Genomic DNA, 72,089 nt, shown 5'->3' with positions numbered 1-72,089 from the left:
AGCAATGTTTAGTAGAGTCTTGTTCATGGGTATGTAGGCGCCCATATTTATGATCTTGAGGCTACTGAACATCTAGGAATGTTTTCCCTTCTTTCATTCTTTGATCGTGCGTTGAGATAACTTGAGATTGACTTTGGAATATTTCTTTCGCGGATGGCTACGACATGCACACCCTCATCTGCTATACATGGTGCTACCCGGGGTGGTGGTCAAGTTGGGGTTCATCAAACTAGAAGACAGACTGCTCCTCAACCTCAAGTTGGGAACATGGGTCAAACCCAAGCTGTTATGCTAGATCAAGTGCAAGAGCAAGGAGTTCAGAATGCTCCACCACCAGTGCCAACTGTTGTACCTACTGTTGCCTTACCTGCAGATACAGTGGCAAGGTTATTGAATGTGTTAGAGGCGTTGGTGCCTACGCAGGGCGGAAGTTCAGCTCCTCAGGCTACTTTACAGACACAAGCACTTACACAGATGCAACCTTTCGGGAATAAGGAAGTGTCCCTACACGAGTTCCTGAAATTGAAATCACCAAAATTCACAGGTTCCGATAATTCAACAGATCCTCAAAGTTTCTTGGATGGGACACTCAAGGCATTACGTGCTCTTGGATGTTCTAGTGAGAGAGTCGTGGAGCTCGCAGCATATAAACTAGAGGATATAGCCAACACATGGTATGAAACGATATTGCTAGGAAGGTCAGCAGGAGCACCACCACTGACATGGGACGAGTTCACTAAGTTGTTCAAGAATCATTTTCTTCCAGACAGTCTGATGCAACAATATGCTAGAGACTTTGAGAGATTGGTTCAGACTCCAGATATGGATGTGTCAACATATAACACTAAGTTCTGTAAGCTGGCTATATATGCTCCTCACTTAGTGCCTACCGAAGAAGCTCGAGTTCAGAGGTTTGTTGATGGATTGGTTTATATGGCGTGTCGTGTGAGGTGTTCACGGATCACAAGAGTTTGTAATACTTGTTCAAGCAGAAGGAGCTAAATCTGAGGCAGAGGAGGTGGTTGGAGCTGTTTAAAGACTATGATATCACATCTTGTATCATCCCGGGAATGCCAATGTGGTGGCCGATGCCTTGAGTAGGAAGTCGGCTAGCATGGGTAGCCTTGCATATATTCCAATTGGTGAGAGACCGCTTATTTTGGATGTTCAGGCTTTGGCTAATCAGTTCGTGAGGTTGGATGTTTCTGAGCCCAGTCTAGCTTGTACAGTCGCTCGTTCTTCATTATTTGAGCGTATCAGAGATCGACAGTATGATGATCCTCATTTGCTTGTCCTTAGAGACACAGTGCAGCTGAAGGTGCCAAACAGGTTACAGTTGGAGATGATGGAAATTTGAGGATGCAGGGTCGAGTTTGTGTGCCTAATATGGATGGAATTCGAGAGTTGATTCTAGAGGAGGCCCATAGTTCCTGGTATTCTATTCATCCGGGTGTCGCTAAGATGTATCAGGACTTGCGGCAACATTATTGGTGGAGGAGAATGAAGAAGGATATTGCTGCATATGTAGCTAGGTGTTTGAATTGTCAGTATGTAAAGTGCGAGCATCAGAGACCTGGTGGTTTGCTTCAGAATATTGAAATTCCTAAGTGGAAGTGGGAGTGTATCACTATGGACTTTGTTGTTAGACTCCTACGGACTCAGAGGAAGTTCGATGCAATGTGGGTTATTGTGGATAGGCTGACTAAGTCAGCGCATTTCATTCCCGTGGGAGTTTCTTATTCCTCGGTGCGGTTGGCTAAGATCTATATCTGGGAGATCGTTCGTCTTCATGGTGTGCCCGGGTCTATCATTTCTGACCGATGTACGCAGTTTAACTCGCACTTCTGGAGGGTAGTACATCATGAGTTGGGTACGCGGGTCTAGTTGAGCATAACATTTCATCCTCAGACAGATGGACAGTCCGAGCGTACTATTCAGATTTTGGAGGATATGCTCCGTGCATGTGTTATTAACTTTGGAGGTTTTTGGGATCAAATCCTACCGTTAGCAGAGTTTGCCTACAACAACAGTTATCAATCGAGCATCCAGATGGCTCCTTATGAGGCATTATATGATAGACGATGTCGGTCGCCGGTTGGGTGGTTTGAGACGGGAGAGGCTCGATTGTTGGGTACAAATTTAGTACAGGATGCCTTAGATAAGGTTAAGATTATTCAGGATAGACTTCGTACAGCTCAGTCCAGGCAAAAGAGTTATGCCGACCGTAAGGTTCGTGATGTGACATTCATGGTCAGGGAGCGAGTGTTGCTTCGGGTGTCGCTTATGAATGGCGTGATGAGATTTGGGAAGAAGGGAAAGCTAAGCCCTAGGTTCATTGGGACTTTTGAGATCCTTGATCGAGCGGGGAAGGTGGCTTACAGACTTGCGATGCCGCCAGGTTTATCAACTGTGCATCCAGCATTTCATGTGTCCATGCTTCGGAATTATCACGGCGATCCATCCCACGTGTTAGACTTCAGCACAGTCCAGTTGGACAAGGATTTGACCTATGAGGAGGAGCCGGTAGTGTCACGATCTGAATTTTCCACCGTCGGGATGGTGGTGGCGCCTAACATTGTACCCGCTAGGCAAGTCGATGTTACCGATTATTTTACCTTTTTCCTTTATCTTTTAACCGCTTACAAGCTAACAAAAGTAAACCAGCGGAATAAATGCGGAAGAACAGAATTTAACTGATTATCTTAATACAAATAATGAAAGTGTAATAAAAATCCACCCAGAATTGGTGTCACAACTCACGGACGGCCTATGAATACTACAAAAAATGGTCTGAACAATGAAATATACATCTGTTTCTAAAGTAGATAAATAGAGAAGAATTGGGATAGAAGGGAACGCCAGAGCCTGCAGATGCCTGCAGGACTACCTTGGGTCTCCACTGGACTGAAGGCAGCCACCCAATTCTACTCACACGGTCCGGTACCGAGATCTACACAGAAAGTGTAAAATGCAGTATCAGTACAACCGACCCCATGTACTGGTAAGTGTCGAGCTTAACCTCCGCGAACTAGTGACGAGGCTAGGACACAACAACCAACAAAAACATGCGCAGTTAAATAATATCTAACAGAATAACAATAATAGAAGCTAAAAGAAATTAACGGGAAAGGGGAGACATGCTATGGGGGTACCAGAATAAGGAAACACAGAAATAACGTAAATGAAATAATTAAGGCACCTGAACCGATAACAGCAAATAATCACAGCAAAAAAAAAAAATCACGGCATCACCCTTCGTGCTTTTACTCTCAATCCTCACCATGCAAAAAATAATAGAAATGTGCACGACATCACCCTTCATGATTTATCACTCGTCCTCACCATATGAATAATAGAAATGTGCACAGCATCACCCTTCGTGCTTTATCTATCTTCCTCACCATATGCATCAATATAATGTAAATGTGCACAACATCACCCTTCGTGATTTATCACTCTTCCTCACTATATACATAAGTATGAATGTGCACGGAATCACCCTTCGTGCTTTATCACTCTTTACCCAAACAATAGAAAATAATAATATCCCGACAAGGGATTCAATAATAGAAATAATAACATCCCAGCAAGGGAATCAACTATAATCAATCTCGCTTCAACAGTTAACTTCACGAAATAAGTCTCAATTTGAGTCAATACTCAATAGTGGTCAATTACCAAAAAATATCATAAGTCTTGTTCAACATGTATAATCATCAATTTAAGCATGAACAATACATAATAAAAGTCACAATAGTTACAGTATAAGATTCACTTGCATGGTCGACACCAACGTATAGATACTCGTCACCACCCCTATACGTCGTACTCAACTCTAACACGTAGCAAATAAGACAACAACACCTATTCCCTCAAGCTAAGGTTAGACCAAACACTTACCTCGATTCCACGGCCAAAAATCAAGCCTCAATTACTGCTTTACCTCTTGGTTCCACCTTCAATTCACCTGTATCTAGCCATAATTAACTTAATAATATCAATAAATTCTAAAGAACTCAAATTCAATGCTTAATTATAGGTTTCCCAATATATTTCCAAAAAAGTCAAAAATCGACCCCGGGCCTGCTTGGTCAAAACCCAAAGTTCGTATCAAAACTTAATTACCCATTCACCCCCGATCCCGGATATGTAATTGGTTTTGGAATCCGACCTCAATTTAAGGTCTAATTCCCCAAATTTCACCCTAAAACACCTAATTTCCCATGAAAATCCCTAGATTTTGTGATGAAATCTTGTAAAAAGATGAAGTAGATTGAAAGAAATGAGTTAGCAATTGTTTACCTATAATTAGGTAAAGAACGTTTCTTTGGAAAATCTCCTATGGGAGCTTAGGGTTTGAAAATTTGAAAGAATGAGTTGAAATCACGTCTAAAACTCTTTTTGAACAATCGCACTTATCGCATTTGCGATCAGGGGTTCGCAATTGCAAACCCCGTAAATGCGAACATTACATCGCAATTGTGAAGATTGTTCAGGCCTGCTATTATCACAAATGTGAACATTTGTTCGCAATTGCGACCTGTTCTTATCGCAAATGCGATGATGAACTTCGCAATTGAGAAGGTCCCCTGCCCAGCCTTTTATCGCAAATGCGAAGGGTCTTCACAAATGCGATGCTCGCATTTGCGAGTCAGGATTCGCAAATGCGAAGCCTGCAGACTTGAAACATACCAGCAATTTTTTCTTAAGTCCAAATCACTCCGTGGCATATCAAAAATTCACCCGAGCCCTCGGGACTCCAAACCAAATATACACCCAAGTCTAAAAATATCATACGGATTTACTCGTGCGATCAAATCCCCAAAATAATATCTTAAACAACGAATTTAGCATCAAAATCAATGAAAATCTCAAGAACTCTTTAAAGTTCTATTTTCACAACCGATGGTCCGAATCACGCCATATAAACTCCATTTTTACCAAATTTTACAGATATAACTTAAATACCATATTAAACATGTACCGGGCTCCGGAATCAAAATACGAGCCCGATACCATCAAGTTCAAACATTATTCAATTTTTAAAACTCCTTATATTTTCCACTAAACAATTTTCTTAAAAAATTCATTTCTCGGGCTAGGGACCTCAGAATTTGATTCCGGGCATACTCCCAAGTCCCATATTTTACTACGGACCCTCTGGGACCGTCAGAACACGGGTCTAGATCCGTTTACCCAAAACGTTGACCGAAGTCGACAAAAATTATCTTTTAAGCCAAAATTCATTATTTCTTAGAAAATTTTCACATAAGGGCTTTCCAGATATACGCCTGGACTGCGCATGTAAATCGAGGGGAATAAAAATGAGGTTTTTAAAGCTTCTCAAATTTGACTTCCAAAACAAGAGATGCCAAATTTTGGGTCATCACAGGTAGCCATTCTAGACCGGCAGGTTTGTCAGTTGAGATCGAAGAGTTATCCATCAGTTCGTGTATAGTAGAGAGGTCAGCTTGTTGAGGTAACTACTTGGGAGTCCTAGTCCGATATGTGAAGCCGATATCCTCATCTTTTTACCGACTCAAGTACTTTTCTATATCCGTTCGAGGACGAACGGTTATTTTAGAGGTGGAGAATGTGATGACCCAAAGGGTCATCAATCATTTTAGAATCCGATTCCATGTTCCGAGGCCTCAACAACCTCATTTTTATGTTGTAGATCTATAGACTTGGTATGTTGCATGTTGTCGCTCCCCCTTTTTTCCTCTATGCATCGGAAAATCGGGTTTATGACATTTTTGGGTGTAGGACAACTCATTCCTTTTGGGAACTGGGTTTTGCATTTGAAGAGTCGCCACCTAATGAGTTAAGGTGCATTAGGACACCTATAAAGTTCATTTCTAAGTTTGTTTGATAACCAGAGATGGGGTAAGGGCTTGAAATTATGGGAAGGTGTTAGGCACCCCTCAGGATCCACTAGTGTGGTTCCCGGCCAGATAGTTTTGTAAATTTGTACAATTAGCGAATAGACAAGTATAGGCTCAAGTAGTAGGTTATTTAGGTTTAAACACATAAGGGTTTGAAAGAACAATCATTAAAGGCGAATTTTGAAATGGAGTTACATTTTTACAAATACTTGAAAATATAAAAGGAGAGATGAGTCCTAGGTTTATTTATAATATGGATCACATCAATGCGATACCCGGTATGACACTCCTCAGAAGAGGGGATACACGTGGTATTAGCGCACCGGTCATCATATTCATATCTACCCTTCCCACCCCGTTAAGGTATTAAAGCGTGGATTGGTTTCGACCTCTATTGCATGCTATTACCCGTCCCATTCCTATCAGTCCCGGAGGAATTGAGGACTACTATTCCTATAAGAGGGAGGATTTTAGGCTGACTCTTAGGTTTTAAAGGTAAAAGACTAAGACGACATTTAAAACACATAGGACTGCATATTAGGGAAAAACATGTAAGCAACCAAAAGGCTCATATATACCTCCTCAAGTAAAGCACATAAGTATCATGACTCAAACACATTTATGGTCAGAATTTAAAAATACTAAGACGAGAGAAGTTTAGTTCTTGAAGCAGACCAGCTTATTACATAACTCAGATAAAAAGTCCGAATCAAACCTGCCTGCTGGTTGTAGCAGTTACTAATTAACAGAGACGGATTCAATTTTGTTGTAATCACCTAAAGCTTGCCTAAGTGTGTTGGTGATATCCTATGATGTCTATTACTGATTCAGAATGTAGCAAAGTAGTAACAGTTTTAAACGAGGGATTTGGGGATCCTATAGGCATGCTTTCTAAACCGTATTAATAAAAGGAGTAGGTTGTTTAAGACTGATTCAGAACAATACGAGTCAAACTGATTTTAAACTAGACTGATTTCAAATCCTATAGGCATGATCTCTATTATTGCTGATTTTTAGTCCCTATAGACATGATATCTAGTTGAACGTGAAACGAAGCAGGCAGGATTTACTTGAAATTCCTATAGGCATGATTTCTATGAGAAATACTGATTTTTTAACCTTATGAATATGATGTCTGATTATAGCCGTTTAGATCCTGTAGGTATGGTGTCTAAGTATAGTAATAAAACATGCAGAATTTAAACAGGTCCTATAGGCATATTATCTAGATGTAGAATTAAAACATGCATAATTTAAAGAAATAGATCCTATAGGCATGTTCTCTACCCTTCTAATAGCTAAACATGCATAATTACCTATCCTTTTTTCACTAACCAGCCCCCAATATTTGTTACAAATTATTACAAACCAAACACTGAATTCATCAGAACAATGTAAAATAAGAATTTACAATAATAGGAAGCCTGATTCTTGACTTCCTCTCTAAGTTATAGAATAAACCACCTCAAGCACCACTTGTTTCAAAGCCTTTCTAAGGCCTGGGTGTATCAAAGTTCCCTAAGGGTTTCAAAGGACCCGGGGCAGTGCTTACACCCAGGTTTGCATAACCAGATAGAGGTTGTCACACCTCCTTTTTCCGGCACCGCGAGGTGCGTAGGGAGTTTTTTCCAATTAAAGGACAGTCGAAACGGGATTGGTTTAATTATTTCAGAGTCGCCACTTGGGAGATTTAGGGTGTCCCAAGTCACCAATTTTAATCCCGAATCGAGGAAAAGAATGACTCTATATTACAGTCTGCGTACCAGAAATCTGGATAAGGAATTCTGTTAACCCGGGAGAAGGTGTTAGGCATTCCCGAGTTCCGTGGTTCTAGCACGGTCGCTCAACTGTTATATTCGGCTTATTTATCTGATTTTTAATACAATTATGAACCATGTGCAAATTTTATCTTTTACCGCTTTATTATTATAATTATTATTTTTTAGGAATGTGAACATCGCTTAAAACATATCTTTGGATTGTGTCACATGAAATGCACCCACAATACGAAACATATTTTATTTGATGTTTTAGGATTTAGATTTGGGTCGCATGAAATGCGCATCCGAGTTTAAGAAGGTAAAATTAATTAAATCGCGCCTAAAGAGTCTAACGCGTCATTATCTTTGGGGAAGGAAGTGAAATTCACTAAACAATCCATCCCAAATTCTAAGTAATTTTTTTTAAATAATTAAATAAATAAATGAGATTGGAGAATCCTATACATTTGTATTATTTACATCTATTTATTTTTAGCGAAATCCTTTAATAATATCCTTTAATGACTACCTTTTTATTATTACTAAGTTTTTTATAAATATAAAATCAATATCTACATTCTTGAAAATGACATATTAAATAGAAGAGAAAAACAAATATTAGCAGAAAATAATAAAATTATAATCATAGATACAACATGGAATTATCGAAAAGTAAAAAATAAAAATAAAAAAAAAACTAATTATCCCATAGTTGGATTAAAATTCAAATTGTTAGTAAGACTATCTATTGAAACTAATTATTTACAAATACTGAAAATTGAAAGAAATAAAAACTTGAGTACTAAATCATATTTCTAAAAATTTAAACAATTTAACATTAACTAACTTTGTTTTAATTCATCATGTCCTAATACTTGTTTGCAAACTAATTCATGTTATAACTGAAATTGACTACATGATTCGGATTAACTTATCGTTGACGAAAAACCTTATGAATAAGGAACTTAGTTAATTTTTGCCAAACTGATTCAATAACGCCATTTTTACGTTATTTCTTCTATTTTTTTTATTTAAACAATTTTAATTAATAATCAGGTTTAAATATATTTCCTAATAATCTGGTAAAGACGTTATTTAATATGTCGCTATAATATGCCTAGTTATGCCGATGACAGTGATTTACGGAATAATAATACATGAATAACCTAAATACAATAAAAAAAATTAAATTAAACTAAATTAAAAATTTAACACTCCATTCTTCATTACAGCTTACAAAATGCCAAAATTACAGTTGTGTACCTGATATTGTCAATATAAGAAGAAGAAAGTCAGCAACGTAATACGTAACACAGCAACAGTAACAATAACCAGCAATAACCAGTCAACGAAAATCCCAGTGACAGCTTTGAAAAATTCAAAATAAAATCCAGGAATGCCGAAAATAACGGACAGAAACCAAGGGAAATTTTCAGATTTTTGAAAGGCTAGTTAATCTTTAACCCTTAATTTCTACACCTGTATACCAGAATATTTATCAGGTGTGTACTACTTTCTCTTCTAATTTTCAATTTTTTTTTTATTTTTTCTTTGTATGAAAGTTTCAATGTTTTTTTTTTCGGAATAAATGTTCAGCTTTTTTTTCAATCTTTTTTTTTTCTGTCCGTATTTTTTTTTCCCCTCTTGTGTCCAGACTTCACATATATATATCCCATCCCTTTAATCAATTAAAATCAATACCCTTTCTCTACCAAACCCATTATCTTCCCACTCATCCCCATTACATTAAATAAACATATCACACCACCCCATTATATTTTGTCCCCCATGCTTTATTTAAAATAATGCAAGATTCCCCTTTAATTTAAATCTTGTCCCCCATTTATATTAAATAATCATATCACAACCCACCCCATTTCATTTTGTCCCCCATGCTTCAAATAAACAATTACAAAATGTACAATTCCTAAACTACCCCTTCCGACCTTACTGAAATTACCAAACTACCCCTGAACGTATTACAAATTTACCAAACTACCCATCAGCTATAACACATCAATTAATCAAACTTAACCAAAATATAGACAATATGATCAATTTCTAACAATGTTCAAACAACAATATGAACACGGATGAACATCATAACAACAATATCATATGAACATGATTTTAACAACATTTCAACAACAAATCACATGAACACAAATTGAACAACCAAGAACAACTAAAATTTGATTGAACAATATTTTAGCAACAAACAATCCTATTTTCGGATTCAAACCAACAACAAACAAAGTATGAAGATTTCTAAATTCAATCATATTGAACTTAAAATCAACTCTAACAACATTATAACAAACAATTCTTATATTAAACTTTAAACAAGATTATGAGACTAATTCAAGAAATAATCACAAATGGTAAACAAGAAATCAAACTATACACATTTCGGATTCAAAATCAAACAAACATAATATGAACATGAATTAAATCTAAAAATAAAAACGACGGATTCAAATGACTAAAATCAACATACTTCCCTTATTGCAACTAAATTCTTTTAGGCAAATGACAAAACAAAACTAAGAAGAAACAATTATGAATTTAAACTTGAACTTTAACAATACTAACAATTTCCGGAAAATACATCAAATACATGAAACAAATTGAAGAAACAATTAATTAAATTTCAATTTGAATCTAACAAACATTAAACTAACAAATTCTTACTTAAACAATACAACAAACATGAAATAAACATGAAAACAACTAATTAAACTTCCATTTTAAAGTCTGAAAATTGATTTAACAAATAACACATGAACATGAACTAAAAATTAATTCAAACGATAAACAAAACAAACATTTGTTGATTTTAGATTCGAAAATATCAAAACAAAATATGGACAAAATAAAACTCAAAAACTACTAACCGGATCGAAAGACGAACAACGACCAAACAAACAACGAACTTGACGATGAACTTACGACGTATAGTATCTTCATTTGACGAAAAACCCTCGACCTTTGCCGGACTTTAACCGGACTGTCTTGTGTCGTCAACAACAGTACGAAGCGGCGAGCAGCAACACGACGTCAAGACAGCGGTCACGGCGACAGGCAGTAGCAGTCCGGCGGCGACAGGCAGCAGCACATCGCGGACAGCCATGGACGACGACATGGTCGACGTCGAAGCTCGTCCATGGCTGTGTTTGTTTGGTTGAGACAGAAGCAGCAACAGCTGGTCGATCTTGGCAGCGACAGTCCATCGAGGAGGATGACGGGAAGACGACGGGGAGCTGCCATGGCGGACAGCAGTAACTCGGAAATGACGCAGAAAACTGTACGTGCGTGTGGACTGCCGGACTAGTTTGGGTGGTGTCGAAACAGCGGCAGCTACCATGTGAGAACATCGAAGCTCAGCCATGGTTGGGCATGGCGAAAGCTCGAACGGGGACGATGAAGCTTGGTGAGGGAGGATGTGCTCGTGTGAAGGTGTTGACGCAGCTGTGTATGCGTCGATGAGGAGCTTGGAGGTGGAGGATGATGAAGCTTGGTGAGGGAAGCAGCCATGGACGTTGGGTTTTTTGAGAGTGTTGGGGAAGATGAAGATGGAGGGGGCGGGTAGGCTAGTTTAGGTTTTTAGGGTTTTCTTACTATTTTTTTTTTGTTTTTCTTTGTTTTATTTTTTGAAATGCAAGATAATAGGGTGTTGGGTTATGGACCGGGTTGACCCAGTTCGAAATGGACTGGGTCGTAGGGAAGATTGGGCCATTTTTTGGGCCTGTAGCTTGAAGTTGAAGAAGAGGCCTAATTCCGACTTTCTTTATATTTTCGCTCTCTTTTCTTCTTTTATTTTTCTAAAACTAAATTATAAAAATACTTAAACTATTATTAAGAACTAAATTAAGCGCAAATTAACTCCCAATAACAATTAACGCACAATTAAGTATTAATTAAGCATAAAATTGTATATTTGGTCATTAAATGCTAAAAATGCAAACGATGCCTATTTTTGTAATTTTTAATTTTTGTAAAACAATTTTAATTACTAACAATTGTAGAATTAAATCCTATATGCAAAATGCGACATATTTTTTGTATTTTTTATTAATTTAGCAAATAAACATGCACAAACAAATACAAATAATTATTCAAAATGTCACAAAATATCACAAAAATGGCACACCAAGAAAAATTATTTTATTTTTGAATTTTTTGGGAGTAATTCTCATATAGGGCAAAAATCACGTGCTTACAGAGGTAAGTGCAGTGTGGGAGGGCCAACCCTTATGTGTCCAAGTTCAGAGGGAGATCATGGGTCCCAAGGTAAGGCTCACACAAGAGGGGCAGAACCTAAGTTCTAAGAGTGTAGTGAAAGTGCAGAAACATAGATTTATTTTAAGACTGGATTGAGAGTAGTAAGGGGTAAGGGTGATTTGAAAATAGTAGTAGTAAAACTTAAATTACACAGAATCAGTAATTTCACAAAGGGGATCAGGGGTTTCAGGAATACATTGCATGAAGCATATGACCCTAGGAAGGGTCAGGTTTGGACATGTACAGCAATAAATGATGCTGGCGTGCCTACAAACCACCCAAAGAACACAAATACAAAGAGGGAATGTGGGGTTTGGGATTCATACACATAGGGGAGCATTAATTAAAAGGGGCAGGGAACATATTTCACATGCTAGTAATGTAACTTGATTGCAGAAACATAAGCAAAGTAGACAAGAATAATAGAGGTTGGGACAATCAAAGAAACATGTTGTTGTAGATGCTTGAAGATTAACTGGGACATACCAGTAAAAAGCAAAGTGCAGAAAAAAAAAGTGAGCCAATTTCCACAGCCTAGCCTTGGCTTTCAGCCGGCTAGGCAAAGCAGTAGCACAAGAAGTAGTAGAGAAAAGAGAGAGTTTTTGAGTGAAGTGTGTGTTCTGAACTCAGATGGTTCGTTCGTTGAAAGAAAAGAAAGTGGGTATTTATAGTTCTGAAAACAGGTGGAGAATAAGATAATAAGTAATGCCTTAACACAAATATAGAAACAATCACAAGTCAGAATCAATTACACAAGTGATTTCCTTTAATTAAGGAATCACTATTTAATGGGTAGTAACAGGTTCAAATAAGGAAAGAAATTAGTTTGATTATTGCCATATAAGGGATAATAAAAGCATGCAGTGAGCAATCAAGTCTGAGTACAAAAATATGCTTATTTTTGGAAAGGATTAGCAAGGTAAAACCTCACAGTAAAGGGAAAGGAATTAATTAATTTTAAACAGGCGAGTAAAATCAGGGCTCATATAAGAAAAGCTTTTGAAATCAGTCACAAAATCAAGGTCAATCAAGGAAGAAACATGCTTTTGTACTTCAGTATATAAATAGAGTGAACAGAAACATCAGTCATGCGAGGCCAAGCACATTGGCAAAAGAAACAGCATACAATAGTAACAGAAATACGCATAGGATTCGGTAGTGAAAAAAGTTAGATAGTCAGGGCTCACACGTATAGCCAAAGTGAAGAAGAGAGTAAAAACAAGTACATGTCTCACAGTAACAAGTGAGGAAACCTTTTGAGAAATCAGGGTTTCAACAATGGTTGAGTTTAAAAGATAGTAAAACTCAAAATCAGATGAATCACATAAAGAAAAAGAGAGTCTGAAACAAAAAACCTTAAATCGAGTCAAGTATTCAAACAAACAATTTTAGACCCAAAGACCTAAGGGTTTCAACAATAATCGAGTTTAAAAGATGGTAAAACAAATAAGTCAAACAAGAACGAGGAACTTTAATCAAACGAGTACACAAAACAAACAGTTTCAAAGCTCGAGGGAAACCAAAAAAAATTAGGGTTTTTAACATGTTGACTCAGATAGAAGAATAACATGAGCAAAACATAGCAGAATCACAAAAAACATTAAAAATCAGAGAAGAGATCTTTTGAAAAACTTAAAGGAAAACTTTAACGTTAAGTCGTTTTGAAAGGAAAGTTGAAGAACTTTCGAGAAAAACACTTAAAACATTCATAGCAAGTACAGATCTAAAGTAGGTCTGAAAGAAAATCAAAAGATCTTAAAGATTAGGGTTTCAAAAAACCCAGAAGAGGTGAGAAAGGCCTTGAAAGTTTCCGATCTAACCAGGAAAGTCAAGGATCTGCCTTGAAAGGCCATGGATGACTGGAGAAAGGTCGTGGATGGCTGGAGAAAACCATGAACATTATTCAAGCAAGGACTGGACCAGATTCATTCAAGGACTGGCCATGAAACCACAGAAACAACCACTCAGGAGCCATAAGAGGCTATTACACATCTCCAATGGCCATGGGAGGCCATGGATTAGGCAGGGTTTAGAGCGGATTAGGGTGGGGATAGATGGTGGCGGCTAGGGTTCATGAGGTTTCAGAGAGAGTTGAGAGAGAAGAGGGATTCAGAGGCGGCAGTTGGTGAGAAACGAAGCAGGGTAAGGGGTCGTTTGGGGTTAAAAAAGGAAAGGGCATATAGTGGTCGTTGATCTAAATGATCAACGGCTAGGATTAAAGGGGTTAGGTGGGGATCTGGGTTTGGGTAGGTTTAGTTGGGTTAGGGGTCGGGTTTAAACGAAATTGGGCCATGAAACTGGGTCTGATTTGGGGTTCAAATTAGGCTACAATTGAAATAAAATTGGGCTATTATTTAAATAGCAAAATTTTCCCTTTTTAAAATTATAAAAAAAATAATAAATTAATTTTTGGAAATAAATTGAAAGCATTAAAATGATTTATAACGTATAATTGACCATTTAAAAATACTGGACTTAATTTTATGAATATAAAATATAATTGAATCTTAAAAGGGCTAATATTGCAATTATATGCAATTTAGCTTAAAAATACTAAATAATTTTGTAAAAATATATATAAAAAATTACCTTAGCTATATTTTCACATAAATATAAAGGTCCAATAAAGGAATTATCAAAATAATAATTTTAGAAATAATTATTGGGGTTTTAAGGATAAAAGAGGGAAATAAATGGATTTAAAAAACTTTTAAAAATTATGAAAAAAAATAGTAAAACATTTGGATATGCTTACATATGCACATATATGCCATTTTGAAGGGATTTTGCATATTGAAAATATATAGGGAAAGATTGGGTGTCAACACATGTTTGGCTTTCAAATGCGAGCACCGCATTTGCGAAGAATCATCGCATTTGCGATGATTGGGCTGGGTGGGGACCTTCGTATTTGCGAAGTTCATCATCGTAATTACAACTTGAGCAGTGACCGCATTTGTGAACAATTATTCGCATTTGCGAAGGAAGCAGGCCAGGCCAAGCTTCACATTTGAGAACATTTGATCGCAAATGCGATACCTACAACTGTGTAAGACATAACTTAGACGGGATTTTCAACTCATTTCTCAAATTTTCAAACCCTAAGCTCCAATAGTCTATTTTCTGAAAAAGATTTCTTCCCCAAATCATAGGTAAACGATTTATAACTCATTTTCTTTGAATCTATTCCATCTTACAAGATTTCATCATAAAATATAGGGATTTTCATGGGGAAGTTGGGTGTTTTTTAGTAGAATTTAGGAATTTCTAAATTTGGGGATTTAGACCTCAAATTGAGGTCGGATTCAAAAATCAATTGTATATCCGGGCTCGGGGTGAATGGGTAATTGGGTTTTGGTCCGAAATTCGAGTTTTGACCAAGCGGGACCGAGGTCGATTTTTGACTTTTTGGGAAAATATTGGAAAACCTAAAATTAAGCATCAGAATTGAGTTCTTTAGCATTTATTGATGTTATTAAGTTAATTATGATTAGATACAAGAGGATTGGAGGTGGAATCGAGAGGTACAACGGTAATTGAGGTTTTGATTGTGGCCGTGGAATGGAGGTAAGTGATGTGGCTAACCTTAGCTTGAGGGATTAGGTTTTGTTTGCCATATTTGCTACTTGTTAGTTGTTGAGTACGACGTATAGGTGTAGTGGCGAGTATATATACGTTGTTGTCGGGTCATAGCATGTAAGTGAGTTTGGTACTTGTGGCAGTTGTGTTTCTTTATACGTAATATCCCTACTTAAACTAGTTATTGTTCATGTTAACAAGTTTTACTATGTTGTTCCTGCTTTGGATATTGGGTCGTTATTGGCTCGAGATGAGATTTCTATTGTGAAATTAAATCATGAAACAAAGTCGTTTGATTGTGATGCCCTTGCCGGGTTGTTATTTTTTGTTGTTGTTGTTATGGTGGGGAAGAGTGTTAAAGCACGAAGGGTGATGCCATGCACATCTATATTATTCATATTATGAGGAAGAGTTTTAAAGCATGAATGGTGATACCATACACATTTATATTATTCATATGGTGAGAAAGAGTGTTAAAGCATGAAGGGTGATGTCGTGCACATTTATATTATTCATATGGTGAGGAAGAGTGTTAAAGCACGAAGGGTGATACCGTGCACATTTACATTATTCATTTGGTTAGGAAGAGTGATAAAGCACGAAGGGTGATGCCGTGCTCATTTATATTATTCATATGGTGAGGAAGAGTATTAAAGGACAAAGAGTGATGTCGTGTACATTTACATTATTGATATGGCGAGGAAGAGTAATAAAGCACGAAGGGTGATGTCGTACACATTTACATTATTGATTGCATGGTGAGGATTAAAAGTAAAAGAACGAAGGGTGATGCCGTGCATTTTCTATTTATTGTATTTATTTGCTCTCCTCGGTTTAAGTGCACTAATTGTTTAATTTCCTTTATTACAGTGATTCCTTATTCTGGTATCCCATAGCATCCCCTTTCCCGTTAATTTCTGTTTAAATTTTTGTTATTATTACCTTCTCTTATATGATTTAACTGCACAAGTTTATATTGCTTTCGTGTCCTAGCCTCGTCACTACTTCGCCGAGGTTAGGATCGGCACTTACCAGTACATGGGGTCGGTTGTACTGATACTGCACTCTTCACTTTCTGTGCAGATTTCGGTGACGGGACCATATTGATCAGAGTTCGAGGTTGCTGCCTTTAGTCCACAAGAGACCCAAGGTAGATCTGCCGATGTTCGCAGACCTTAGAGTTCCCTTCCCTCTATCTTAGTTCCTGTTTTCTTTCGTTCAGAAAAACAGTTGTATTTTCCTTTAAGCCAGTATATGTAGAAATTCTTGGACGTTTTTGAATTGTGACACCAAATCATTGGAGTAGACGTGGTTTAGATTTTGAGCTATTATGAACTTCCACATTTCATATCTATTTTGCTTAAATTACTATTTATTACTGTTGTGGTTAATGATTAATGTGTTAGACTCGTATCTGTTGGCTTGTCTAACGTTCAAGAGTTAGGTGCCATCACAATCCCGACAGTGGAAAATCCGGGTCATGACATTGACTATCTAATTTGCCCCTATATTATTCAAAATTGCTCATTCTGAGTTTTGTTACACTTTTGGTCCATTTATATGTTATCTTTAGCAAATAGTTTCGTATTTGTCCTTACTATTAATCGAGCTCTAGAGTGAAATGGGTGGACTCCATTGTTCAAATCCTTCGAGAGAAAAGAAAAAGATCCAAATTTGTCCCACAGCTTTTGAATGTCTCTAAAGTTGTCCTCACGTTGAAGCGTTGTTAGATATTAAGGACAAATACGAGATTTTTTCTAACAGAGGTAATATTATACCGAAAGTCTAACGGAGGATTGTTCCATTTTGGATTATACGGACAAATTTGTCCCTTTTCCTACTAGTGTGTATGTATTTTTTTAAAACGAAATATATCCAAATATATCCCTATACTATCAGAAAAGATTTAAATATATCTCTTGTTGAGTCCAAATATACTCTTGTCATTATACAATTAGTTCAAATATACCCCTTTTCCTTTAAGTTTGTCCAAGATGGACATTCAATGCTACGTGACACTGACATTTGATGAGGTGGATGTCACATGGCTTGCCACCACAGTGCCCATAACCCATTTTACCCCTCCCTTCTAATTTTTTTTTTCAACCACTAAAATTTTCTTCCCCTTCTTTTATATATGGATTAGGGGGGCTGAGGTGGCATGCCACCTCATCAAATGTCAGTGTCACTTAGAATTGGATATCTACCTAGGACAAATTTAACAGAAGATGGATATATTTGAATCAATAATATTACAACAGAAGTATATTTGAACCCAAAGTATAACGAATGATATATGTAAACCTTATCTTGTAGTACATGGGTATATTTGTCTCTTTGTCCTTTTTTTAATTAAGTCTAGTAGTAGAACGTAGAAACTTAAGAAATAGTACTACCTAATTAGAGTTCACACATGGAGGAGTTGTACTTTGGCGTACTAGTCGTAAATGGTTAGGGTGATGTGAGTTGTTGTTGCGTTACGCCACAAGTTATGGCTTTTTCTTTGCATATGTAATAATTCAAGTGGCCCTCTAAACTTGATTTTTATATTCTGCTCTACTCTTTTTCCCACTATCGTCAGCATGAAAAAACACATTTGTTTAGTCATAATCCTTTGCTTTTTGTTAACGATTTCAATCAAATATGTAATTAGAGTTCTTAATTATCTCTTAAAAATTACCATATAATAAAGAAAAAAATAAAATGGAAGATTAGTTATGCTAAAAAATGGCCTTTATAATCTGTCAAATTCGTACCTTAGGTTGTTCTTACATATGAGGATCTAGAATTTTAAGTTTATGGGTTCCTACACAAATCTTAAGTTAATATACAATAATAACTGGATTAACGGATTGAGTTTCAAGCTAAATATTCTTATATATTTAATGAAATTTTTCTATACAAATACCGGATCTAAACAAAAGTTACTGGGTTCACGAGAACCAGTTTCTAACACACTGGATCCGCCCCTGGTCCTTGAAACTTTTTAACTCGTAGAAATCATAAACTTGGTAAAAGAATATACTTCGTCATAAGGCGTGCTTTCTCACCATCTAATGATGATCAAATCACGATCATGGGGTTGTCCGGTTCTAATTTCATATGCAAAATAGAATGGAAATCAAGACCCCGAAGCTTCTTTAGTTCTAGATGATGCAGATCCAATTTCATCTCCTGAGCTATACCTATAACTTACGCAAATTTTTATTTAGACTCTCTTCTGCATTTAACCTGAGACTCAAAGTTGAACTCGCGGCGAAAGGAACGAAGCAAGTAAGCTCGTAACTAAAGAGGCTTAAGAGCTTCCTTCTTTCTTCCCTTTCCTCGGTTACTCTTTCCTAATTTCTAGCTCTAAGACTAATGGAAGAAGGGGCAAGAGTAGCTTCACTCCTACACCTTCTATTAATTATAAAATCAGAAAATAAAATCCATTTCTTTATGCACTATTTATGTCTTTCGGGTTTTGATTTCTTTTCTTCTTTTTTTTAATTGGCTTGTGCAAGAATACATTGTCAAGTACTTTCACGATGCGAATCCAGATTAGAATATCGAATGCCGGATGGAAACATACAAAATAAAAATAAAAATAAAAATATAGACTTTGAAATTTGAGGCTCCTTACATTTCTGTCAATTTTTTTTTCTTTTTTTAATGCAGGTTCTAAGGCAAACTTTCACAACTTTATACGTTAAGCAGTACGTTCATACAAGGTCAATAAGTTTCAGACCCTCAAGTTTTTATGCAAATTGACTTTATAATGGCAAAACATTCTCTATTTTATTCCTTTCACTCACTACAAATTTTCTGGATTATTTGAATGATTCTTTGCCATACTTCTAAGTTTTGCCCTTTCATCATTCCGCGTGTGACTCGGGCTAGTTCTTCTCATGCAAAGTTACTACTCCCTCCGTTTCAATTTAGAGGAGCTAGTTTGACTCAGCATGAAGTTTAAGAAAAAAAAGAAAGACTTTTGAAACTTGTGGTCTTAAAAGCTTAAGGGGTAAAAATTTTGTGAGTCCATGACATTGTGGGGTAATAAAAGCTTCTCATATAGTAATTCTCAAAAGAAAAAGAAAATTAAAAATAAGAAATTTGAGCTCTAACCAATATATATAGTACGTGCACTTTTGTATAAAAACTAAGAACCATAATTTACTCAAGAAATTAGAGCAATTCACATCAACTCACTTAATAATTAATTCAGTAAATTGCATAAAAGCTTATATGTTATATGAAGTTGTTCATGGAGTTGCATGTCGTCATTGATATTGGATAGGGAGCAATAGCGAAGCTAGGAATATATACGGGATTCAAAATTAATACTAGAATGTCATACCTAAAATTTGAACCAGTGATCTAAAACAATTTTTAAACCTCCTTTGCGACTAGATAGAATCCTTTATATTTAGGATATTCAATAATTTATATATCCAAGAGTTTTTTAACCCTATTTGCACAGATCTGGCGAAGGGCTAGTTCCGTCCTTAATTGCAGGTTGTACTCGAGTATTAGGATTAAATATCAGGTTTTAGCGTCAAAATAGTACGGCCTAGCCATTTTTCAGATTGGTACGGCCTATTTTGAAAAATATCAGGTTTTAGCGTCAAAATAGTACGGCCTAGCCAGCGTTTGCGAAGTCATTAAAAAATAATCACTGTTTTGCTAAAACACTGAAAGTTTCACCATAATATGTGGGATTATGGAGCTCCTGCGTATAAACTTCTCGCATATTATGTTAGAACTCTAGGACACGAAAAGTTCTAGCATAATATGGGAGATTATGAAGCTCCTGCATATAAACGTCCAGTATGATGGAACTCCAGCACATTATAAAAATCCAACATATTATTATGGAAGCTCATATGTAGAAAATTCGAACTCCAACATATTACGCTGCAATATTTCTGGATTTTTTAACTGTATTTTTGTTCAAATTTTATCTTTATATAAAAAGTGGCTAAATTTCGATTACTTTTGAAACTGTAGTTATTTTTCAATTACCAATTATAAATCTGCCTATTTTTAAATTTCACCCGATTATAGCGATCCTCAAAAAGAGTTTGACTGAGTTTATAACACGTTTAAAACTTTTAAAGGAATTCTAGAATTACAACGAGTCATCAATGTCTAAATATATAGAAAAGTCAAGTAATCATAACAATTTGTCGAAAGCTTAAACATTGATAGTTTTTTTTTTTGACGAAAGCAGGGAAATATATTAATACTACGAAATTGAGTTTGTTACATCATCCTCGTAGGTGGACGACCTACTAACACAGATATTGCCTAAGTTGGCAAGATTAATACAACTACTAGTACTTAAAGACTTAGTAAGATACATGGTCATCCTTATCTGCATTAAGCTTATTTATGACAAAAGGAGGAGACCTATCTAAGACAACATGAGACTTTGGATTCAAAAGAGCATCCCTTGCCAGCTTGTGCGCCACTTGGTTTCCATTTCTAAAGTTATGCTGCATTGGTGGGTCCTTCAACTGGTTCATTAACCATCTGCAAGAGGAAATAGTCATGTAGTGAGATTTATAATCCTCATTTAGAGCTTTTATAATCTCTGTTGAGTCTGTTTCTATCACTAGTGGAAAGAGTCTCTTGTTCAATGCTAATGTGAGTCCCTCTTTGAGAGCTTCCAATTCTGAGTGAAGGGCAGTTGATGCTGGTTTTTGGTGTTGGAACCCTAGGATCCAGTGACCGCTACTATCTCGAATGGTACCCCCTAGACCTGCCAAGTGCTCCTTCTCACTAAAAGCTCCATCAAAGTTTAGCTTGAGATAGCCATTAGGAAGTTTATGCCACCTTATGTTGATTGCATGAGTTTGAGCACATAACTTTTCATTGTGAATTAGTAGATTGTATTCAGTGGCGTATTTGATAGCTCTTCCGATGGAGGCATAATGAGTGGTGTTATCCATATTGTTTTTATTTTTGTTAATCCATATGTGCCAAATAATAAATGGGAACAGGTCGTACCATTTGAGGAAGGGGGATGGTGTTGTAATATTAAGCTCCTGTATAGTAATGAGCCAGTTATCCTTATACCTAATGGGGTCATTGTGGAGACCTGTTAAGGCCCAAATGTCGTGTACCATTTTGCATCTGATAAAGATGCGATCATTGGTTTCATTTTCAAGTTTGCAGGTCGGGCAAAAGGGGTCTATATTAATGCCAATATGATTGAGTTACGCACGAGTAAGCAGCCTGTTATGGAGGCATTTCCACAGGAAATATTTTATTTTGTTGGGACAGTTGAGTTTCCATACCCAACTGAAGTCAAGAAGATTGTTGTTCTTATTAGAGATAGCTTTGTAACAGGATCTTGAGGTGAACTTGCCATTCCCAGATAGGGTCCAAGTGGGAATGTTATTAGGGCTCTCCGTAGGGGTGATAGAGAGAATGCTATTCATCAAGGGTTTAGGTAACTCAAAAGATAGATTTGTGAGGTTCCAAGTATTATCCACCCAAATGTCCATTATGGAAAAGCTACTCTCATGGGGGGTGATGGGGTCATGGATAGCTTGCCTAATATTTTTAAAATTTGGGATCCAATTCGAGTCTCAAATATTGATGATGGAGTGATTACTGGGGATCCAGGTTATGCCCTTATTACAAGTATCCCATCCAATCAATATACTTTTCCAAATAAAGGAGGAGTTTTTAGGGTTTCTATTGGAGCCATAAATGGAGGATAGGGTTTGCACCCAGGGGTTGTGAATATCATGAATTAATCTCCATGAGAGGCTTGCCAAGTTCACTAAATTTTTATCCTTAGCAGTATGAATTCCTAGGCCTCCTCTATCTTTTTCCTTAGTGATAGTATTCCAGTTGAGTAGGTGGAGCCTTTTTTTTGGTATTTGTAGTACCCCAGATGAAATTTCTCTGAATTTTGTCTATGTGCTTGGGATTTTGGTGGGAAGGAAATTATATTGCATAATGTGATTGGGTATGCTATTGAGGACAGAGTTTGCTAGGGTAACCTTACCTTCCATACTTAGGAAAATTGTTTTCCAAGAGGATAGTCTTGTAGACATATTGTCCAAGATAATTGATAGTCCGAAGATTTAGGTTTTGTGTTAGGTGATCGGAAAACCTAAGTATTTACCAAAGGTCATACTGATTTTAATACCAAACAGTTCTGCTAGGTATTTAGAGGTAGCAGGTGTGCAATTCTTAGAAACTAAAATTTTTGATCTAGAATTATTGATCTTTTGACCGAAAGGGAGCAAAAGTAATTGAGGCACGAAAGAATAGTGTTTGGAGAGTTGTTATCTATGTTGCACATCAGGGTAAGCTCATCTGCGTAAAATAGATGAGATAGGGGGTAGCTGTGCCTCCCCATTCTCACAGGAGACCATTGTTTGATGTCCACATTATAAGAGATGAGGGTAGAAAGCATATCCATACATAGGATGACTATATAAGGAGAGAGAGGGTCCCCTTGTCTGATTCCTCTACTGGGATTAAAGAAATTACTTCTGCTTCCGTTTACTAGAATAGATATTCTACTAGTGGTGATACAATGCATTATTAGTTCAGAGATTTTAGGAGGAAAATTAAAGTAACAGAGGGTTCTGTAAATAAAAGACCATTTGAGATGATCGAATGCCTTTTCCAGGTCTAACTTAAGGACCATATTACATTTTTTACCAATTTATTAGTGCATTTTTAGAATAAGCTCCTGGATGATAATGGCATTATCCGAAGATCTTCTTCCTTCCAAGAAACTGACTTGTTGGGGACTGATAATATGTGGAAGGTGATGTTTAAGTCTATTTACAATTAATTTAGTGATCACCTTGTAAATGGTGTTGCATAGTCCTATGGGTCGATTTTTTTTTAAATTATTAGCATTAGGAATTTTTGGGATGAGACAAAGATAAGTATCATTAATATTGTTAGGGAGGGTGCCTGTATCAAAAGCTTTAATGCAAAAGTTAATAACCGAATGTTTGACAATATCCCAGTAACATTGGAAGAAAAAGGGGTGTAAGCCATCAGGCCCCGGGGATTTAAAGAGCTTGAAAGAAAAGATAGCTTGTTTTATTTCCTGGGGGGTTAAGGACCTATCAAGCATATGGATATCAGTGCCTTTGTGGTTTGGGGGATCGAATTTAATGGAGATCCAATTAGACATAGTGTGACTAGTTTCAAAGACTTGTTTGAAGTAGTTTAAGGTATGGTCCATAATTTTGGAGGGTTCATCTATCCAATTACCCTCATGGTCTTTAAAATAAGCTATCTTATTGGTCTTTCTTTTATTAGTAGCCACTAGGTGGAAAAATTTAGTGTTAGAGTCCCCAACATTCAACCATTGGACTCTAGCCCTGAGTTTCCAAAAATCTTCTTCCAACTTTAGGCAATTATTATAATCGATTTTTAGGGACTCTTCTAGATTATGGAGAAAAGAACTATGGCCATAAGTAGTAGAATTTTGAATTCCAGTTAGCCTAGCAAGTATCTTTTTCTTTTTCTTTTTTGAAAATATCACCAAAGGTAACATTTTTCCAAGTAGTCACTGTATCTTTAAAAATGGTAGAGGCAGTCATGTAGTCATTATTGTTCCAACAAGAGTGAACTATGTTACTAAAGCCGGGGTGGCTACACCAAAAGGATTCTAATCTAAAGGGCTTAGGGTTTTGATAATTAGTTTTAGGAAATAATTCTACTAGAATAGGGCTGTGGTCCGAATATGTTTTGGAGAGGTGAATGACAGATGCTCTAGGGAAAATGTTAATCCACAAATCATTTGAGAATAATTTGTCAAGCCTCTCCATAATGAGGTCGGATCTATATTTCCTATTATTAGACCAAGTGTAACGACAACCTTTAAAGCCTAAATCGATTAAGTCACTGAATGAACCCAAAATATCCTATTCGAGGGCGGATGAACCCAAAATATCCTATTTGAGGGTGGATGAACCCAAAATATCCTATTCGAGGGCGGATGAACCCAAAATATCCTATTCGAGGGCGGATGAACCCACAATATCCTATTCGAGGGCGGATGAACCCAAAATATCCTATTCGAGGGCGGATGAACCCAAAATATCCTATTCGAGGGCGGATGAACCCAAAATATCCTTAAGACTTGAAAATGTCTTACCTCGAATACTTGCTGGGGATAACACTGTTGGGGAATTATTTACTTACCTGTTGGGGGGGGGGGGTAAAATGTTATCAGCTGGGGATAACGCTGTCGAGGCTAACACTGTTGGGGGATTCTGATTCTTTCAGAACTAGTGCTTCACTGAGCTCAAGTTTCATCCCTTTGCTGGGGAACAACTTCCTCCATAGAACTTATTATGTTGGGGGCAACACTGGTTCTAAGACCACTTCCCTTGAGACTGACGTTATCTTTATTCTTTCCCGCATGGGTACCTGACTTCCAGAAAATTTTCTAAGCGGAAGGAAAATTTTCTGCCCCAGTTTGATAATATCCCTTGCGGCATGCATTTCTGGCATCAATGCCATTTCCTTTACCTGTTTCAAATCAAACAAAATTTGTTAGTTTAAAATCAAGATTCGCCAAATTGGCGTGAGGGTCATTCATGATAATGAGAGTGTCGCCCAACGATGTTTTAGAAATAACAAAGGGAAAAGCAATTGTTTAACATAATTGTCAAGCCCAGCACCGTCGGAAGAGACTATAAATCTATTGTTTGTTGTGTTGTTTGCATTTGGCATGTTTTGAAGACTGGAATGACGAAGGCATTTTGTTCTGCTACCTAAACACTTTATCCTTCGTTACCCCTTTTTGAGCCTTACTTATTTTTCTTTCATACCCCTCGTTCGGAATCAGTAAAAACGACTAGAAAACGCGAGCATGGTTCATCCGCCCTCGAATAGGATATTTTGGGTTCATCCGCCCTCGAATAAGATTTTATTTTCAAAGTTGTTGTTGAAGCCAGGCGCCCACCTGAATAACGAGAGGAATACTTTTCTTGTCTGTCCATTGCATATTTTAGGCGTCCACCTGTATAACAAGGGAATACATTCCACGCCTTTGCCAATAGGAGACGCACTTCCTAAGTCTAGTTCTGCCAATAGGAGACGCACTTCCTAAGTTAGTTTCACCCATAGGAGACGCATTTCCTCCTAATTTTAGTTTTACCCATAGGAGACGCATTTTCTCCTAAGTTTAGTTTACCCATAGGAGACGCATTTCCTCCTAAGTTTAGTTTACCCATAGGAGACGCATTTTCTCCTAAATTTACTTTTACCCATAGGAGACGCATTTCCTCCTAAGTTTAGTTTACCCATAGGAGACGCATTTCCTCCTAAGTTTACTTTTACCCATAGGAGACGCATTTCCTCCTAAGTCAGCATTGAAGTTGGGAGCCCGCCCATATAACAGAGGCATACATTTCTGTCCTTTTACTTTATGTTCTAGGTCGCCCACCAGTAAAATGCGGGAATACTTTCTGTTCTAGGTCGCCCACCAGTAAAATGCGGGAATACATTTCAGTTCTAGGTCGCCCACCAGTAAAATGCGGGAATACTTTCTGTTCTAGGTCGCCCACCAGTAAAATGCGGGAATACTTTATGTTCTAGGTCGCCCACCAGTAAAATGCGGGAATACTTTATGTTCTAGGTCGCCCACCAGTAAAATGCGGGAATACATTTCAGTTCTAGGTCGCCCACCAGTAAAATGCGGGAATACATTTCTGTTCTAGGTCGCCCACCAGTAAAATGCGGGAATACATTTCAGTTCTAGGTCGCCCACCAGTAAAATGCGGGAATACTTTCTGTTCTAGGTCGCCCACCAGTAAAATGCGGGAATACATTTCAGTTCTAGGTCGCCCACCAGTAAAATGCGGGAATACTTTCTGTTCTAGGTCGCCCACCAGTAAAATGCGGGAATACATTTCAGTTCTAGGTCGCCCACCAGTAAAATGCGGGAATACATTTCAGTTCTAGGTCGCCCACCAGTAGAATGCGGGAATACTTTTAAGTAACCCCTAATAGCCATGCTCCTTTGTAACTATTAAAGATGTTAGTGATGTTATCCCACATTTGATTTCTAATAGCTATATTGGTGCTAGCATAAATAGAAAAATAAAGCCAACTGTGACGAATAGGAGGTACCTCAATCATAACGTGGATCTCATTGTTCCTCCTCACAAAGTTATTAACATGCACAAGGCTATAAACGATGAACAATATAATTTAGTAAAATTCTAAATTTTTCTTTTATTCAACTGTCACGTGCGCAAAATTTACTGGAGCAAATAATTACGTTGGTATTGGGTAGGACCCTTGATAGGGTAAAGAGCTTTCTACCGAAATATTTTTCATCTTTAAAATTCGTCGTATATAAAATCTCTTGTTTAATTACGAACGAAGAAATCTCAACCATCATATCAGATCTCTCGGCAGTACACAAAAAAAGAATTGCTAAAGTTATACTACTAGTAACATATATGATGAACCACCAAAAGATCGGTATAACGGATGGGATTACTCTTCTCTTAATCAAAGGTCTCGGGTTCGAGCCTTGGGTATGAAAAAATTCTTGGTAGGGAGCACTTTCCTCCGAATGGGACCCTACGCGAAGCGAATCCGGATATAGTCGGGCTTCAATACAGGTGCCGGTAGTGACAGAGCCAGAGCCAGAATTTTCATCAAGGGGTATCAAAATATGAATAATTAAATACATCAAAAAATCAAGGAGAGTCAACGTATACTAAATATACATAAAATAAAAAAAATTATCTAGCAATATAATGTAATGTTCCGAAAAAGGGGTATCGCTTGACACCCCTTGATTCAATGTAGCTCCGCCACTGGGTACCGAACAGCGGTGAAAAATCAAACAAAACATATATGATGGAGATAAACTAGAGGTCCACTATTCAAACAAGCGTTTGCTACATCCGCCACTGCGTATTGTGAAATATTACGTCAAAAGCATATGATAAGTATGCTTTAAAACACAGATTCCTTTCTTTATTTAAAGATTCGGGTGCCCTTAATAAGTAGAAGTAATCGAAACATTTTGTGTTCTAAAAAATGCCAATACCCAAAAAAGTGTCAATATCCAAAGTTAGAGAACTTGTGGCATGGCATTGAAGTTTCCAAAAGTTAAAACAACATTTTTGTACGTGGTGCAAACGTTGTTTCTTTGTCTGCTATGTTTTTTATCCTTATTATGAGATCATCTATGTATATATAGAGAGAGAAAAAAAAAACACAAATTTTCGTCAGAAACTTTTCACAGGATTTTTTCGTCTAAAATTCCTTTTCGATTAGCCGATTTTTGACGAGAATATCTATTGGAAATTCACATTTTTTAATAGTCTAGCTTTGTTGTAAAATTTTTTTTAAGCTAAGGACAGAAATATTGTTGCTCAGATGAAAAGATCCATATATTTGTAAGATTCGCTAAGAAAGAAAAAACAACGATTTGTGTAATTATTAAGGGAGATAATTTCAGTGGGACGGCCTTTTTATAAGCTTAGGAATTTCCTTCTGATGCATTGTTGACTGGTTCTATATATTTTGTCATCTTTGTTGTCTCATTTATTGTTATTTCTTGGCTATGGGTATATATGAGTGTATCTTAAAATACCTACAAGAGTTGTGGTGGAGTGGTAAGTACTCCTTCATCCTTAACCAGACATTTCGGGTTCGAGTCCTGAGTATGAAGTCGTCTTTATTAGAGAGCGCTTTACCTCTCAATGTGGGACTTTCCGGTACAAATCCGGATTTAGCCGGACCCAAATATGAGTACCGGAGACTAGGTGGAACACTAAAAAAAATGAGCGTATCTTAAAATGGATTGAAGCTATATGTACATGCAGTATAATTTTTTTTTTACATTATTAGTATAATTTAACATATTATAATAGGTCAATTACTATTTTTATTGGGTTACAAATTAATGTTTGTTATAAGAGTTTTCTTTGTAACTACTTCACAAGTGATCTAATTATATAAATACTTTAAAACTATTAATACACAAAATTTAAACTCTTATGATTAGATTTCATTGTTCCTTTTACTATTACTATATCCTTTCGAAAATATGGTAGTTGGCTGGCTTTTACGATGAAATGGAGGATTTTCAATTGTATTTCAATCCAACAAGTCGTTTAGACAATTCTTTTGTCAATTTAACAGTATAATGTAAACTCAAATGCAAAGTACGGAATTATCGACGAATATTATCCCCAAAAAAATATAAACCAAGAAGAGAGAAAGAGAGGTCAAGAAAATAAGAGGAGGGAAAATGGTAACGGAGGGAGAAATACAAAAAAATTCTTATTTGCTGATCTTGGAGCTACAATAATATCTTTAATTCAAGGTAAGCCCATAATTTTGGGCCAACACATTTTGATGGGCTCGAGGTCAGCCCATTGCTTTATGCTAATATTCACATGACTTTAACTTCTGATATAAAAAGAAGAATTAACCTGAATAGCCGTTCATCCAAATACTTAAATTTAATATAGACGATGGATGTATAATATAAATATAATTTATATTATATAAATTTAATTAGTGTATAGTCTATATATTGGCTAGAAAAAAATAATAATGAATCCGACCGGCTATTTGTGTAAAAATACCTTCACTTGTCAAATCTTCGAACTTCAACACCGATTGCTAGAGTTGTTCCTTATTTTAGTTGGAAAGAATTAACCCAAATAGCAGATCACCCAATCACTTAAACAAAAAATAGCTAGTGGAGGTGTAATATATGCATAATTTGTGTATTATAAGTGTATAATCTATGTATATAGCTAGAAAAAGTAAACAATGAATATAGTCGGCTATTTATGTAAAGATCCGTTTAGTTGGGGGCAAAAACATCAATTTATAGCCTGTTTGGCCAAGCTTCTTTTTGGCCAAAAATATTTTTTTTTTTTGCCAAAAATACTTTTAGCCAAAAATTGAGGTGTTTGACCAAGCTTTTGGAAGGAAAAAAGTGTTTTTGAGGAGAAGCAGAAGCAGTTTTGGAGAAACAGAAAATGTAGCTTCTCTCCGAAAACACTTTTTTGAGAAGCACTTTTGAAAAAAATATACTTAGAAGCAGTTTTTTAAAGCTTGACCAAACATTAATTGCTGCAGAGAAGTGCTTTTCAAACTAATTAGCCAAACACAAACTGTTTCTCACCAAAAGTATTTTTGAAAAAAGCACTTTTAAAAAAAACACTTCTCAAAATAAGCTGATTTTTGCAGCTTGGCCAAACGGGCTATATAGTCTAATTTAAATAGACATGTGGCTACTTTGCTAATATATCTACAAAGATGGCTAAACTCTAATAGCCGACTCAAAAAGTGGCTAGCCCACCCATTTTATAAATAGTATCGGCTGATTTCTGCAGATGTCCTCTCTTTAGGTTATATTTAGATTTTATCCCTATTTTAAAAGTTATGCAAATATAACCCTTGAGAAATTACCTCTTCCGGATAACTCTACGGGTATAATATTTATTTATGTAATTTTAGTTTTCTCACAAAATATTAGATTGTAATCTAACGTTTAACTCGCATAAATTTTTGCCAATGATCTAATACTTTCTCATAAAATTTTCAATTTGCGTTAAGAGAATCTTTAATTATGGTCTAAAAGGTCCTGCAGCTACAAGGTAAATACAAGAAAGATTATTTACTAAACATCTGATAAAAATATTATGACCCGGTGCCCATGTGCTGGTTTACAATTTTAGCCAATTTTTTCCGGTGACAAAAATTCCTCATCTCTCTCTTCTCCAATCTGATCCAACACTATTCAACTTGGACTCTCTCTCTCTCTCGTTCTAGCCACCACCTTTTCCAACCTAACAGAATCTTGAGAAACTAATTCTCATTAAGGTAATTCTTAATTCTTTGAACAATCTTTTTCTTTAGCCATGTACAATGTAAGTTCAACTCTTACACTAAAGTGTAATAAAGGGTCAGCTTCATTTTCATCTTATGATCATTCTTATTGCTTAACTAATAGATTTAGTACACACCCTTTAGCTTATTCTTCCTCTTTATCATCATCATCATCATGTTGTTCTTGTTGTGCTACAAATGCTATATACAGAGTGCCCATTTGCCCTAGTTCTTTGTATGGGCTGAGACAATCCACTTTAATCCAATGTAAAAAACTGATCTTGGGTGGTTTTGATAGATATAATTCAAGATTTCAAGATTTTGATATTGATAGGGAGTGTTATTATGACAAAGTTTGTTCCTTTAAGGAAAATGGTGTGAGTAGAAGAGGTGGGAAATGGGGTAAGGGGAGATATAGGTGCTTGGTGTTTGAGGAAATGAGTGAAGGAGGTGGTGTTTCGGAGTTCGATGAGGCTGAGGTTATGCTCAGCTTGTTGACTGAGGATGTGGATGAGGCGTTGTTTGGTGTGAGAGACAGAAATGGATGGTCATCTAAGATGATAGAGGCGGAGAAAAGAAAAAATGAAGGTGGTTCGAATTATGTTGTTAAGAAGAAAGGGGATAAGTCGGGTAGTGTGGGGAGTAAGTTGAGGTATAAATATGAATCTGAAGTGATTCCATCAAGAAAGGAGGAGAAGAGAAGGGAGGAGAATAAGAGGGAGGATGAAAGAGCATCATTTTTAAGGAGAGAGAGTCGAGGAACAAACCGTAAGGAGGAAGAAAGAGCTTCCTTGTTGAGGGAGAGTCATAGAGATCGAGCAAGGGAAGATGAGAGGGCCTCAGTGTTAATGAGAGAGAGTCGAGGGACAAATCATAAGGAGGAAGAAAGAGCTTCCTTGTTGAGGGAAAGTCATAGAGATCGAGCAAGAGAAGGGAGGGAAACATTGTTGAGGAGAGAGAGTCGAGGGACAAGGCATAAGGAGGAAGAAAGAGCTTCCTTCTTGAAGGAGAGTCACAGCAAAAGAACAAGAGAAGAAGAGAGGGAAAGTTTGTCGAGAAGGGAGGACCACTGGCAGAGACTAAGGAAAGATGGCTCTAGCTGCTCATCGTACTATTCTGCTTCTTCAACAAGTGAGCTTGATAATGAAAGTGAAATGCAGATTGAGGACGAGCGCTTTGAGGAAGAACCCTCAGGGAAGCATGGAGGAGAGTTAAAGAGTGAAGGTGTTGCTCGATATGATGGAGTGTACGGAAGAGATCAGAAATACACTGCTAAACAGGGGGTTGTCTCACGGAAGGACGATTCCATAGTGGGATTGTATGGTGCAGCTGGTGACTGGAGAAAGAAGTCAGAGAAGAGGCTTACTGACATGTCAATTGAGGAGACTGCCTCAAGAAAGGAATCAAAGGAGATGCATTTGAGGATATCTCAGATTCATGGAAGTAGTTCTGAACAGGTTTCTGGTTCCTCCAAGAAATACGACGGTGCAAAACAAGAATCAGCTTCTCTTACAAAATTTGAGGGGCAGACAAGTGGACAACATGGGCAAGCAGGACAATCTAATACAAATATGAAGTATAAACAATTCGTGGATACATCTGAGAGTTATGGCCTTAGATCTAGAACTGCTTATGGCACAAGAACATCTGTTCATGAAACAGAAGAAACCTCCAATGAGGCTTTGAGTCAGATTCAGCAAGCAAGAGAAGAATATAGTAAGAAAGTTGAGAGCATCATAAAGGAAGATGAATATAGGAGGAGAGCACATAGGCTCAATCAAGAGTCTGATATTCAGAAAAATGACATTAAGAGGGAGTCAGCCATTGAACGAGTCTCTGATACTGAACTCAGAAAGAAGGTATCAAACGAGCACCACCAATCTAGTCAGATCACTGAGTTAGTGGAGTTGAGAGAAGGAGCTGAACAATTAACTAAAGTAGACGAAAAAAGAACTCACGTCTCGCATGGTAAATCAGAGACAAGGATGAAAAACCAGGAAGATTATACAAACCTCGTCAACAAGTCATCAGTAGAATCCAAAGAGCACTCCTCCCAAGCCAGAATAAGAGACGCAAGAAGCACAAAATCAGTAATGGAGTCTCATGAGAAAAAAACTGTACTGGGCGCTTCGAGTACGTCTATTACTCATTATAGTGACACTACAAGTCTTGAAGTAACAGAGGCAAACAAAAGAGAAGTGAAAGCGTCTTCCCAAGTCTTATCAGGACGCTCATCAATTATGGAGTCAAAGAGTGGGTTTCCAGCTCAAGAAGTTTCTGATTCAGGCATAAAGAGAGGGTTTTCACTACAACACGAACACATCCCAGATAGGCCTTCACAACCTCAGCACAAAACACATGGTGAATCCAGAAGGGATGAGGTTCTTGGCCTGCCTTTGAATTTCCCATCCCATGAAGATGCACTTGGTTCAGCTGATCGATTGCAGAAATCCTCGACTCAGTATGTTGGCGAATTTGTAGAGAAGGTCAGGCATGAGATTTCAAATTCCGAGATTCTGAAGGAGACGAAGACCTCTGAGACAAAGTTAATTTACGAGGGAGAGCAGCATAGTGAAAATTTTTTAGGCCAACATGGTTCTGGTGATTCTCAATCAAATGAGCACGAATCAAGGCAATCCTCTTTGGTTTCAGGGGCAAAGGGACCTTCAGATGAAATGTGGGATGTAACTGAGCCCTCTGTCAGGGAGCCTCCGGAGATAGAAGTGCCAGAGGATGCAGACAAAGAACAAAAAGCTATTGTCAAGAGAAGTGGTAGGTCCTTGTGGAATATTATTGGAGATGTTGTTCAATTGCGATGGATGTCACGTTCTGATCGCCATTCTTCGACATCTAAATCTGGTGGAAGGAGCTCACCTAATCAATCCATAAGTAGTGAAACATGGTTTTCTGGTCATGAAGCAGAGGATAACAATAATGAGAATGCAAAAAACAAGAGAAGGCTGAACCAAGAATCTGCATCTATAGACCGGCATCGGCAGGAAAGGTTGAACCAAGAATCTGCATCTTTCCGGCATCGGCAGGAAATGGTTCGCTCTCATAGTCATGAAGAAGCATCCAGCTCATCAAGCTCAAGGGAACATATGAAGGGCACAAGGGTGGAAACATCAGCTTCACCAATTGTTTCAGAGAGCATTTTACCATCCAAAACTATTGCATTGCCTTCTGCTGAAGACACCCCTTGGAAAAACTTCGAAGGTACCTCTGGCTCAATTGTTCCAGAAGGAGTGCTTCCGCTTCCTTCAATTCAGGTGAGAAGATCACCCATTATAGAAGAAATAACAGAAGCTGGACAGGCTGTTCCATCCAGCAGTAGCGAAGGGCAAGCAGTTTCAGAGACAGCCGCTGTCTTTAGTGAGGTGTCGGGGTCTAAGGTTAAAGATGCTGAAATGAGACAGAGAAGGTTTCTGAGGTCCGATCAATTTGTAAAAGACAAGTTTGATGAGTGGGAAGAAGCATTCAAGCTTGAAAGCGAGCAGCGGAAAATCGATGAAATATTTATGAAGGAAGCACTAGTGGAAGCCAAAAAGGCTGCTGATAACTGGGAAGTACCTGTTGGGGCTGTGCTGGTCCATGATGGAAAAATAGTTGCTCGTGGATGCAACCTGTAAGTCATGGTGGCTTATGCTTTTTCCTATTTCTTCTTTTGTCCTCCTTAGATATTGGCTTTCACATAAAGATGCATGTTTCAGTGTGGAAGAACTGCGCGACTCTACTGCCCATGCAGAAATGCTGTGCATACGTGAGGCTTCAAACACACTTCGGACATGGAGACTTTCGGTAGTTCTTTACACTTTTATACTCTCTTAAAGATTAAGTGAAGATGCCTTCTAATTTTTATGGCTACTGTATAGGTAGGAAAATTAGTGGGATTTCACTGGGTCGTTGTTGTTGTTGTCGTTGTTGTTGTTGTTGTTGTATAGGTAGGAAAATGGAAGCAGCACTATCAAAACTTTTGTACTCTTTTACTAAAACTAAATTTAGACGAATGCATTGGCAAACAAGGAAAGAATTATATTAGGCAGACATTCAGTAATACTTTGTTAAATGTGATGTACATGGGGGTTGAATATGATAAATAGATTTCAACTTTAGGTTACCATACACTCTTTTCTTCTTTGGTGCGCTTTAGTTTTTTTGTGTGTTTTGATACATTAAACGATTTAATTGACACTTAAATACTAACATGAATCTGGTAAGTAAAGTAAATAAAAAAAGGAGAAAGAGTGCAACAGTTGCATATTCTTTCCCTGAACATCGAACTTTTCTTTGACCAATAACTTTCAATTCTTTTCTTTTTACAGGATACCACACTTTATGTAACACTTGAGCCGTGTCCTATGTGTGCTGGAGCAATACTTCAAGCTAGAGTTGATACTGTTGTATGGGGAGCTCCGAATAAGCTCCTAGGGGCCGATGGCAGCTGGATTAGGTAAGCAACATCATACATTGTTCATTCAATAGCTTAAACAGTCGTCAGTTAGTGATTTATCATCTACTCTGGCAAGGCTTCGAAAGTAAGAAATGGAACACATAGTTCTTAGTTTGTAATATAAAAAACTTTTGAAATTCATTCCTGTTCGGAACTGGCAATAAACCATAGGAACAGGTTCCTATGGCAATACACTCACAGCAGTAAACGATCTTATTAGACCCACCAAAATAAGAAAGACAGGATCTTTCAGAAAATGGGTGCGTATCAAGATTATATCCTACTATAAATCTCTTTTTGTTTCATTCATTAACTTTCTGAATTATCAAAAATTTCTAGTCTTTTAAGATAATCATATTTCTTAATCTGAGGATTTTATGAGCTCACGGAACAGCACTTTTTTGCCTTTCTTTCTGGCAGTACCATAGTTTGCTTAGATATGATGAATATTCACAGTTTTCTATGTTGATATATGCTGTAATAGTTTTCTTGTTTCGTGGTGTAGCATCTAGAATAATTTAATTGTTTTGCTGCTTTTCAGAAACGTTACATAGTTATGATTTATTCTTATTTTCTCTAGTTAAAGAATAAAATTCAAAATATGGAGTTGAAGTTTCATTGGTCCTCATGAAGTCGTAATTTTAAACCTCTTAGGGGTTTGGTTTGCAGTTTAATTATATATGGATTATATACAAGGATTATTTATGCGGTAAATGAGAATGAATGAATTTTTACATGGTGAATTTTTATGGGTGGATTGTAATACGGTGGTGAATAATGCTGCAGTGGCTGTTATGCAGAGATTGCCTGCTTTAAAGGCACTTTTGTCTTTAGTTGTCTTATCCTCGTATTACAATTTGCAGAGATTACCTGCTTTAAAGGCACTTTTGTCTTTAGTTGTCTTATCCTCGTATTACAATTCTTACTTCACATTCTATCCCGTATAAAATAATCATAGATTCTCGTATAAGTTATACTAGTATTGTTACTTATAAACAAAACAAGCTATACAAGTATTAGTAATATGATGTTTGGTTTACAGTGTTAAACTCCACATCCCGGTATTAAATGTCGTATAAGTTATGCGGAGTTTAATACCTGAAACCAATTGTTGAATTAGCTTTATGGAGATCATATCAGTAAATTTGAGTTCTATATCGAGAACCAAACACAATATAAGTAATTTCGAATTTTATACCAGGATTGAACATCCCTATCCCTCAAAGCAAAAACCCCTTTAAAGTGTCAGTCATGTTCTTAACCGTCAAAATTCTTCTTATTTATATGTAGTAGTTACATACTTATATTAGTTCATGAAGGAAAAGTGAATAAGTATGGATCTGGAAGTTGTGTTGTTTTTCTTCTTTATCGTTCAAGTGAATAATTATAAGGATGTTTGTCCTAAAAGACTTCCTAGTGTGTCCATGTTTTTCCTTGATGTATTATCCTCTCCCAAAGTCATGCGTGTAAGCATTCCTCAAGTTCACCTCTTTCTTTCTCACCCAAAGACATGTGGCTAAGCATCCCTCAAGTTTCCCTAAATGCAGCTCTCTGTACTAGTCAAATACATAGAGTGGTGTAAGTAATGTTCAGGTATTCTTCCAATTGTGGTTCCTTTGTTTTCGCCGTTCGTTATTACTTATTTTTCTTGCTACTTCCCTGTCACGACCCGGATTTCTCACCTCGGGAGTCGTGATGGCGCCTACTAATATGAGCTAGGCAAGCCAATTATTGAACCATCTACCTTTTTACCAATTTTATTCTCTTTAACAATTACGAAGAAATAACATTTAAATAACGAAATATAACATAAGCGGAAGAAAACAATAAGCCATCTGAACATGAATATCTATTACAACTGTTTTGAGTCTCGACTACCCAGAATTGGTGTCACAGTTTCACAGACGGTCTAAGAATACTACAAATAAAGGTCTGAAAGAATTAATTACAACACTGTTTCTGGAAATACATGTAAGAAACAGGAAAGTAGATAGAAGGAGACGCCAAGGCCTGCGGACGCCTACAAGACTACCTCGGGTCGCCTGATGATCAAGAATCAACAATGTCACTGCGGTCCGAAGTCCACAACACTGGGGTCTGCACAAAAGAGTGCAGAGCCAAATCAATGCAAAAGTCAATATCCCTGTCGGGCGGTATACCCGGCAGGTTTGAAGGGAATACCTTCGGAAACTCAGCCCATTTCTTTCCCGCCGTATCGTATGGCCCCGCCTGAGTTGAAAGAGTTGAAAGAAAAAGTTGCAAGACTTGCTTGAGAAGGGTTTCATTAGACCCAGTGTTTCACCTTGGGGTGCGCCGGTGTTGTTTGTTAAGAAGAAGGATGGGTCGATGAGGATGTGTATTGATTACCGGCAGTTGAACAATGTTACGATCAAGAATAAGTATCCATTGCCGAGGATTGATGATTTGTTTGATCAGCTTCAGGGTGCTTAGGTATTTTCAAAGATTGACTTGAGATCTGGCTACCATCAGTTGAGGATTAGGGCATCCGATGTCCCTAAGACAACTTTCCGCACTCGGTACGGGCATTATGAGTTCTTGGTTGTCATTCGGGTTGACAAATGCCCAACAGCTTTTATGGATTTGATGAACCGAGTGTTCAGGCCTTATTTGGATTCGTTCGTGATAGCCTTTATTGATGATATTTTGATATATTCCCGCAGCCGGGAGGAGCACGAGCAGCATCTTAGAGTGGTTCTTCAAAACACAAGAGGGATGCTGAGTATATAAGTTAACAAGCCTTAGACCCTAGTGACACGTTTTAAACCCGTGAGGGCCTAGGCCCAGAGCGGACAATATCACTAGCGGGCTGGGCTGTTACATTCCCTTAGCATAAAACAAGGTTAAATGAATATTTCTATGTGACCCGAAATTGGATTGCCTATCTTGCCACGTTCGCTTGATATTTGTGCGATTAATAGTACGTGCAGCTCACTGCAGAAGAAACTTTGTATTTTGGTTTTTGAGGTAAAGGCCTTATAATTCATAATGTTTCAGGCTTTTCCCTGATGGGGATGAAGGAAGTGGCTCGGAACCAACAGAAAAACCTCCTGCTCCAGTTCATCCTTTCCACCCAAAAATAACAATCAGGCGAGGCGTGCTAGCATCAGAATGTGCAGATGCAATGCAGCAATTCTTTCGACTAAGAAGGAAAAAGAAGGAAAAGAAGTCAGATCCTCCAACACCACCTTCATGTCTTCCCATTTCAAGCCATCAGCCAAAGTTTCTCAGCAAGATTCACGACGTGTTTCATATCATGTTCTGCTTGTGATATTTTTTTCTGATTTATCTTGCTGTAAAATTGTATTGATAAAACTCTTCTTTCCCCGCTCTTCTTTGCGTGTTAAAGTTCAAGATCAAGTCAACTACTTCTGTTCTTTTAACTTCATTCTAATTAGACAGGATCAATATGTATTATGTGGCCAAACCTCTGAATTAATTAGCAAATTATTGTCATCAGGATTAGAGTTGTAGTTATTTACTTCATGCTCTAAATACTAAGGACTTAATAGTTAAGAGAAATGGAAATTGCCACATCTATTGCATGACATGAAAGAAAGAAAGGAACCTGTTTTCACAAGATATTTGATTGAGACTAGGTACCAAGGTATAGCTAAAGTGTCAAAATCAAGAATATCAGTAAAAACAAGAAAAGTTGGTGGTATTTTGTTAACCTTAACTCTAGTTTCATAATCATCCCTTCTTGTGTTTGCATTGTTTATTTAGTAATTCAATCTGCCATGTTTATTAGCACCTCAGATTAATAATCATTAATTACAATTTTGGTAAATAAAAATTATTAAAATATCTAACCACCTTGCCTTTGCTGCATAGCCAAGTATAAGCATCCACTAATCATTTCCACACAATAAATGCAGTTCATCCAAACAAGAGCATAAAATTGACCAACATCATGAATTTTAGTAAAAGAGGGACTCAACAATTATCATTACTACTTTGCTTTTCCTGGAAGAAAAAACTTGCTAAACAAGGGAGAAAAGTATTATTAGTACTTTTTCTTTGCAATGATGCATAATAAAGTTCTTTTTTCATGTTCTAGATACGTTGGGTAAAGCACTTCCTATCAAAATGTTCATAATAAAGTAAATTTCACTTAAATGAACTATGAGAAGATCCCAACACAAGTTTCTAACTGAACCACCAAGTCACCTACATTTGGTTCCTTAAAGTTTATTCTTTTTATTTTATTTTTACCCGGTGTCCGGTACCTACATTGAGGCCCGGCTAAATCCGAATTCGCGCCGGAAAGTCCCACATTGGGGTAAAACGCTCCATAACAAAGGCGACTCCACACTCGGGGTTCGAACCCGAAACCTCTGATTGAGGATGAAGGAGTATTTACCACAACCCTTGTTGGTTTATTATTTACCACTCCTTAAAGTTTATTTGCTATATAGATTGAAATCATTTATAACTATTTAATGATAGAAAATAATAGGCTAACTAAAAAGCATGACCTACATACTCCTTTATGCTTGAGATGGTAACTGATAGCAATAGATGACCAATACTATATTTTCCTATAGACTGCAAATCTTCTGATGCAGAAACATACAAGACATTAAGCACATTTTTGGTGTAAATATTGACAAATGATGATAGTTGCTGTAGCATTCACATCAAACTATGTTTCCCCTCAAAGCATGTCCACCAAACTCTTTCCTTTCCAGAAGTAAAATAATATTGTTTTGTTGCATATAAGTAGAGAGCTCCTGACAATCAACTCACTACACAAAATGGCTTCCTCTCAGTTTGTTTACCTTTCCACTTGCTTTTGCATTTGGCTAGTGATGGCTAATGCACAAGCACCAGCAGCATCACCATCTACACCTACAACCACACCTCCACCTACCACAACACCAGTTGCGGCATCACCGCCACCTGCGACACCTCCACCAACCACTACACATCCGCCTTCTACGACTCCTGTTGCACCATCACAGCCACCAGCAACTTCGGCAGCACCTCCTCCGATATCAGTACCTTCACCTAAAGTTGCCCCAGTCTCCACTCCAACGACCCCACCGCCACAACCTCCATCAACTCCACCGGTCTCAAGTCCATCACAACCACCTGTAATGCCACCACCCGCTCCTGTTGCTTCTCCACCGGCACTCCCGCCAGCTTTACCTCCACCTAAGATATCCCCGGCACCAGCACAACAGCCACCATCACCAGCACCTTTACCACCACCAGTATCTCCACCTAAGGCCCCACCAGCACCAGCGCCGACACCAGTCACTCAACCACCAGCTCCTCCACCAGCTATTGTATCACCAGTGGCAGCACCAGAATTAGCACCGTCACCAGCACCAGCTCATGGCAAGCACAAGAGAAAGAAGCACAAACACAAGCACCATCACGCGCCAGCACCTGCACCAACTGTGCCAAGCCCACCAGCACCACCAACAGTCCAAGAATCTGTGGAAGTGACACCAGCGCCATCACCTACTATGAATTTGGTAACGTTTCCATTAATGCTCCTGTCTGGTAACCGTAATTATTCTAATAAAACATAGTACAGACACATGTACAGTTCTAATATGATAAATTCACTTATTCTCTCTCACTTGACTGCAGAATGGAGCAACGGTTTTGCTGCAAGGAAGCAGATCTAGAATGTGGATGAACGCTGGTTTGGCGATGACTATTCTTTTGGCCATCATAATCTGAGTTTCCCACAGATCTTACATGAAAAACTACTATATGATTCATTACCAGAAAGAAAATTTTGAAATGCGATGGGACTAATTATGTGTTTAGAGGAAAAATAATGTGGAATATTATTGTCATTTTTTTTATCTCACCAATATTCTTTTCGTCAAGACATTTACATCAATGTAATTGACTTTCTCTCACCTACAAAATGGCACTATCAATACTATCACTCTCTTGCTGGATCCTACACGTATATAATCCATAAGCTTCAGTCAATCTTGATCAGCATCTGTATCCATATTAATTTCATCCTTGAAACTGTACTCAACCACAAGTCCAAGGTTGTCAACAAATTTATGATACTGAGAGCACCCTGAACACTGAAAGGAGAATCTTCAGTTAATACCCAGTCAATTTGAAGATTCTTTGATAATAAAAAAGGAGAACAAGAACAGAGGCAAATAAGATAGCTTTACAGACGATATGCAAAACTCTATTACTCATGCTAAACCAAAGGACCAAATGATTGACACAGTAAGCAGTCAAACACTATTTTTTGTAACATAGACAAACATTGATGCTTCTGAGAATGCCGAGATGATGGAAAATATGAAATGTGCTCAATAGGCTTAGTAGGTTAATCCTCAAGAGGCACCTTTTACTTTTCTGCACAAGAAAAGCAAACACAAAAGGTGTTTTTCAAGGTCCCTCACCGCTCACTCAAGGAGTAAGATGTTTAAAGGGATCAAAATAAGCTGTGATAGCACAAATTAGACAAATAATTGTCACGATTGGTTCTGAAACACCGATCCAGTGATCAGACTTAGTTATATTCGAACCAAAATAAATGATTGACTTGGTAATGGAATATTCTCACTGAATAAGCACAATACAAGGGGTGTCCTTCGTACAGTCTAAAGAATGTATAGACCATAATGCTCCCCTCCCCCCCCCCCCCCTGTTTTTTTCCCTCTTTTCTTCATTACCTACAAGTATGAAAGCAGAAGGAAATATCCAATACTGAAATCTGGGAGGTTAACAGACTTAAACAACAACAAAATATTACACCTATCATTTAGACTACAGTGAGTTGTAGGCGTTGTTATTTCACTTAAGACAATTGTTAGAAGTACTGATGCAAACAAGATGTCAAATACTTAAATCTTGGAATTGTAGTTGTTAAGTCTGAATCATACATGATAAGTATAAGGTCACCATTAGCATCCAACATACTACTGAAGGAAAGTCACACCTGATAAATGTGCATGAGCTAAAAGTTATTTTATTCACGGAATAAGGTAGTGTGAAAGATCCCATATGTCTCTTACAATTGAGTTGGCTCTGATATGCCAATCAATATTTGTAAGCTTATATTTTAACCAAATGTTTTAGAAAAGATAGTTCCAATGAAGAACAAATGCAGCATTGTACAAAACAAGTTCTAGTAAGGCGATTACCCATTAATACCTTCAACGGTTAAATCACCCATCTAACAGTTCTAGCCTTAAAAAATCATGGTGAACATACACAATTAAGGGAAGTTATTTTGGTTTTGCTATTACTCATAAAAAGTTTAGCTTGGCTTTGCAATTATCAAAAGCTTAACAGCACCGCACACACTCAAACCAAGTACCTGTATAAACACTGTCCCTCTTTCATATGCTAATCTGTTTATGAGTCTTTGTGATCGAACTCCACAAGCATTACATGTGAACGTCACTAATAGACTTCTTCTTGGTAGTTTCAAGTTAATAGCTGCTTCCTGCCAGAAAAAAAAATGACACTTAAGTGGCCAAAGAGCAAGTAGTAATTCTTTTAATTGCAAATTAGAAGATCTAGTCATTCTTCGCTAAATATGGGGTCTAAACGTCACATCTTCCAAATGAAGCTAAGTTACTCTTTTCTAAAAATGAGGTGTCTAGTCTAGGTGATAACTGACAACCATGCATCAAAAGCCAATCTTCCCATAAAACTAGTAAAAAAGAGGAAGGGAAAACTTAACTCTACAGAAAACAAACCAATAGAGACAAACAAACACTCTTTTACAAAGTGCAATTCATAAACTAAGGATTGCTTTAACCAGTTAAGGTACAGAGACAAATATGTCTCATCTTTATATCCCATCAAAGTATGTCTGTCTCTAACTAATTGGTGCTCTGTGTATGCGGAAGTGTCCAACGGCGGAGCTAGCATTGAAAGTATGGGTTCGGTTGAACCCAGACACATTGGTCCAAACTCCGTATTTGTAAAAGAAATCTATTTAATATGTACAAATTATTAACTAAGAACCCAGTAACTTAAACGTGCTAGAATTCCGAACGCATAGACTTCAAAATCCTGGCTCCACCTTTGGATGAGTCTAGACTCCAGAGGCTCAAATATTTCCCGTAGCTGTTGGCCTAGATATTCAATATCGTTTGTAAAAAAATTCATAAAGAATGCAAAGAACGGCAACAATGTACCTTTGAAGAATCGCTTGAAGAAGAAAAATTCCCAGATTCTGGATGTGTTTCAGAACTATCTTCCACTACGCAAGAAATCATTGGAACCCGGAACAAATGTTCCGATGCTCTCCTACTCCCATGAATAGTACCAGACCTGTTATATAAAAATAAAACATAAACATAGCATTTAAACCATCACAATCCTCATACATTCTACCTAGTATGACAACAACGACACCGACAATGCCGCCTCAATCACAAAATAGCTGCGGTCAGCTATGCATCCTCCATATACATTTAGCTCATATATCCATTCCACCCGATTTGGGCCTGTTTCATTCCACTACTCAATTTTTTTTGTTCTGAATAATACAATAACAACACTAACTGCGCCTCAATGAAAAACTAGTTGGGGTCGGCTATACATATCCTCTATATACATACTTTTTCCAACTCTATATACATTTTGCTCCACTTGGACCCGATTCATCCCACTACTCAGCTTAACTAGGTATTACATAGTACAACAACAGCTACTACTACTACCACACTTGGGGCCGGCTATACAAATCATCTATATCTATTCCACGCCATTTGGGGTCTGTTCCATTCCACTACTTAGTTTTACTTAGTTCAATATAATACAACAATATCAACTACTAAGCCTCAATCTCAAACTAGTTGAGGTCGACTATACGAATCATCTATATCTATTCCACTTCACGTTTACCCATTTTCCACTACTCACCTCTACATAGCAAAGTTCAGGTTTTTTTCTTTTAACATCCAGTAAAGTTAAGATTTTATACCAACTACAAGACCCTTTTCATTCCACTACTCAATTTTACATAGTAAGAAAAAAAATTCTACATAGCAAAATTCAGATTTTTATACCAACTACAAGACCCTTTTCATCCACTACTCAATTCTACATAGTAAAAAAAATCTACATGGTAAAGTTCAGATTTTTTTCCCCTTAATAACCAATAAAGTTCAGATTTTTATACCAAACTAAAAGATGGGAATAAAAACACATGAAAAAAGAATGGAATTGGAAAAAAACATGGGGCATAAAAGCTTACCTTGTGGATTTGATACAGTAGCCATAGAAATTAGGTCTGAAGGAATGAGGGAACGAAAGAGAATAAATGGGGACATGGGTTTTGATGCTGGTAACAGATAAAGAGCAAAAAGAATTTAAATTATTAAAGATTTTACTGTTTCCTGTTATGGATGTTATAGCCATAGATGAAGGGGTTTTGAACAAAGAGAGCAGAGGTTCTGTGGTAAATGGAATTTTGTAGTTACTAAAGAGGACTAATATGGATTCCGTTGGAAAGTCTCACTTTAAAATATTTTTAAATATTTTTTTTTAATTCTTATGACTTTTATTTTTTTAGAAGTGATTAACAAAAGATTCAAGAATTGAGAAAAGGAGTTTAAAGGAAAAATAAATTATATTTCAATTGTTTTTAAATTTTTTTAATACCATCCTCTTAACAAATTTAAAAGATTGAATTTCCATGTGCATGTGACAAATTTAAAAGGAACTAATTTCTACTTGGTTATATATTACAAGAAAGAAAAGAAAAGGCTTGGGTATTAATTTACAACTTTTATGTTTTTCTTTTTATAGTGTGCGATAAGATTTTACTAATTGTACAGTTTTCTTGCTCAAAATTCTGAAATTTGTGTTTGCAGCTTGCGAATTACTAAAAACAAAAAATAAATAGAAAAAGAAAAGAAAATGGTGATAATATTAACATTGTTCTCATTCCAATAGTATAAGCATCAAGCAATGAGATGTGATAAGATAATAATTCGAGATTGACGCAAAAAATAGGGCGTCATTTTCATTCACATTAGAAGAATTTTTTTAGTTTACAAGTGTGGATTATTTCCTAGAATATAACATATTACATAGGCCCAACCAAAAAACCAAAAAAAAGAAAAGAAAAAGAAAAGAAAAGAGAATAGAGAACAATTTGACAATTTTATCAACTTGTTCAATGAGATAAGGGTCATAAAAAAATAATTTTGCATGACCCTTATATTGCAAATTGGAATAATTCAATCTTGTTCATCTACTTCATGAAAAGGAAGTGGCACTGTTTTAACAGCTCTAAATTTCCCTGCATTATTTAGATGCTCATTCTCCAACCTGTTCACATTAACAATAATGTCCATTAAACAAAATGCCATTTAACTTGTATATATTGACAGTGTAATTATTTGTTATCGGTATTAATCTTTGAGAAAATAAATAGAAGGACAGCGCGGTAGCCGATGCACTAAGCTTCCGCTATGCACAGGGTCGGAGAAGAGCCGGACCACAAGAGTCCATTATACGCAACCCTACCCTGCATTTCTGCAAGAGGCTGTTTCCACGGCTCAAACCCGTGGTCGGTGCACTAAGCTCCCGCTATGCACGGGGTCGGGAAGAGCCAGACCACAAGAGTCTATCGTACGCAACTTTATCCTGCATTTCTGCAAGAGGTTGTTTCCACGGCTCGAACCTGCGACCTCCTAGTCATATGACATCAACTTTACCAGTTACGCCAAGACTCCCAGAAAATTAAAGTACCTGTAAAAATTCCATTGCCCTCTCCTAATAACTTCAAGGGCTGCTAAAAATAGCCCAGTTACTCTGTAGTCTACACTTCCAAAATTATAATGCAGAACTGTTTGTAACCATGCTAGCCTCAGTACAAGGTTCAATCCCTGCACATACCAAATTTTCTTAGATCAACCCTTAACATTGATTTAGACTGTAATTAAACTTTTTTGGATAGGAGGATTAGAGTTAATACCATGGAGAAATAGTAATAAATTTTTCGACGAAGCATTAATTCATTCCTTAACCACGGATTCTTGGAATGACACTGAAGTAAGCCCCAATCTTTAACAAAATCCCAGTATAATTGATACACAGTTGCAGCACTTGACATTACTACAACTAAGCAAAGCCATCCTATATTCTTTTCTTTTTCATATGCAACTTTTGCTCCTGCAGCTAACATTGCAGACACATATTTTCCAAGATTCACTAGGTGGCTTTTGTGTCCTTCGTCGAACCATCTTCGTGCACACTGCAAATATCAGAATCGATTAAAATTTTTAATGCAAATCATATGAATGTTCAATGTTAAATCTTGAAAAGGTAAAAGTATCAAACCTGCATTGCTCTCCAGTAGTATGGTAAGAAAGAAACTGCATAAGCAAGGTCTCTATAATATTTTGTCCTCATGCAATAACCATAATCTTGAGTTTTATAGCTTCCAGTTATGTAGTAACATGCTACATATTCAAGGTTTCTGAGCATTGGAACCTGTTTCGTAAACGAAAAATTTACATCAGCAAATGTTTGATATGTCACAGAACTGAAAAAATACTATACTTGGTATTTGCTGATTTCTTGCTAACCTGGCTACAAAGTTGATCAGCCATAAAGAAGTCTAACATGACAACCTTATACAGAGGTGATAATATGATGTTCCTTATAACACAAATGAAGCGATAACGGCTAGATTTGTAAATGATGTTGAATGGACACACCAGCAGCATAATGAAGACCTGTTGTTAATAATTGTGATTAGTTCTGCATACATTCAGTACAAAAGATTGAACTTTTTGGTCAGATTGTTTTGACTAAATAATAGTGAGAAAATTACCAATAATAAGAGGCCAGGGATTGCTTGAGTTTGATTATAAGAGTATCCTTTTGCCACAAGTGTGAGATGAAGAACAAGGACCCCGACAACAGCACTCATCGATGCAGTACATATGAGGAACACATCTCTGTACTTGAGTTCCTTAGTTTGTGCTAGCTCAAAGATGAAGCTATAGTTTACACGAGTTTTTCGCCACATAAATATGTTGCATCCATACAGAAAGAAGTGCAAGAACATTAAGCTGAACATGCTGCACAATCATTAGTGTAAATCTCCATTAGATGTTTGAAAGAAATTCCAAAGATCTATTGGTTAAAGTACATTTGACATATTTAAACTATAATCCAACACTTGCCTGAGAATAGGATAAATAGTTTCCATGTATATTGTATCAGATTGAGGTTTATACATTCCTGTTATATGAGCCATGATCACATATCCGACGAAAAGCGCTAGGAAACATCCTGTGAATAAACCTGTTTTGAAAACCAATCAAGAATCAAATATAGTCAGTATCCAGTTTGGTAATGTGAAACTATATCTAATATCAAATCTTGTTTCCTTTTTTCATTGTTCTTTCAACATTAGACCAGTGCCACAGGTTTCATGTTATGTTGGTTTTTAAGATTTTTAGGTCACGGGTTCGAACTAGTGAAAATAGCTTCTTGCAGAAATGCAGGGTAAGGCTGCGTACAATAGACCCTTGTGGTTCGGCCCTTCCCCAATCCGCGTATAGCGGGAGCTTAGTGCACCGGGTTGTCTTTAGATACATGACACAACTCATATCAGTCAACAGTCTTGATTTTGACAAACAGGAGATGTACAAAACCTTAGAAAAACTAAGCACTGTTGTCTTTTTGAACACTAAAGGGTTATTTAAAGTTTCAATATTTTTGGTCAATAACATTATAATGGCCTAAAATGGGACTTCTTTGTCCTCCACTTCTGAAAAAGGTGGACCCTTAAGTCTACTTTTTTTGTTCTTCAGGTGGTTAATGGCTGATTCAAGTCCTACTTACAGGACAGGATCCTTTTTATGTTGATCACATTTTGTTTTTATCTGGCTATCCTATAAAAGAAGTGGTAACTTGGACAGAATCCACTTATGTATATTATCTTGGTTATTTTCTTTATGTACTTTCAATTATGAACCAATTGTGAGCTTTGGCGTAACTGGTAAAGTTGCTGCCACGTGACCAGGAGGTCACGAGTTCGAGCCGTTGAACAGCCTCTTGCAGAATTGCAGGGTAAGGTTGCGTACAATAGACCCTTATGGTCCGGCCCTTCCTCGAACCCCTCGCATAGCGGGAGCTTAATGCACCGGAATGCCCTTACTTTCAATTATGAACCAATTGTTTTCATGGAACTCACCAATGAAAAAAGGTAACTGCATCAGACTCGTATTTTTGGAACTCACCCATAAAAAAGGTAACTGCATGAGACTCTTTTTTCTTGAACTCACCAATAAAAAAGGTAACTGCATGGGACTCTTTTTTCTGAGCAGGTTTGAGGTATTTCATAGCCTTCTTTTTATCATCTTCAGCAAAGTGTTTGATAAAAATCTTCTCAACATCATCAGCCAACTTCAAAGCCTGTGTGACAAATATAATGTGTTAGACAACCATATCTTTCAAATCTAGCCATTGCTTGTGTGGAAAAGCACTTCTTTTTTTCTCTTTAAGATATGACCACTTAATACTTTCTAAGAATAATCTGCTGATGATATTTGATAAGATATCTATTTTCACTTAGTGTCCCACATTAAAAGACATCCCGATGCACCAAGCTCCCGCTATGCGCGGGGTCCGGAGAAGAGCCGAACCACAAGGGTCTATCGTACGCAGCCTTACCTTGCATTTCTGCTTTTCCACGGCTCGAACCCGTGACCTTCTGGTCACATGACAATAAATTTACCAGCAACCTGTGCCCCACATTACTACATCCAATCATCTTCCAATAATCAAACAATGTCATGCTGCTACATTTTCATGTTCAAAAAGATATCTTTTAAAAAGAAAAAGTTGAACAAATAATTAGCTTTCTGATTTTATTTATTTTACCTTATCTGAGCTGTTGAAGTAAGAACTCTCCACAACTCTTAAATAAATAGGAAGAACTTGTTTGTTTGTAACCTATGAAAAGAAAGAACAAAAACAATGAGAAAGTTAACTTGGCCATAATAAACAGTAAAGTGAAAAAGTTGCTAGTAAAAATTTACTTACTTTGTCAAATTTCTTCAAGATTTTTACAAAAGCTAGCATGTTCAAGTTCCTGTAAAGATTTCAACAGTGTAAATTGTTTTGCCATCTCTATTTTGCAGAAAAAAACAATCAACAATCAAACAAGAAGTTAGTTTTCGCGCAACATACCTATAAGTTTTAAGGAATCCTAGTCCTTTGTATAGCTCAATAAAGGCTCCCCTGATCATCTTCTCCGCGTGTTTTAGCTTCGTTCTATTGATGTGCAGTTTTCGTCCGTCTGTGCCACATTTCTTGGAGGATTGATTGATCATATCATCCCTAAGCAAATAAGATATAGCTGAGAATGTTCGCGTTGGATTCGTTAGAGGAATGTGAATCTTTAAGCTTTTCCCCTGGATATTGATCACTCGTTCGGATAGGCTTTTTGATTTGCTGTCTTCCCTCTTGATACTAGTTGATTTTCCTAGTTCACTTGATCTTGGAGAGTCTGTCAATTGTCCATCATTTTTATTAACTTCATCTATTGAATTCTCTATGTCCTGTTCTTGCTCTGTTCTGTCTTTTGTGGACTCTTCATCTGTTGCCAATTAAATAAATGTTTTAATTCAAAAATAGGAAATTATCATTAGATGAATGCAAAGTATAAAAAGATTCTCAAAAGAAATGAAAATGAGTATTACTCCTTAATTTATGTTCAATTATGAAAATGCAAACATAGAAGAGGAGCCTTGGCGTAAGTGGTAAAGTTGTTACTATGTGACCAGGAGGTCACGAGTTCGAGCCGTGGAAACAACCTCTTGCAAAAATGCAGGGTAAGGTTGCATATAATGGACTCTTGTATTTCAACCCTTCCCCGGACCCCGTGCATAAAGGACTAGACTGAATACATATCAAAAACATGAAACAGAGTTAAAACAGGGGAAGCTAAATTATGTAAACAGAATAAAGGACTAAAATAGAGACATCTAAAACATAAAAACAGAGTGAAAACAGGGGAAGTCTAAATTATGAAAATGTAAACAGAAGCTAAAATGGAGACATCTAAAACATAAAACAGAGTGAAAACAGGGGAAGCTCTGTACCACAAGAAATGATGCCTGAAATTGACTCATCTTCTTTTAAGGTTTGGCCTGAAGAAGTTCCTGTATCATGATGTTGTTTTAATGCAGCTTTTAACTCAATGAGAATCTCCATTTGCTTCTTCAATGACTCTCCTCTTTCTACAAACTCTTTCTCTTTCGTCCGAAAAAATTTGTTCACTTTGTTAAGTTGAAGATCCAAGAGTGCAAAAAACTCAGCAGCAGCCTCAGTATCAGCAAATTGCTCCAACACTTCAGTCTCATACAAATCGCCCTTACTTAACGTCTGTGCAAGCTTCGTATGAACCTAATCACGATCAAAATCCAACACGTTCCACGTTAAAATCAAGAAAACACTTAGAAAAACCAATCAAATGTACAGAAGGAGAGAAAAGATGAGTACTTGAATGACACCATGTTCGCGACGTTGAGGTCCAAAAAATGGCAATTTCCTAATAGAGGAAATAAGATCATTGGTAAAACTACTATCTTTGTTTTTGTTTTTGTTTTTGTTTTTGTTAGTTGCATTATTGTCAGTATTGAGAATAGGGATTTTCTTGAGGTCTTTTTTGAGTTGCCAATAATCAACAAAAGCTTCTTTCCATTCAGGAACTAATTGCCCTTCAAATTGTTTAGAAAACTTCACCATTTTTCTGCAACAAAATTTTTCACAAAGTGCAAAGAAAATGGCAAAGGCAAAAGTGATGAATGAGTGAAGTGTGTTTGGAATGAGGAGAAAGATTGAAATATTTAAGGAGAGGGAAAAGGGAATTTTTTTGTAATATGGTACAAGATTCTGAAGAGGCACAATTCAAATAATATCCAATGGTTATCCTATGCTCTTTCCACTTGTGATATTACATTTGATATAAGTGTTTAGATTCGCCAGAAAAATGAACAAAATATTGCTGAATGTAATATGTATATAGTATATGAATTCTTGGCCAAAATGTGTTGTTATGAAATTTATTTGAAAAAGGTGGGACTTTTATTTGCATTCAAGGGCGTGGCCTAGTGGTCAATGAAGTGGATGAGAATCCTGGTACGAGGTGGCAGGTATTCTGTGAAATTAGTCGAGGTACGGAGGTGGCAGGTATCCTGTGAAATTAGTTGAGGTACGCGCAAGTTGGCCCGGACACCATGATTATTAAAAAAAAAATTGGGAAAATTTAAAAAAGTTGAGATCATATGAGAGAAAAAGAGTGGGTCCTAAGGCCCTTTTTAAGCTAAAAACCAAAATATGGTACTACCTTTTTCTCCTTTCGTTCTTTTTTTCTTTCTTTTCCTTTTCTTTTCCCTTTGTAATTTCCGTTATGTTCTTTTATAACTTTTCATAACGTTAGAAGTACATCACGTAATTCACACATAACTAGTCATGAAGAAATCCACCACAAAGGGGTGTGTTGAAATGGTTGAAATCCTTCCCCTCTTAAAAATAGATCTTATATTCGAGTCTAGGGAATGAAAAAATCTTGATAGAAAACAATATTCCTTTTAATGGGAATTAAACGTAGCTAATCCGAGTTTAGAATGGTCATGCCAAAAAGAGAAGTTACAAAGAAATCCAACAAGTAGCAGGAGATTAATTAATATTTGCTGACGATATAAATTTTTTTTACACTATCGGGTCATCTTTATATGTTGTAGCTGGTAACCTACCTTATTTATAAGATTGCAAATCTAAATATTGATGTGCCGTCATTGTAAATCCAGGGGCGGATATAGGGTCAAATTAGGGTGCACGTGAACCCGTGGTCTTTCCACTAAATTAGGTATTTTATGTAAGTGTTTTCCTAGAACTAATCTAATATTATATGATCGTCCTCATGTTAGCTCCTACTTAAATTATGTTTATTGTGTGCATGTCTTGTTTTCATTTTCAATAAACCCGACGAAATGAAATTAGACGTTTAATTAAAAACAAGTGAAATTACACTAGCAAAAAGCACGTGCTTATGTCATTAAGAAGAAACTAAATCGGAACACTTTTTCCTCATTTAATTATTAATTTACTAATCTAAGACCTTCTCTTTTTAGCATGCAATAAGGAAGGAAAACTTGATTAAGATCATGAAGTTTCTGTTAATTAGTCAACAATTCTTCATTGAAAATATTGCTTATTGGCCCAATAATTTACATAAACACATATAGCTTAATTCTAATTAGACCAGACTGATTTCCACTACATTGAAGATAACAAAAATAGTTACTTTATTATTTTCAGTAATGTTACCCATCTTCCCCACTTTCACTAACAAAAAAGATTTTGTTTTGTTGTATAAAAGTTGGTGTTATTGGCATTCAATGTTTAAAATTTAAAGGCCATATTTCCAATCAATGCTTTTTGACAGCCTCTTTATTGACCTCTTATCTTTTTTTGAGAAGTATAATGGCCCATCAAAATTTATTACTTACCAATGTTGATCATGATAAGTAATTTTAAATATTAATTGGGTATCTAATTGGAAAAGAAGTTTCTAAGTGAAATTTGCCTATATAAGTAGGACTACTATCTTAACTTATATACTTGAAAAACCTCATTTCCATTGCACTTGGTTGAAAGATCAGTCGCATAAGTCTACCGTACGCTGAATTGTGACTAAACGCCTCTAAATTAGAATACGGACTAGAAGCGATGCATGCGCCCAGTCGTCACTTGCCGACTCGCAGTAAAGGGCTGGGAGAAAAGAGACTCCTTTTTTGGCTCTTCGTTTCTCCCAAATGTTTAACCAAAATCTAAGCTCTCAATGATGGACATACATTACTGTATAATGTTAAATTGATATTTCCATCAATATTTCAAATGGTCTAGTTGGTATTTGCGACTTGCTATGCTGTGAAATTCCATCAAACGATGTTCCATCGAACTTCATGGTCAAGTTAGTATTTGCGACTTGCTATGCTGTGAAGTTCCATCGAACGAAATGATCAAGTTGGTATTTGTGACTTGCTACGCTGTGAAGTTCCATCGAACTTCATGGTCAAATTGGTATTTGCGACTTGCTACGCTGCAAAATTCTATCAAACTTCTCATAAAAATACAAAAACGTATCGTCCACTTCATACAATTTGTTTGGCTTGTTGCAACACATATTGTCTTCAGGTGAATAAATGGTCCCACAAGGTCATGGGTAGTCATACTTTACACATTTTGATGTCGCTTATATGCCCTAGAACATTTAATTATAAGGTATATAACTTGTATAAAATGTTTTTTACGCTAGAATTTGATGAGTGTTATGTCCATATATTATTATATATATGTACACATGTATATTAATATTGTACATATTTGCTTTGGACTAGTTTCATAATTTTTCATATTCCTTTTAGCAATTTTCTGTTTTTATTTTTAAAATATTCGTGGAGCTTGTGCCTTACTTATGATTATTTATTGGCAAAAAAGTGCCAACTTATGCCCCATCTTTTAAGACACTACTTTCCATTATATTTTACTTTCTTACTTTTTGGTTCACTATCAACCTCAATATTTTATTTAGCTTCAGATTCTTTAAAACTTAATCATTAACAAATAACAGCATAATATGATAAAATATATACGCAAAGGCATGGAGTGAGTGTAAGTACACGTGATTTCTATCAATAATTTACTGTTATAAGTTATCTCAAATTAAATAATCTACCAGAACAATTAAAAGCTGCACTATGCATATATACGTACTATCTAATACTAAGTTTATATCAAGCATATGATAAACTTAATTAGCCAGCCGACTAATGATATGAGAAAATTAGTTAAGGGAATCACTAGATTAAGAATGAGTAATGGTTTTGGGAATATAATCCAAATGGAGCTAAGTGATTATAAAATCTTAATTATTTAATGATAATAAAATCCCTTGTTAAAGTTTAACTTAATAATATATAGAGAATTTATAATGACAACTTACGTCTAATGGATCTACTAAAGGTAGTATAAACTCAGCATATGCACTTATCTACATATACATACATTTCCAGATCTAGTGCGAGCTTTCTATTTAATTAAGATAAAACCTACGTAAAAATAACCCAAAACGAGCTTAAATAAGCATATATTTAGTAACCAGAATCAGCCCATTACTGAAATAAAAAAGGGAATTGGTAGATATATAAGTGATTATATTAGTTGGGAATAAAATCTTGACGAAATATTATAAGTATGGATAAGCATCAAATATTTGAAATATTTGTTGCTCGGAGCCTTCAAAAATATTATTGTATCTGTGTCGAATCCTGTAAAAATACATCACTTTTTAAGGATTCGACACGCACCCGACTAACGTTTTCGACTGAAAGAAGTTATCGTCATGCTGGAAGTACTACTACTAGTCTGAGCAATACGGCAATATTGTCGTATCTGTGTCGAATTCTTATTCCGTTGGACATCTCTTTGATCGTTCTTTCGGCATTTTCACACGCAGCAACAAATTACAGATCAAGTGTCTCGGCTATAAAGCTCCATTTCTGTGTCAATTAATGTTCTTAAATGTTGAGCCCCGTCAAAGTAAGTAAACAAAATTGAAAATACTACCATTTGACTGGGTGATGTATTATATGTACGACAATATTTGTTATGACGTGCAACAACTTTCTAGTCATTTGGGATGGTTAATTTCTAGAATCTTGTAATCACATGAATGGGCTCTGCGTTGTAATTCGTAAATTGCGCGTAATAAAATGGTACAGTTAAAATATAGTACTATCATTTAACCGAAAATTGTTTAATATAAAAGATTAACGATTGAATTTTTACTTTTACCCACAAACAAATGAAATAAACCAATGTTGCCTTATCCTTCATTGATCAATCTCACTTGTTGTACTTTTTTTCTCATACAGTAGCATCCACAATGTAACTATATGAGATTTGAAAGTCTTGTTTAAGGGAAGAATTTCGAGACAAGTGTTATTCTGTCACTTGTGTTTTGCTTCTTCGCGAGATTATTCTCTCGATATTTTATATCCTCTTTTACATAGTGGATTGCTCATCCCGCCATGGACGTGGTTAATTGACCGAATCATGTTAAATGTTTGTCTTTTTTATTGTCTGATTTATCGTCGTTCAAGATTTATTTTGCTAGTCTCCGCCCGAAAATAACTTCTTGGTCTTCACTCTTCGATCGAGTTGACTCCAAACGACTTAGTGCTGACCAGAAAATATTTGCCACGTGTTGACTCTTTTATCGGTCATGTGTCGTGTATTTTTTAGCATCTTTGGTCGTTCTTTCGGCGTTTTCACATGCAACAACAAATTATAGATCAAGTGTCTCGTCTATAAATCTCCATTTCTGTGACAATTAATTCTCTAAAATGTTGAGCCCCGTCAAAGTAAGCAAGCAAAAAAGACAAATTTTGATGGTCAAGTTTTAAATCAATGGTTGACCGAGGCAGATCCATGATTCAAAGGTTTTGGGTGCCAAAATTTTTGAACGTAGTCATATTACAAGTTATTTTGTCTAAATAAGGTATAAACTTAATCGGTTTGGTCTATTTGAATTTCGGTTCGGATTATTCGTCTTTGGAGTTAATATAAACAAATCGATCGAGAAAAAGATTATGTAATAATTATGATAACTTGGAAAAAATATAAAAATTCAACTAAATCATGCATTTTGTACAAGAAAAAAGGCTCGTTATCACTTTATATTTAGATACTTAAAACAAAAACTTATACTAATATACAGATATTTTTTAATTTATATTTTTATGAAAATTAACTCACTCAATATTATATACAATTGTCCTACTTTACAGCAATCTGACAACAAAATAAACTTCCATCATTAATTAAAACAATAACTTATTCAAGGATTCTTTTTTTTTTCTGCAAATAGATTTTCAGAGTTGTGGTCCTGGAGAAAACAATTAATTTTTCTTTATCGATTGATAAATCAAGGAGGAGTTAGGAAAGTGCAACAATGGGGATTTCTTTGAATAGATTTGTCAAAGATTTTTTTAAATATATTTTCTGTTAAATATTTAAAAAAGAAAAAAGAGAAAAGAAATTTCAAAATAAAGTAATAAGATCAAAGAAAAAACAACAATTAAGGATTCAAACCCCCACCGTTTGGGTGAAAATGGCAATACCTTGCCGATGGCACCTTGAGCTGTTTTGGTATAAAGGGTTCTACTTAAAGTATTTGTATACATTCCTTCTATATATACTTGCATGTATACATAATATTGTATGGTCACGGCCAAAGCTTGCGGGTAGCGTACCACCCCGTCCCTTGCGCGTAAATCCGCTCCTGATGGTTGGCCTACGTAAATGTGTACGTGCGGCAATATTTGTTACTCACCCCGTTTACTTTTACTTTATTGACACGTTTTGACTTTTTACGCCTCTTAAGAAATAATAAATGAAGTGCATAATTTACTATGATACCCATATTAATTGATGTATATTTTATTGGATTTGAGAAAATGATTTAAAATGAGTAATAAATACTGTGGGTATAACATAATTTTTTTTTTTGTCTTTTCTTGACATGCATAAAGTGACAAGTAAAAATGAACATCTATTTTTAGTATACATGCCAAGTAAAAGTGAACGGAGGGAATATGTTCTTTAAATTTTTTGTGTACATCTTAATTATAAGAATATTTATTTAATTAAGTTACTCTTTTCGATCCATTTTAGTTGTCCTGTTTTTTTTGTCCACGTGTTTTAAAAAACAGTTAATAAGGACTTTTTTACTACAACACCCTTATTTATGCCTTAATCATTCAATATACTAATCTCTACTATTAAGAAATAATGTTCTCTCTATTAATCAATAGGAGTATTTTTTTTTTTTACTTTCAAGGACATTTAATGCTAAAGGCAAAATGGCAAAAGTAATAAAATATACTTTGATATTCTAAAATGACAGCAATTTTGGACCAGATATAATTAGTAACCACGATAACTAATATGGACAAGAGGAAGTACCTTTCATCCCTCTTTTAAACGTTTCACTTAATAACACACCATTAATTGCGTAGTAAAAGGTGATTTTGAAAGGAAAAAAAAACGTTAAATGCTTCAGAATAAATCTAGTTAGAATGACAAAATTATTGAGAAATGTTTCTCTGCAGTAAATATTAGTACTTATTTGACGGAAATAATAACGATAAGGTTATACTTGTTAATGTGGATTTGCTAGTAAGGAGACCCATAATCAGCAGTGACGGATCCAGAATTTTAAGTTATGAGTGCTCGTCGATAAAAAATTCAAAAAAAAAGAAAATGAATTTACTTATAGGTGCTCACTCAATATTTATCTAAATATTTGTATGGTTGCCTATATAAATTTATTAATATGGTCAAAGTTAATGGGTGCTTAAGCACCCACAACTCCCTGCTGCATCCACCACTGATAATCAGCCACTATACACAAATTTAAAAAGGGGTAACTAACTGATAGATATATAGTAAGTAATTTATTTGGGAATAAAATCTTGATGGATATAAGTATGGAATATGGATGAGCATCAAATAATTGAAACGAGTTATTTGTTACGGTGGAACTTCTACTATTACTAGTAATTAGTATTTACCAAAAACAAACAAACAGTTCTTTGTGATGTAATGGACAATGATCTAGCAGAGTTAGCGATTAATTTGTAGTATTCAATTTTTTTAATCTAATTGAATAGAATAACTCGATTCTATGCTGATGGCGGAAGATATCAACAAACATACGCTAAAATAGTTTAAGTGCGCACAAATTAATCCAGACATATAGGCGTATTTAGAGGGTTTCATGAGACACGTGAAACCATTATCTTCTTCTAGATCATGTATAGTGATATTATATTTTTTCAAAAATACTTATATTATGTGTGCACCCAAGCTCAAAGTATCATATGATGCAATGTTTATTTGGTGCACACCTCTAAGTGAGGTTGTAAGTTCCAATCTTATAGTACTCTTCGTAACACCACACCATCTTCCTAAAATCCTAAATCCGTCTCCGTCTGGCGCATTACCGTTAGGGTCGTTTGGTACTAGGGATAAGGTGAGATTAGTGTTTTAAAAAGCGTGGGCGTAAGGCGATGCATTTTACATATGCCTCAGCAAGGCGTAAGCTCCATAGGTATTTAATTTTTAATATTTTATAAAATAATATAATTACAGTAAATATTTATAAACAGGTAAAATTACATAAAAATTGAAAAAAATTATAAATATGTGAATATATATAGATGTGCTCCATACCCACAAAAACTAGTCAAAATAATCTATTACCACAAAAAACTAGTCAAAATAATATATTATACGCTACTTATAAGCACAAGTAGCTTGAGTCTAAAAGAATAAAATTTTCTACATGGAAAAACAAAAAGGATGACTAACCTGCAATTTGAACTTTGAATTTGCTTCTATAAAGAAGAATGAAGTTCTCTTTGTATTTGTAAAAAAATGAATATTTGTTGCTTTTGGGAGATATTAGCAAACTAGCGGACAAGATAAAGAATTGGGAAAGAACATGAATTAGGGCTTCAATCAATAAAAAGTCTTGACTTTTAAATTTAATACATTTTATTTCCTTTTTAAAACTTTTGAGTAATTACCAAGCTGACTTTTGAGAATTTGGGTATTATATGAAGGACTTATTCAACAATTTTTTTTTAATTTGAAAATGTCTCTAGGGCTTACGCTTCACTAAAAAAACGCGCCTCAAATGCCCGAGCGTATGCCCCGAATTGCTGGGCATACGCCTCTTGAGACTTTTGCCTCACACCATCGCCTCGGGGCGCTTTTAGGCACCTCGCCTCAGGACTCGCCCCGAAAATGCCTTTTAAAACACTAGGTGGGATAAGATGTGAGATTAAATTTATAACATATTTGGTTGGCGATAAGATAAATTTATATCTCCAACCAAACACGATATAAATTTAATCTCTGACTTAATCTAGGATATCTCATCTTATCCCATTTTATTTCATTAAACTTGGGATTATTTTATCCCACCTTCCATATAATACAAATTAGTCCTGAGATTATAATCCCGGAATAATTTAGTCCGTGCACCCAACGATATTGTATTGAGATGAAGAAGTAGTGGGATTACATGCCACGAAATTTCCACCAAGTTGTCAGCATGATATAATATACCAATACCACCAGCTTAGAACAAAAAAAATTCGAGATCCGTAGCCGTGTTGCTGCTGTCTCTCTTTCATTATTTTACAGAAGGAAAAAGATATCAACTTCTATTATTTGATGTTACGATTGTGGAAAATTGAAAGCTCCATTTCTCAGGTGGGCTGACTCAAAGATACGCTGCTTTTGTTTTCATTCATCCAATGAAAACATTACTTACCCCACATAATAAGCATTGACAGATGTAGTACGTACGGTTAATTACACGTGCACTCATTATGTCCATTTGTCAGCTGACGTGGCCATTGGAAACTGATGGTATGATAATATAAGTGGCCGTTTGGACATAAGAATAGTAAAATTTCAAAAAAAAAAATAATTTTTTTTTTCAAATGAAAATGGTATTTGAAAATTAGAGAGGTGTTTGGGCATGAATATAATTTTGGGTTGTATTTCAAGTTTTGTGCGTGGTTTAAGTAAAACATTTGAAAAACAGTTTTTTGGAGTTTTTCAAATTTTCGAAAAATTCCAAAATTCATCTTCAAGAGAAAATTAAAAATTTTATGGCTGATTTCGAAAAAAGTGAAAAAATTCTTGTGTCCAAATGGGCTTAAGCCAGCCGTGTAGGGGCAAATTTACCCTTTTTCCTACTCCCTCCGTTTAATTTAGATGAGTTAGTTTGACTCGACACGGAATTTAAGAAAAAAAAAGGCTTTTAAAAATTGTGTTCTTAAAAGCTTAAGGGGTAAACGTCATGACATTTGTGTGATTATAAAAGCTTTCATTAAGGGTAAAATAAGTAAAATAAAGAGTTTAAAGTCGATTTATTTCCAATGTAGAAATATGTTATTCTTTTTGGAACGGAATAATAAAAAAAATGTGTCATCTAAATTAAAATAAAAGGAATATATAAAATCAGTTATATACACACATGAGAGTGTTAATTTATTATAGCAGGTTATATATACCGATAGCGTAATAATAGTAAAATTGCGATTTAAACAAACGACATTTCTCAAACCGTTTGTTATCACCACATAGAATTCGCATTTTCTTATCTGCGTTTTGCATATTTTTAAAATTCTCATAAAAATTGCAGTGAAAATTTTCAGCCAAAAATTGCATATTTTGGAAAAAATGGCATGACTCCAATTACAGATGCGGAGCCGGGAATTAAAATTTATGGGTTCGATGTCCTAATCCTTTTAAGTTACTGGATTCTAAACTAATAACTTTTATATATTCAATGAATTTTTAAAAATAAATTCAGAGTTTGAAGCAAAATTACTGGATTCGGCCGAACCCGTATGTGACCTGCTGGCTTCGCCCCCGACTCCAAATAAGTCGTCATGTTGAAATCAGGGTGCAAGTACCGCAGAATAAGTACTATTCGAATACATATTAGCATATTTCATTGGATGATTGAAAAGGAATATAGTTTTATGTGGATTTCTTAATGTATCACTTGGTGGCTGAGATTTGCATTATCTGTTAAATCATAAAGTTGCTCAAAAAATTTCTCTAAGCTAAAAGGGTGGATTTCACTGTTTTCAACCCTTTCGAAGAGATAGATTTATCCCAATTCAGTCTAGCTGTCCATTGTCATATTTTGTTACTCGGTCTTTTTACAGACTTGTTTCAAAAGTTCGTTATATACCAAGCTCACAGAAAAAGAAAAAATTTTTTTACACCGATATATAGTACTCTCTTAACCATGTCATTATAAAAAAAAATACTGAAAAATCTTTTCAAAGTGAGAGAAGGAGAAAAGGCTTAGATATGGAGGGTAATCTCCATTCTCTCCAAAAGTCGTTGCTAACAAATATGGAATACAGATAGCTTTTTGGATTGTTACACTTGATTGGGAAACTAACCTAACTAAACTCATTAGGACTACTTGTCACACCTCTTTTTTGCGCGCCTGCCCCGAAGGGTTAAATGCGCGAGGGAGTTTTTCCAATTTAAGTGACAATATTTGAAATGAGATTATTTATTTAATTCAGAGTCGCCACTTGGGAAAGGTTTGGCTTTTGGTGTCCCAAGTCACCGGTTTATCTTGAATCCCAAATCAAGGAAAATATCCGACTTTCCAAATGAAGTCTGCGAACCAGAAATTCTAAGTAAGAAATTCTGTTGACCCGAGGGAAGGTGTTAGACACCCCCGAATCCCGTGGTTCTAGCACGGTCGCTTAAATTGTTATAATGGCTAAATATCTGACTTAAATACATGTTATGACTTATGTGCTTTTATTAAGTTTAAATCGCTTTTATTATTATCATTTATTTTTTATAGAATTGCAACGTCGTGAAAATGCATCTCGAACCACGTCACAATCAATGCACCCGTAGTTATTAACACATTTCGACTCCGTTGAGATTTGAATTTGGGTCACATAAATGCGCACCCGAATTTAAGAATGTAATTTAATTAAGTCGCGCCTAAAGAGTCTAACGCGTTATTATCTTTGGGGAAGACAGTGAAATTCACTAAACAGTCCATCCCAAATTCTAAGTATTTATTATGATCAATTATTGAGAGCCCCGCAATTTGCATTTTTTTATTTGGCGAGGCTCGTCTCATTATTTTTAGAAGGGATATCCTAAAGTGACTACATTTCTACTATGTTTGTCTCTAAAATAGAAGAAAGAAGATACATGCTAATTCAATTGCCTGCTTTGGCCAAATCCGGATTCCTGTTAATCATCTGATTAATTGTTTACAAAAATGAGGAATGCTATACTTCATAGAACATGCTCTTAATTTGAGAAAAAGAAAATTACATACAAGATTGGTGGAACGCTACACTTACTCCGAACAACCTTAAGTTGAATTTGAATTAGCCCATTTAAACAAGATTAATAGAATTACTTATTAGAGGATGCCACCAATGGTATTCGGAAACTAGTCCTATAAACTGCCTAATGAAGCTGAAATTCAAGAATTTAAAAACTGTATCGTATTTGGCAAGATTTAAAAGCCATCCATCCTACATATTCAAAGCATAACTGGAGAAAGAGTTTGAATTAACGATTATACTAAGCGATTGCACATTCCATAAATTATATAACTATATCATGTATACTACTAAGCAAACCATATTGCAGTTTCTAGACCCAAGTAGTTTCAATTAAGTACAAACTTACTAAGGTGCTCTCTATTGGGCTACAAATTAAAGAATTACACAATTTGAACAATATTTACAAAGCTGTAAGTAAAGCAACGACTGATTAAATTCCTTTGCATCTTCATTTCATGATTTCGATTTCTACATCAATGTGAGGTTCAAATGTGTACCTGAATGTTGAATACTAACAGAAGAAAAAGAAGATAGGGAGAATCAGCAGCAGCAACAACAGATAGCAGCAACGACAAAGTAACACAGCAACAATGGCAATCCCAGGCAAAATAAACCAAAATAGTAACCCGATGATACAGTACTCAATGTTGATTCTTTCAAATACTTAAGGGAAAATCCTAAATCTTGACATAACCAATAACAAACTTGATGCTGAATTTCAAACAAAAGAATGAGGAAAAAGCAGTGTTCTCAGTTCCAGACAAACAAGGGTTTCTTTTCTAATCTCCCTCCCTGATTTCTGAAACCCCTCTTTCTTATTCAAAGCTGTTTCTGACCAATTTCAGCTCCTCTTTGTATGTGTGTGTGTATCTGTGTTTGTGTGTGTATGCCCTGTCTCTATATCTCTCTGTGTATATGTGTGTATTTCTCTGTGTATATGTCTCTCTATGCCTCTCTCTGCCTATCTTTTTCTATGTTCCTTATGTGTGTCTGTGTGTGTGTATCTCTCAATGTGTATCCTGTATATACCTCTCTATTTTCTATATCTGTCCCCTGAACTAAATGGAAGAACCTCCCTATTTATGGCCTAGCATCAGGCCATTTACAGCCTGTTAAACCTATTCAGATCCATATGGCCTGCTGTCTTTCCACTCAACTATTTAAAATAAACAAACCTCCCATGAGATTCCCCTGACAAACCTTTATCATTTTATTGAATTAGACCAAACATGGGCAGCAGGAATATAATCTGACAGCACATGCTGTCCAGTTATTCTAATTTCTGACCAAAAAACATGCTGCCCAAAACCTAAAATAGGTGAACATGCTATCCATTTAAACAAAAGTCTGAACTGCAACTATAACACCACCCTTAAATGTTTCTGATTCAAATTGAGCACACTCACAGGCAACTATACTCAGTTCCTAATTGGATTTAAATAAGACTTCAGCAGAAAACCAATAACAGGAGTCGAATTATTACCATTCAAACAGCTGAAACTAATTGACGACGTATATCGACTCGACTATACTAATTGTAACACAGGACAAGTAGTCGACCAAATAAAACAACACAAAACAAAGCAAAACACTATTCTTGACAATTTTGCAACGATACAGGAAACCATGCTTTATTGATTTGACGACGTTAATCACATTGAAATATGTATACTACTATATGAATTCATCATAACAGACTAAACAAACAACCAAATAAAAGGTCTTAATAGAGACGGGAAAACAAACTGACAACAGAAAATCAAAAATAGACAAAAGAAAACTAAATAAACATGCTGATAAATTAATCTAAACTAAATAGATAACAAAAAGGGAGTAATGAACGAACCAGAAGAGTTTCAAAACAGATGACCCAGGCTTGAGCTTGATTTGCCCATTTGAGGTCGGACAAATCCTAACCGAGGTGTTCTCGAACGAAAACACTTCGATTAGGATCTACTAGACCCCAAACTTTGTTTAGATTCAAACAGACTCCACAAATTCTTTGTGTTCTAGGGTTCGATTTTTTCAGATTTGGGGTTTTGGGATTCATGGGTAGATTCGGACCAAACCAAGCCTGGTTTGATCACGAGGGAGGTCAGAGGAGTGTCTAGTGTGAATCTGGGGTGGGTTGGTGTAGATCGAGTTTTTGGTCGAATCTTCAAATGAAGATTCGAGAACCTAGGGATTGATTCGAGGCAAAGGGATAACAGATCCATGTTCAGGGTGGTGAGGTGGTCCTATGGTGTTAAGGGGGTGGTCACCGGCGTCCATGCCGCCGGGTTTATGGTGAGGGAAAAGGGGGGCGGCGCTAGGGTTCCGAGGGTTTGGGTCCGTGAAAGAGACGAATCGAGGGGGGGTCTTTGGCTTAGGGCGCGGGGTAAAGGGGAAGGGTTTATATACGGGACAGGGATTGAATTGCTGGCCGTTGGATCATTGGCGATCAACGGCCATGATCTCTTGCCTTAAAGAGACGACACCGTTTGGATTAATGACTGGCCCGAGCTGGACCGTTGGATCCGTTTGACCAACGGTTCAGATAGGGGTGCCCGAAAACGGCGTCGTTTTCCCTTGTGCCTGGGGCCGGACTAGGTTAGTGAGTTTGGGCCTGATTTTTGGTCCAACTTACTGGCCCAATTCCGTTTTTAACTTATTCTTTTTTTTTCTTCTTTTAATTTTTGGTATATATAAAAATAAAAAATAAAATTCCTATTAAATTAAAAAAGAACTAACATCACACAAATATTAATTATCACTTACAACGGACATCCAAATAAAATCACTCAGTGACGAAAAGAAATAGCATAAAAGCTGCATTTTTTTGATTTTCCTTTTAATAACCGAATTATGGTTCGATTAATTCCTAATAGTAGAATAATATCCTAAACTTATACTCGATACATATTTTTTGTATTTTTGTTGGACAAAACTAAATGGACACGGGCAAAACCGCAAATAGCTAACAAAAATGCCATGCAAATTCCAAAAATTGTATGGCAAGGCCATTTGTTATTATTTTGATTTCTTTTGGAGTAATTGTCGTGTAAACAAAAATCACGTGCTCACAGCTGCCCCTCTTTGTGCGAAAACATGAAGAGTTTCCGTACAAAGATAAAGTGAGCGGATATGAGCAATTTTGCATATTGGACTACTCCGTGCGAAGCGCATTTTGAAAGATTTGACCGAATCTTCGCTTCAAAGATTTCCTACATATCCTGGGCTAAACAGGAATCAAGTCAATGTAGTTTGGGAAACTTTGGTAGCTGGGACTACCATGGGATTGCAATGCTTGCCGTTACTGCTGTTGCTGTTGCCACTGTTGCTTTACTGTCCGCCTTATTACAACCAAAGGAAAATTGAAACTGAACTAACTACTTATGCTTGTCAATTGCTAGTTACAAGATTCCTATCTATGATTCTTTCGCAACTTGATCTTGGGTCTTAGCTGATTCTGCTTGTAGACTTCGATCCGAATCTTGATGCTTGCAAGTTGTAGGCGCCTGTTTATTTCTGCGACACTGAGTGAGACGGGATTGGTAGAACTCAGGACCTTGATCAAATCTTGGAACGATCCGCCCTTCGTTTTTTTCCAAATATCTCGGAACATCTTCTTTTTGTCTTTTTCTTCTTTTCTTTATTCTGGGTTGAGACTCATCTGGTGGGTTGTCTCGATCCATGTGTATCGAGGCCAAAGCTGCGGAGAAAAACAGACGAACGAAATTTTCTGCCCCAGTTTCACTAGGAAAATTTCGTGAGTTAAATGCCGGGAAGTTTATAGAATTGATGAATGGATTGGAGAATTTCAGTCTACCAAATGCAACTCCGGGATTGGATCCCTAATATTGCCACAAGGTAAAAACGCTCAGTTCAGGGTTGGAGCCCTAATGCTGGCTAAATGGAAAAGTGCTCAGTTCAGGGTTGGAACCCTAATGCTGGCTAACTGGAAAAAGTTCAGTTCAGGGTTGGAGCCCTAATGCTGACTAATAGACAATGCTCAGTTCAGGGTTGGAGCCCTAATGCTGGCTAAATGGAAAAAGTTCAGTTCAGGGTTGGAGCCCTAATGCTGACTAACAGACAATGCTCAGTTCAGGGTTGGAGCCCTAATGCTGGCTAAATGGAAAAAGTTCAGTTCAGGGTTGGAGCCCTAATGCTGACTAACAGACAATGCTCAGTTCAGGGTTGGAGCCCTAATGCTGGCCAAATAGAAAAAGTTCAGTTCAAGGTTGGAGCCCTAATGCTGACTAACAGACAATGCTCAGTTCAGGGTTGGAGCCCTAACGCTGGCTAAATGGAAAAAGTTCAGGGGTACTAACTGACAATGCTCAGTTCAGGGTTGGAGCCCTAATGCTGGCTAAATGGAAAAAGTTCAGTTTAGGGTTGGAGCCCTAATGCTGACTAACAGACAATGCTCAGTTCAGGGTTGGAGCCCTAATGCTGGCTAAATGGAAAAAGTTCAGTTTAGGGTTGGAGCCCTAATGCTGACTAACAGACAATGCTCAGTTCAGGGTTGGAGCCCTAATGCTGGCTAAAAGGAAAAAGTTCAGTTTAGGGTTGGAGCCCTAATGCTGACTAACAGACAATGCTCAGTTCAGGGTTGGAGCCCTAATGCTGGCTAAATGGAAAAAGTTCCGGAGATACCAACTGACCCCCTGTTTTTTTGAGTTTTTCTTGTTTTTTAGTAAAATGTAAAAGAGAATTTCGTGGAAACTTCCCTTTCGAGTGGATTGCTTATTTGCCAAACTGTTTCTTGCACTCATGTACTTTCTTCTTTGGGCGACACCTGCTTCTTGCACGGTTGTCTTGGATCATACCTGTTTCAACTTTTCAAACAAAGAACAATTGTTAGCTCGAAAATGGCGGTTGGTTCGGTGACCTTGATTGTTCCAGTTGCTTTGTCGCGTCCTTATTTCTGTTGAGAAACTCTGCCATTGATTGGATTCAAATGGCCAAACCCTTTTAGACTGCTCAGGCTTGCATTTCCCGATTCTGTGATGATTTGCCTTGTAAGGCTTTGTTTTTTTCGTCCCATTTTGCTTGGGGATTTTCAATGGGGATTTTATTGGGGAGACTCTGTGGGGATTTGCACAAGGGGAAACTCTGTGGGGATTTTTCTGAAAGCGGCTCTCTGTGGGGATCTTTTACAAAGCGGACTTGCTGGGGATTTGTTGGGGCAGGCTCGCTGGGGAATTTTACAAAGCTGATTTGCTGGGGATTTTTTTTACAAAGGGAGACCCTGTGGGGATCTGTACAAAGGGAAAATCTGTGGGGATATTGCTGGGGCAGACTCTTTGGGGAACTTTTACAAAATAGTTTTTTTTTGTGGGGATTTGGACAAAGGGGAAACCTGTGGGGATTTTTTTTTGTTTTTTGTTTTTTTTGGTTTCGTGACTTTACTTAGAATGCAGTCAACATCATGAACCATCATTAGGTTCGGACAAATGTACCAACGAAGCGGGGCATTTCCCTTGCGAAACGGAATTCCGTGAAACCAATCCTGCCACCTATCCTTTCCGGTATATCTGGAACTTAGGGTTAAAAAATGAAAGGGATTCGAAGAAAAACAAAGAACGAAGAAAGCAAATTTCAGAAAAGAAGTGTCCCTTTCGGGACAAAAAAGACTTATCTGAGGAAAACAATGCTGACTTTAAATGGACATGACATCCTCTTTAGACTGGACGCCTGACCTTCAATGAACTTGCATTTCCTCCCGAACCAAAATGGATCTGCGTTTCCAAACCAGTGGAACATTGCTGAGACTTCCTGGTGTGGAGTCATCCTTTCGGCCAACAGCGCCCTTTGTGGGTTTTCGCCAGTTGACCACTCTCATTTCCCTCCTTGCTGTCGCTTGATAGCACTCTTTGCGAGTTTTTACTAAACAAACTCTCTCATTTTGGTTTCTCTACTCCCTTCGCCTTACGGTGCCCGAAGGTTTTCACCGACGAGACTCTCTCATTTTATTTCTCTCAATTTAGAGTGTACCGGCCTCCATTCGTGACACTTCTTGGCTTTCCCCTACCTCTGGTAATTAATCTGAAGGGCTTGTGCTTGGTAAAGAAAAGTAGATGATACTACGATTTTTTAAACCGTTTGGTGTGGCCCGGCTTTAATTTCAGGGTAAATGGGATTTTATTGTTGGTGTGACTGAACCTCCGAGAGAGGCTGCCTACGTATCCTTTCGGAATCAAGTCAGACGTAGTTCAGGCTCAATCAATTATTGGTTTTTTGTTTGTTTTCTTTCTCTCTTTTTTTTCTTTTTTTTTCTTTTTTTTCTTTTTTTTTAACCAAAGAAATGTAACCGGCTCAAAGGCTTGTAGAGAGAGTTGATAGTGTTTGGGGTAGTGGGAATAAAATCTTCATCATTTCAAATGTGTCAGGACTGCTGGGGTGTCACTCAGACATAGTATCTTTTGACTGCATCCGCATTCACTGCTGTTTCGGGATCATTTCCTTCAATATCATCTAGGTACAATGCTCCTCTCGGCAATATCTTCCTGATGATGTATGGGCCTTTCCAGTTTGGAGCAAATTTCCCTTTCTCTTCCTGGTGATGCGGCAGAATGCGCATCAATACCAGTTGACCCACTTCGAAATTCCTGGGTCGGACTTTCTTGTTGTAAGCATGAGCCATTCTTCGTTGGTACAACTGCCCGTGACAAACCGCAACCATTCTTTTCTCGTCAATCAAAGTCAGCTGCTCCAATCGAGTCTTAACCCACTCGCTGTCTTCGATTTCTGCTTCGACAATGGTTCGAAGCGAAGGTATTTCTACCTCTGCTGGTATTACAGCCTCGGTCCCATAAACCAAGATATAAGGGGTTGCCCCTACTAACGTGTGTACCGTAGTGCGATATCCCAATAATGCAAAGGGTAGCTGTTCATGCCATTGTCGGGAACTCTAGACCGTCTTCCTCAAAATCTTCTTGATGTTCTTGTTCGCTGCTTCTACAGCGCCATTGGCCTTAGGCCGATAAGGAGTGGAATTCCTGTGCGTTATTTTGAACTGCTCGCATACATCTCCCATCAAGTGACTATTCAGGTTCGCTGTATTATCTGTGATGATAGTTGCAGGGATACCGAAATGACAAATAAGATTTGAATGTACAAAATCCACTACAGCTTTTTTGGTGACCGACTTGAGAGTGATAGCCTCTACCCATTTTGTAAAGTAGTCGATAGCAACCAGTATAAATCTGTGTCCGTTTGAGGCCTTCGGCTCGATCGGACCAATGACGTCCATGCCCTAGGCAACAAATGGCCAAGGTGCAGACATGGGATGCAATTCCATGGGAGGTGCATGAATCAAATCACCGTGCACCTGACACTGATGACACTTCCGAACGAAGCTAAAGCAGTCCTTTTCCATGGTCTTCCAGTAATAACCTGCTCGAAGGATTTTCTTTGCTAAAACATACCCGTTCATGTGAGGTCCGCACACTCTTGCGTTTACTTCGTGCATGATCTTTCTCGCCTCCTCGGCGTCAACACAACTTAGTAGATTGAGGTCCGGGGTCCTCTTATACAACAACTCACCGCTCAGAAAGAAACCACTTGCATGCCGCCTAATGGTTCCCTTTTGATCTCCAGTAGCATGCTCGGGGTATTCTTGTGTCTTCAAGAACCTCTTGATATCATGGTACCATGGCTGTATGCACGATCCTGCCTCGATTACGTTACAATAACCATGTCTCTCCCTGATTTGGATTTCCAAGGGATCGACATGGGCGTTGCCTGGGTAAGGTAGCATCGAAGCCAAGGTAGCAAGTGCATCCGCTAGTTCATTGTGACACCTCGGGATATACCTGAACTCTATTGATTTAAAATGCTTGCCGAGGTCCTCCACGTGCTGTCGGTAAGGGATAAGCTTGACATCCCGAGTTTCCCATTCACCTTGGGCTTGCCGGATAATCAGGTCAGAATCTCCCATAATCAGTAAGTCTTCAACATCCTGATCGATCGCCATATGCATGCCCATGATGCAGGCTTCATACTCAGTTGTATTGTTCGTGCAAAAGAAACGCAGTCTAGCTGTGGCAGGATAATGCTGACCGGAGGGCGAAATCAAAATTGCCCCGATTCCTACACCTTTGGCGTTTACGGCCCTATCAAAGAACATCTTCCAAACATGAGCATTTTCCGAGACTACTTCTACAGTGTTTATTTCTTCATTTGGAAAATAGGTACTCAATGGCTGGTATTCCTCATCAACTGGATTTTCGGCCAAATGATCTGCTAACGCCTGGGCTTTCATTGCCGTGCGGGTGACATAGACTATGTCGAATTCAGTAAGCAAGATTTGCCACTTGGCCAGTCTTCCAGTAGGCATCGGTTTCTGAAATATATACTTCAAAGGATCCAGCCTGCTTATGAGGAAATTAGTGTGAGCTTGGAGATAATGTCTCAGCTTCTGAGCGACCCACGTCAAAGCACAACACGTTCTTTCCAGCAGAGTATACTTGGCCTCAAAGCCGGTGAATTTCTTGCTCAAGTAGTAGATCGCTTGTTCTTTCTTTACGGTTATGTCATGTTGCCCGAGGACGCAACCGAAAGAATTTTCCAAGACTGTCAGATACAAGAACAATGGTCTCTCTGGCTCTGGTGGGACCAAAACTGGGGGATTTGAAAGATATTCTTTGATTTTGTCGAAAGCTTCTTGACACTCATCCGTCCACTTGATCGCTGCATCCTTCCTCAATAGCTTAAATATGGGCTCACACGTGCTAGTCAGCTGGGCAATGAATCGACTGATATAGTTTAACCTGCCCAACAAACTCATCACGTCTTTCTTCGTTCTTGGGGGAGGTAGATCTCTGATAGATTTTATCTTTGTTGGATCTAATTCGATACCCCTTCTGCTTACTATGAAGCCCAAAAGCTTGCCCGATGGGACTTCGAAAGCACATTTGGCTGGGTTCAGCTTCAGTCGTACTTCCTCTGTCTCTCGAAGAACTTCCTCAAGTCTTGGATGTGATTATCCTGCGTCCTGGACTTGACTATCACGTCATCCACGTACACCTCTATTTCTTGATGCATCATGTCATGAAAAATGGCAGTCATGGCCCTCATGTAAGTTGCCCCAGCATTCTTCAGACCAAATGGCATAACCCGATAACAGTAAGTGCCCCAAGGTGTAGTGAAGGCCGTCTTCTCGGCGTCTTTTTCATCCATCAATACCTGATGATACCCAGCGTAGCAATCTACGAAAGATTGTATCTCATGTTTGGCGCAATTATCAACAAGGATGTGGATGTTGGGCAATGAGAAATTATCTTTGGGACTTGCTCTATTCAAATCTCGGTAATCCACACATACCCGAGTCTTCCCGTCTTTTTTCAGTACTGGAACTACGTTCGCCAACCATGTTGTATACTGGACTACCCGAATCACTCCCGTTTTCAGCTGCTTGGTGATCTCCTCTTTAATTTTGTCAGTGACCTCAGTTTTGAACTTTCTTTGCTTTTGTTGAACTGGAGGACAATCTGGGTGAATTGGCAATTTATGAACCACTAGATCAACACCTAGTCCTGGCATGTCATCGTATGACCAAGCAAACACATCTTTAAATTCAAAAAGGAGTTGAATTATCGCATCTCACATTTTCTCGTCCGTGTGAATGCTTATTTTGGTCTCTCGGATTTCTTTAGGAGTTCCTAAATTAACTGGTTCGGTGTCATTCAGATTTGGCTTAGGTTTATTCTCAAAGTGTTCCAATTCTCGGTTTATTTCCCTAAAAGCCTCTTCTTCATCATATTCTGGTTCTGGGTTCATTATTTCACAATTAAATAGCTCATTGTGATCTGGCCGTGAAGTCCGCAAGCATGTCATATTTAAAGCCGCATTATTATAACTAAAAGAAAAGATAAAGGAAAAATAATAAAAATCAGAACAAAGGGAAAAATGAGAAAACAATGATGATTTTTTATTTTTATTTTTCTTGGAATTTTGGAAGACAACAATGTTTACAACTCAGGAATTCAAAACAACAATTGAAGGGAAGAAAACATCCAAGTTATATCCTGGAGATAACTTGTGATGCAGGAAAGGAGGCAGGACAGGTCTACCCCGACTTCTGCCTAGTTCGGGAATGGCGTGGCCTCCCAGTTTCGAAGTTTGGCGTTTGGCCCCATATATAGCATCTCGGCGGTGCTGGTGCCTTCTCCTGGTTGAACCATGTGAGCCTCGTAGAGCATTTCTCTCATTTCCCCACATATCTCCTTCGATTTCCTCAGCCGTGAAAACCTCATCGTCTTCTTCTTCAGTGTATCTTGGTCCGACGAAAGTTTCATATAAATCCGGCAGTGGCCGAGGCAGTTTCCACCCC

The 72,089-nt window shown here is 37.0% G+C and overlaps 4 protein-coding genes across 5 annotated transcripts; 2 read left to right on the top strand and 2 right to left on the bottom strand.

Annotated features, from left to right (window-relative positions):
- The first annotated feature begins 30,178 nt into the window (after positions 1-30,178).
- On the top strand, positions 30,179-38,270 carry LOC107800035 (uncharacterized). The gene is made up of 4 exons (XM_016623180.2): positions 30,179-33,968; positions 34,054-34,141; positions 34,666-34,793; positions 37,809-38,270. The coding sequence occupies exons 1-4, from the start codon at positions 30,376-30,378 to the stop codon at positions 38,080-38,082; spliced, it is 4,083 nt and encodes a 1,360-aa protein (XP_016478666.2). The 5' UTR covers positions 30,179-30,375; the 3' UTR covers positions 38,083-38,270.
- A 1,262-nt stretch (positions 38,271-39,532) lies between these two features.
- Positions 39,533-40,732, top strand: LOC107800037 (uncharacterized). The gene is made up of 2 exons (XM_016623181.2): positions 39,533-40,294; positions 40,413-40,732. Exons 1-2 carry the CDS (start codon positions 39,569-39,571, stop codon positions 40,503-40,505), a joined length of 819 nt encoding a protein of 272 aa, XP_016478667.1. The 5' UTR covers positions 39,533-39,568; the 3' UTR covers positions 40,506-40,732.
- LOC107800038 (uncharacterized) lies at positions 40,562-44,243 on the bottom strand. Its single transcript, XM_016623182.2, has 4 exons — positions 44,017-44,243; positions 42,953-43,088; positions 42,124-42,252; positions 40,562-40,870 (listed from the first exon to the last, which is right to left on the bottom strand). The coding sequence occupies exons 1-4, from the start codon at positions 44,178-44,180 to the stop codon at positions 40,763-40,765; spliced, it is 537 nt and encodes a 178-aa protein (XP_016478668.1). The 5' UTR covers positions 44,181-44,243; the 3' UTR covers positions 40,562-40,762.
- Positions 44,244-44,746: 503 nt separating this feature from the next.
- LOC107800034 (phosphate transporter PHO1 homolog 1) lies at positions 44,747-50,645 on the bottom strand. Of its 2 annotated transcripts, none has more exons than XM_075241286.1 (13): positions 50,289-50,645; positions 49,889-50,192; positions 48,975-49,383; positions 48,828-48,876; positions 48,666-48,737; positions 48,023-48,197; positions 46,961-47,081; positions 46,606-46,855; positions 46,358-46,507; positions 46,110-46,262; positions 45,745-46,023; positions 45,519-45,655; positions 44,747-45,095 (listed from the first exon to the last, which is right to left on the bottom strand). In XM_075241286.1, exons 1-13 carry the CDS (start codon positions 50,532-50,534, stop codon positions 45,005-45,007), a joined length of 2,436 nt encoding a protein of 811 aa, XP_075097387.1. In that variant the 5' UTR covers positions 50,535-50,645; the 3' UTR covers positions 44,747-45,004. The 2 variants fall into 2 exon arrangements, with proteins under 2 accessions (XP_075097387.1, XP_016478665.1); XM_016623179.2 differs by having other exon boundaries at positions 48,068-48,197; positions 50,289-50,635.
- Positions 50,646-72,089: the final 21,444 nt, after the last annotated feature.

The sequence above is a fragment of the Nicotiana tabacum genome, chromosome 20, assembly GCF_000715075.1.
Source record: "Nicotiana tabacum cultivar K326 chromosome 20, ASM71507v2, whole genome shotgun sequence".
Classification (NCBI taxonomy): Eukaryota; Viridiplantae; Streptophyta; class Magnoliopsida; order Solanales; family Solanaceae; genus Nicotiana; species Nicotiana tabacum.
This window is presented reverse-complemented; position numbering and strand designations above follow the sequence as displayed.

What these genes read in the sequence shown, in the direction of transcription:
- LOC107800038 (XM_016623182.2), bottom strand. Translation starts at nt 44,180, where the DNA reads ATGGCTATAACATCCATAACAGGAAACAGTAAAATCTTTAATAATTTA. An exon ending in CTTCAAGCGATTCTTCAAAG is followed by an intron (nt 42,253 to 42,952) that starts GTACATTGTTGC and finishes TTTTTCTGGCAG; the next exon opens with GAAGCAGCTATTAACTTGAA. An exon ending in GAGGGACAGTGTTTATACAG is followed by an intron (nt 40,871 to 42,123) that starts GTACTTGGTTTG and finishes TTCTCCTTTCAG; the next exon opens with TGTTCAGGGTGCTCTCAGTA.
- LOC107800037 (XM_016623181.2), top strand. Translation starts at nt 39,569, where the DNA reads ATGGCTTCCTCTCAGTTTGTTTACCTTTCCACTTGCTTTTGCATTTGG. An exon ending in CATCACCTACTATGAATTTG is followed by an intron (nt 40,295 to 40,412) that starts GTAACGTTTCCA and finishes ACTTGACTGCAG; the next exon opens with AATGGAGCAACGGTTTTGCT.
- LOC107800034 (XM_075241286.1), bottom strand. Translation starts at nt 50,534, where the DNA reads ATGGTGAAGTTTTCTAAACAATTTGAAGGGCAATTAGTTCCTGAATGG. An exon ending in ACTACTGGAGAGCAATGCAG is followed by an intron (nt 46,024 to 46,109) that starts GTTTGATACTTT and finishes TGATATTTGCAG; the next exon opens with TGTGCACGAAGATGGTTCGA. An exon ending in TTTATTACTATTTCTCCATG is followed by an intron (nt 45,656 to 45,744) that starts GTATTAACTCTA and finishes TGGTATGTGCAG; the next exon opens with GGATTGAACCTTGTACTGAG.
- LOC107800035 (XM_016623180.2), top strand. Translation starts at nt 30,376, where the DNA reads ATGTACAATGTAAGTTCAACTCTTACACTAAAGTGTAATAAAGGGTCA. An exon ending in GTTGCTCGTGGATGCAACCT is followed by an intron (nt 33,969 to 34,053) that starts GTAAGTCATGGT and finishes TGCATGTTTCAG; the next exon opens with TGTGGAAGAACTGCGCGACT. An exon ending in GCCGATGGCAGCTGGATTAG is followed by an intron (nt 34,794 to 37,808) that starts GTAAGCAACATC and finishes ATAATGTTTCAG; the next exon opens with GCTTTTCCCTGATGGGGATG.